This window comes from Opisthocomus hoazin, chromosome 23 (genome assembly GCF_030867145.1).
Source record: "Opisthocomus hoazin isolate bOpiHoa1 chromosome 23, bOpiHoa1.hap1, whole genome shotgun sequence".
NCBI lineage: Eukaryota > Metazoa > Chordata > Aves > Opisthocomiformes > Opisthocomidae > Opisthocomus > Opisthocomus hoazin.
In genome coordinates this window covers 3,982,459-4,045,601 of record NC_134436.1, presented here as the reverse complement: position 1 = coordinate 4,045,601, position 63,143 = coordinate 3,982,459, and the positions used below count along the sequence as shown (strand labels likewise).

General features: G+C 54.5%; 5 protein-coding genes across 8 annotated transcripts; 3 read left to right on the top strand and 2 right to left on the bottom strand.

Annotated features, from left to right (window-relative positions):
• Nucleotides 1-6,993: 6,993 nt before the first annotated feature.
• On the bottom strand, nucleotides 6,994-11,420 carry LOC104328284 (protocadherin-10-like). Its single transcript, XM_009933278.2, has 4 exons — nucleotides 8,934-11,420; nucleotides 7,686-7,744; nucleotides 7,493-7,581; nucleotides 6,994-7,256 (listed from the first exon to the last, which is right to left on the bottom strand). The coding sequence occupies exons 1-4, from the start codon at nucleotides 11,418-11,420 to the stop codon at nucleotides 6,994-6,996; spliced, it is 2,898 nt and encodes a 965-aa protein (XP_009931580.2).
• Nucleotides 11,421-21,824: 10,404 nt separating this feature from the next.
• Nucleotides 21,825-36,695, bottom strand: ZMAT2 (zinc finger matrin-type 2). Its single transcript, XM_075442211.1, has 6 exons — nucleotides 36,606-36,695; nucleotides 33,516-33,609; nucleotides 32,866-32,989; nucleotides 31,644-31,717; nucleotides 24,226-24,371; nucleotides 21,825-22,690 (listed from the first exon to the last, which is right to left on the bottom strand). The coding sequence occupies exons 1-6, from the start codon at nucleotides 36,621-36,623 to the stop codon at nucleotides 22,547-22,549; spliced, it is 600 nt and encodes a 199-aa protein (XP_075298326.1). The 5' UTR covers nucleotides 36,624-36,695; the 3' UTR covers nucleotides 21,825-22,546.
• A 94-nt stretch (nucleotides 36,696-36,789) lies between these two features.
• LOC104328282 (histidine--tRNA ligase, cytoplasmic) lies at nucleotides 36,790-42,159 on the top strand. Its single transcript, XM_075442135.1, has 12 exons — nucleotides 36,790-36,966; nucleotides 37,057-37,176; nucleotides 37,439-37,534; nucleotides 38,258-38,383; nucleotides 38,518-38,625; nucleotides 38,783-38,881; nucleotides 39,208-39,301; nucleotides 39,458-39,585; nucleotides 39,688-39,930; nucleotides 40,748-40,864; nucleotides 41,134-41,280; nucleotides 41,529-42,159. Exons 1-12 carry the CDS (start codon nucleotides 36,790-36,792, stop codon nucleotides 41,583-41,585), a joined length of 1,512 nt encoding a protein of 503 aa, XP_075298250.1. The 3' UTR covers nucleotides 41,586-42,159.
• A 212-nt stretch (nucleotides 42,160-42,371) lies between these two features.
• On the top strand, nucleotides 42,372-57,898 carry HARS1 (histidyl-tRNA synthetase 1). 2 transcript variants are annotated; one of them, XM_075442019.1, is made up of 14 exons: nucleotides 42,372-42,492; nucleotides 43,319-43,408; nucleotides 45,306-45,425; nucleotides 45,595-45,690; nucleotides 46,264-46,389; nucleotides 48,464-48,571; nucleotides 50,093-50,191; nucleotides 53,276-53,369; nucleotides 53,526-53,653; nucleotides 53,741-53,983; nucleotides 54,091-54,288; nucleotides 55,302-55,418; nucleotides 56,188-56,334; nucleotides 57,392-57,898. In XM_075442019.1, the coding sequence occupies exons 1-14, from the start codon at nucleotides 42,415-42,417 to the stop codon at nucleotides 57,449-57,451; spliced, it is 1,704 nt and encodes a 567-aa protein (XP_075298134.1). In that variant the 5' UTR covers nucleotides 42,372-42,414; the 3' UTR covers nucleotides 57,452-57,898. The 2 variants fall into 2 exon arrangements, with proteins under 2 accessions (XP_075298134.1, XP_075298135.1); XM_075442020.1 differs by lacking the exon at nucleotides 54,091-54,288 and having other exon boundaries at nucleotides 42,375-42,492.
• Nucleotides 57,899-58,383: 485 nt separating this feature from the next.
• On the top strand, nucleotides 58,384-62,410 carry DND1 (DND microRNA-mediated repression inhibitor 1). Of its 3 annotated transcripts, none has more exons than XM_075442018.1 (4): nucleotides 58,384-58,430; nucleotides 59,572-59,689; nucleotides 59,800-60,261; nucleotides 61,051-62,410. In XM_075442018.1, the coding sequence occupies exons 1-4, from the start codon at nucleotides 58,419-58,421 to the stop codon at nucleotides 61,515-61,517; spliced, it is 1,059 nt and encodes a 352-aa protein (XP_075298133.1). In that variant the 5' UTR covers nucleotides 58,384-58,418; the 3' UTR covers nucleotides 61,518-62,410. The 3 variants fall into 3 exon arrangements, with proteins under 3 accessions (XP_075298133.1, XP_075298132.1, XP_009931576.2); XM_075442017.1 differs by lacking the exon at nucleotides 58,384-58,430 and having other exon boundaries at nucleotides 58,535-59,689; nucleotides 61,051-61,446; nucleotides 61,724-62,410; XM_009933274.2 differs by lacking the exon at nucleotides 58,384-58,430 and having other exon boundaries at nucleotides 58,535-59,689.
• Nucleotides 62,411-63,143: the final 733 nt, after the last annotated feature.

Here is a 63,143-nt window from a genome sequence, read left to right as displayed (position 1 = left end):
TAAACTAATAACTCTCTCTGTGAGCGTGTTATGCAGATGCCAGGAGTCAGGGATAAATGGATGAAACTATCTCAGGCAAAGTCCCTGGAGAAGGAACCTCTGAGCAGGCAACCGTTATGCCTTGCAAGATTCAGAGCTTCTCCAGCAATGCAGTCAAGGCAGAGAGGAGGCTGTTTCATTTTTCTTTCTTCTTTTCTTTTCCCCCCTTTTTCACTTGAATTCCACCTGCAAGAAGCAAAAAAAATCCACCATTTTTTGCTGGGCTTATTTCCCACTCCATCTACATTTCCTGTTTGTGTATGGAGGTCCTTTATGAAGAAAATTCTCCATGCCAACAGAATCAAGATTTTCACAGGTGGCTCCCAGAGTGGTCTTCCTTACTCATTGCTTCAGCAGACAGACAGTGCTTTGCTAGACAGAAAGGCTTGGGGGAAGACTCGAGGGTCCCCATTTTGTTCCCAAGCTCTGTGCTGTGATTTGTCCCTGCAGTTCAGACCCAAGTTTTTGATCTATCTTTTTATCTTTTTAAAGAAGATATAACATTAAAACAAAGTCAGTAACTCATCCCTACTGGTCTCCAAGATAGGAGGAGCAGAAATGATCTAACTCCTTCCTTGCAAGATTGGAAGTGTCTTACTGGTCAGCTGTGATACCCTGCATTGATCCACTGTGATTTGCAGACACCATAAGGCTGCACATAAGATAGCTCAGTAGACACAACACAACAGATAGCATGGACCCAGCAGCGACAGGAGGAGCACGCTGAAGTCTGTCCAGTCATCAAAGGAACGTGACCATCACAGTGAGCACCATCTAACAGGCACTGAAGCAGTCAAATAGCCCATGTCATGTGCCACAGCCAGCCAAGAGGACTCTTGGGGAACATGGGAAAGGTTTCAACTCCAGCTGTAGATCTCCTTACATACTGGGGCAACTACCAGACTATTTTGCTTGGGGAAAATAAGAGGAAGAAAAGAAGGTTTGGGTAAATAAACTGAATATAACATTGCATTTGCTGGCAACAGAAATATTAAGCTTTAGTTTTAGGAACCAATTTCAGGATTATGTTCCTGAAGTTTGGTCTTCTGGGGGATACTCAAAGCAAATAGCAAATCTTTTCCTCTGGTCTCTGACAAAATGCCACTGACAGACAGGTGCTGGGCACATAGGGCTTTATTTCCATTTCTAGTAAATGTATTTAAGGAAAATGAAGGAGGAGACTGGGGACAAGAAGGATCCTGCAGGTGGTATTTAGCCCCAGGTCAAACTCCTTACTTTTAGATGCCTGGGTGGATATGTTCCATCTGTACTCAGGGAAGCTTTGGAGATTTAATCAATATAGACTGAACAACTGCAGAGAAGAGCTGTGATAAACTGGGTGCAAAAGAGCAGTAGATCTTTGACAGAAAAAGTAACCCTAGAGCCCTCCCCCTTGGCTGTATAATAAACTTTCTGTTAGTTAAAAAAACCGAAGAAATATGGACATGGACTTAAAAGGAGATTCATCAAGCCAGCTGGGCTTCCCTGTGATGCTAGAGTCTAAACTAACCTCTGAATTTCAGATGGAAAAAAATCCCTGTGTAGAGATCTGTGCTATTGTTTGCACCACGAGGAACTTCGGTGATTTTAGGGGAAGATTTGGATACAGAAATTCAGTGACTGATTGCAATAGAACAGAACAAATTCAGACAGCTCATTTATTCTCTGGATTCACATAGCTATTTAACCCCAATTTTTCTATGTCACATGCAGCCCGCTATCACAGAGTCTCTGCATCTTGGCCTATCAGAAATCCTACTAACATTCATAATGATTTTCTTGATTGATGGTTGTTTTTCCTGCTTCTCTTCTCTTTGTACAAGTATGATTTCTTTTCTGTGCAGGCAAAATGTATGATAAGACATTTCTGGAGCTATTTAATGATAGTTTCTGTTGTGGACTTTATTGAAATGAACAGATTTGATGTGAAGACCTTAGTGACCCTTCTGGGAATCTTCACTCCCTCTTAATTTCTTCTGATGCATTCTTTTCACCTGTGGTTGCAGATTTTCCTAGCTATGAATTAAAATAAATAACTCATCACAAATGCCTGCAGATCCTCTGGATGTATTCCTGAAGGATGACTGCACAAATGCCTTATTTTTCAATCCGTTTAACATGAACTTGTTTGCCCTGCTTCCTGGCATTGGAGAAACACTTTGAATTCTGAACACTGAAATAAGAATCGCTGTTATTGTTTAAAACATGCAGAAATGTATCATTTATTCAAATGTGAGATTTGTAAATCATTGAATTTCATGGAAGACGTATCATTAGTCAAAGTGCAGACTGCACTAGAGGTCATATTTAATTTATTTTCAAAGCCTTCATTCGTGTTTTTTGGTCCAGTATGTCATAAGTTATTCAATACACAAAGGTGTCTACTTATGTCTCACAATAATTAAGCTAAGTCATATTATCACTAACAAGAAGCATTAATTCCACTTGAGTGAACGCTGAAAACAGAGTCAGTGACATTTGCACCACTTAGATTGAAAGCACATTATAGGCAAACTGGGGATGAAAAGCCTCTCTTAGCCCAGGCCTGTTTCTTCATCTGATCTCTGTGGAGGAGTTGACAACTGACGTTTTCAGAGCAGTAAAAATAAAAGATAAGGTGCAAAGAGGCAGAGAAAATCAGCACGTGACAATCATGCAGACCATTTTTCAGTGTAGCAGAGGCTAAATTATTATGACAAAAACTGAAGAATATTTATTTCTACAAAACATCTACTGAGATCAAAAAGGAAGCAGGAGGAGGGGATTCAGCCAAGAACAATCCAGGGAGATATTCAAGACACTGAGGTGATTTGAAAAGAAATCAGGATGAACCTTGACCCAGTCTTGACTAAATTAAGGTGTGTTCATTCTAGAATCATCTTCAAGCGAGAAAGAAGAGAAGAGAAGATAAAGTCTTTGCATCTTTGGAGACTGTAATTAACCACTGAGTGCCACAGACTTCACAGTTAATTAACCACTGAATTCCACAGAATTTGGGCTGAATCCAAAACCGTCCAAGGTCAACGCACACTCCCACTGGTCTCCATGGATTTTAGCTCTGTCCTGCCAATACCAATCCCTCTGGGGAGCTGAGACCACCTGTATTCACATCTTTACCCAGCCTAACCTGACCACATGCAGAGTGCTGTGTCCCTGCTAAGGTTTCCTGTGGGCTTCACTGGCTTTACTTGGCTCCATGTGTGGCAGACCACAGTAGAGCTGAGCACCAGCCCCTCTGGGTCCTTCCTCTCTGGCCTCTTTTCTCTCCAACTCTGGGTTCATTTTGTCTCTCTGGTATATGCTGTCAAGTCATTACAGACATATAAGTAGTGAATAGATCCAAGGAGTATTCAGCAATAGCAAGAACGCAAAAAATCCCTGTTTGTGCTGAGGCCCAGAAGCACTATGTGCCTGCCTAGCATGGCCTGCAGCATTTTCCAGCCAACTGCACCATACAGCATTTTTCCCGCTGTTGTAGAAGCAAACCTTAAGCTGGCTGGCAGGTCCCTGAATGACAGATTTGCCTCTGGATCTTTGAGAGAGCTGGAACATATGAGAGGGGCATATAGAGAGTGTGCTGTTGAGTGAGTCTCCAAAGCAGCTCTTATGCCCAGCGCATTACCAGAATACAGAAACCAGCTAATGCTCATGATCTGTGCAGCAGTGTAAGCACGGGAAGAGTTGTAAAAATAACTGGTTGTAAGGCAAACGCCTTGCATTTTTAATGACACCCTGTCCCTGAGGGAGATCTTCGAAGGAGATCTCATCTATTAGATGGACGAGTCTGACCAGGCATGCCCTCTGAAGAAGGGATAGTAGTGAAGTTGAATTAGGTTTAAGCCAGTGTTCTCTCCTTTAAACTGAGTCCCTTTTCATTGTTCTTTCTATCAATACAATGATTTAGAAGGAAGATTGAAACTGAGCTCTTGTCAGTGCAGGGCTTTCCTCTACTAAGCAACAGGAAATCCTTAGGGAATGTGGGGTGTTGGGGCCTGGGCTAGGCGTTGTGTTGAGCCTCAAATCATTTTGAAAGAGGTCTGACCTGTATTATGGTGCAAACCTGTGGATCAGCAAGAGGTGCAGATATGTGTGTTTGTGTGTGTGTATCTATCTCATCTCCTGGGCTGAGGATGGCCAGAAGTAGTGGAGAAAGAGGCAATTTACTGAGGGTCAGTTGAGCCTTAGTAACAAGGGTTAAAAAATGCCAAGGAAATGCACTGGAGAGTGACATGCTCGTGGGGAGGTGGCAAAAGCTGGCCGCTTTGTTGCTCAACCCCATGAATTTCCAAGGACCGGGATGCAAACTGTCCATTTAAAATACCTGTGTGTCTTGGGGCTCAATTTTGAGACCTCCCTTTGGGAAGCCACACCTGGGAATCTGATACAAAGCACCGGCTCCATGTGTTTGTTTAGATCCTGGATACCATGAAGCACATGTACTGGGTGCTTTTGCTTTGTGAGCTGAAACACAGCTAACGCCTTGGCCCCGCTGCAGAGCGACTGTGGCTGAGCCCCTGAGGGCTCACTGGAGAGGGGCTGCAGTCCTCTCCTAATGCCTGGATAGCACCGCCTGCAAATGGCAGGGAAGATATTGCCAGAGCTAATCCAAGTGAGGGTGATGCTCACTGCCCCTGCAGGGAATCAGGTCCATTTGATGCTTTTATTACATCTTGAGGCTGTTATTAATTTTATTGTATCACTTGACATAATTTTCTTGTTCTTTTGAAGCTGTGAAACAGGCTAATGCTGTACAGGGGTCTTATGCAGTGGCTGTCTGGGGTTCGTTTTTTACCCTTAACACTCTGCAGAGGCCATTGAAGAATGCACTCGGCAGCATAAAATTCTTCATCCTGCCATCTAACTGGGACAGGGAATCTTATTTCATCTACTGACAGCCAGGCAGATGTGACCCGGGCCTGAAATCTCCAGAAGTAGCCAGGTCCCTTTCATGTCCAAAGCACTGTTCTCCTGGGTCCCTGACTCCCATGGAGCCCCTTTGAGTGTTCCCTGCCCCCTGCTTCCATCAAAGAGCATGTTACCCGCTTGTAGACAAGGACTTTTTTGGGTTAATCCCAAAAGCCACATTACAGCCTCCCCAAGCCAGCATGCAGGGGGTAAGAGAAGGATGGCATGGCCATCTCAGGACTTCATCCAAAGGTGAACTGCTGCCCACATCCAGTCAAGAGATCCCCCCAGCAGATACCAGGGGCTTGCCTATTCCCAGGCAGCTGGTCCCTACACCTGGCACACACGGAGGTTATCTCCACAACTCCTGAGGCAAGCTGGTGGGTGGCGAGCATCCGGGGGAAACCTTAAATGAACCGTAGAAAGCAATGCACAATAACAGCAATAAGCCGTTGCTGCCAGATCCAGCCTCTCTCCCCAGCAGTTCAAAGCCCTTTATGCCCACGCCTTGGTGCAAACCCCTGAAGAGTCTCTGCCCAAGCTGGCGCACGGAGAAGGGAGCTGTGTGACAGCTCCAGCACACAGCTTCTCCTGGCCATGACCCCAAAGTGCTCCTGAGTCCAGAGAGTGAGGGCAGTAGATCTTGACCCCCCAGCATCCAGGTGAAGGGAATAAAATGAATTCTCCTGGGCTGTTCAGGCAACTATGAAGGCCAGAAGGACAGGCATATCTGCTGGAGCTGAGAGCCCGGCTCCGAAAGCTGAGCAGCAATTGCTGCTGTCATGTGCAGCTCAGGGACAGCCAGGAGCCAGGGTGAGTTATTAAAATACAATTTATTGGTACAAATCAGACATTGTGAAACAAACTCAGTTTAGAAAGAGCTGTCATGTTCTGCACAGATGGATTGGAAGTGAACTGTTCCGTGACAGGAGCGATTGGCAGTGCTTGCAGACAGACTGGGTGGACAGGTGTAGGGTGAGCAGGGCAGGGGGAGAGACTGTCCTGGGGCTGGAGTCCTGCCCGTGAGGGCTCCTGACAGCCAACTAAAAGTCCTCAAAGAGAAGCAGGGCGCAATGGGAGATGTCTGTCCTATGCAGGTGCAGCCCCCAGTGTAGGTATTCTCCCAGGCGTTCAGGAATTGGGGAAAACAGAGATCCAGGTGAGGGCTGAAGGAGGAGGGAAGAGGGCTGTCACCTGTTTTTGGGCCCCTCCAACAGCTGGAAACTGTCTTTCTTTGAGATCATGTTGCCTTGGGCTAGAGAGTTACCCATCAGGGCTTCACCTTGTGCATCTCAGCTGCTTAAGCTAACCACTCTTCTGGCCATCCCACCTGTCTGTGCTCCAGCCCATGATGCTCCTAGAGCAAAGATTGGCTGTGTCCTGGACCCTGTGTCCTGGACCCTAGCTGTGTCCTGGACTTTGGGTCTCCAGGCTTGCAAGTATTTGGTCAGGGTTTGAAGGGAAGGACTCATAATGGTTGGGTTTTGCACTTCCTTCCTGGAGAGGCCAGACACCAACGGCTGCTCTGGACATGTAACACATCCCACTGGATCTCAGGGACAGAGCAACAGTCACTGCCCCAGTATGTAGGGTCAGGCTCGACTGAACTGGGTTTGGTCTGCGTACATCTTCCATGCCTACTGGGACACAAATACAGGCATGCAGCTCAGTATATTCACACAGCCAGACAAGACAAAGAAGTGACAATGTTTACAGAGATGGGCGGTCCCTAAGGGGATGTGGGAATGGGTAAACTCAAGGCAGGTTTGCTTAAATCTGGTCATATGGACCCCCAACAGCACCTGCTGCCAACACAGCTCTGCAGGATGAGATGGGAGAAATGTGTCCCCCACGCCCTGCCCATACCTATCACTTCTCAGTCCGTTCCTTAAATCCTTTCCCCATGCTCTGGTGAGCCACTGTCTCAGCAGCCCTGCAAAGTCCTGAGTGGTCCATACATCGAGCTGTGTGCTGCAGGTGGACATAGCAGCTGAAATAATGTGAGTCATTCCCAGGGCCTTGGGCAGAGCCATCCAGGCCCAGCACTGGTCACTGTTTCAGGTCATTGTTGATAACCACATTGTCATGCATGTCGCAGTAAGTTGTCATCTTCTTCCTTTTGCCAAAGGTGGAGAAGCTGTTCTTGTTCTCCCGGCCCAAGAAAAGCGGCCCATCTTTGCTGGAAAGCAGAGTGGGGGTGCCGGGGATGTAGACATTGTGCTGATAATCCAGGGCTGGGATGTGTTCAGGGTACAAGGGGCTGTATTGTGGTGTCCAGGTGCTGTTGGTACCTGCCGAAGCCTTCTGAAACTCTGAAGAAAAGATGAATGGGAGACTGGCTCAGGGGAGATCACAGCCACAGCCCACTGGGACAGTCGCATACATGTCCCAGGGTGCAAGCCAGTGGCCATGTATCACCAACCTCCCTTCTGGAGCCTGGACTCTCCTTCCACCCCACAAAACTCTACCTCTACTAGGAAAAGGGATGTGTCCCCACCACTGTGACAAGAGGGTCTGGTGTTCCCAGCCCCAGCACCCCAATACTAACCAGAGACAGGGGTCACCAGCGTGCACAGCCTCTCATGCTCCTTCTGGAGAGCTCTGCGGACTTCCCCCACATCCTCCAGGCTCTGGGAGCTAAGGAGAAGAGACAAGTTCAAAGCTGCATCAGAGATAACCTCCCCGGCCCCACATCCCCCTTCCACCTGGTCCCTCCACTCCCACAGGGCTGTATTTGGTACCTCTTCAGGGCGGGTCGCTGCGTGCTTGGAGGCAGCCAGTCCGTGTTGGGCTGCTTGATCTGGAAAACACAGGGGAGGGCAAGGCTGGTTATTGGGGCCCTCTACTAATCAGCCCCAGGACCCTCTGTTAATCAGCTCAGCCCTGCCAGCACCAGGCTTCAGCAGCCAGGGATGCAGGAGTCCATCTTGTCTTTTGTGGAGAAGCAAGCACCACGTTCCTATTTTACGGAAACTGAGGCAGTGTTGAACCAGCCTGTCCCCTTCTGGACCTTCCCCACCCTCCCGAGACATTTGGGTCATCTGCAGCTTGCTCTCTGTCTCTGGGAGTTTAATTGCAAAGGTTTGTCCTTCCAGGGAAAGAGAGCGCCTTTTCTTATTTCTGTTAATTTTAAAAAGCCTTTTTTGCAGGCGCAGTGGTAACTTAGCCCAGGTCTCAGGCATCAAAGGGTGAGAGGTGCAGAAATTGGCTGCATACCCTATGTCCCAGGGGGGCTGCAAACAACTAGGGGAAAATCACATTAACGTATTAGAGAAGTGAGTCCAGCGGTGCAAGGAGATGCACGGGGAGAGGCTCTTGGCAGTGAGTCTTGGGCTCTCCTTGGAAGGGCTGTTTTATTAAAAGTCAGACGTAAGTGGATTAGACGCCTCATCACTCTCCATCCTTGTAATCGCGTTTCAGAAAGAGTCTTTCATCGGGAAAATTAGACATTCCTCATTTCAATACCTAACAAATGTTGACATCAAAATCCCACCCCGAAGACCCCACTCCTTCACCGCCAGCACAGCCAGGCCTGGTGCCAGAACCAGGGATATGAGAGCTGCCAGTGGGGCCCGGGCCAGTCCCAGGTGCAGCAGCGGGACGCTGCAGATCCCAGTTGGCACAAGGGAAGCAGAGTGGCAGTGACACTCAGGCTGTCCCAGCATGAATTGCCCACCCACACGAAGGAGATGCCACTCCCATCATCCCACCCCTCTGGGACACTGGAGCATATCCATTGACCCCAATGGGGGCAAAAAGCAGCAGGAAGATATTTCCTCTTGCCTCAGCTGAGCCTGATGCTCCCCTGGTAATTAAACACATCAGGAAGCTTGGTGGAGAGCTTCCTGCTGCCCAGCGGCTCCTAATTCCCACACTGATCAAAGGCACTCCGGGAAAAGCCGTGCCTGGTTTCTCTCATGGCAGAAGCTGAGGGAGGGGGCTGTGGGGGAGTATTTAGCACTGGTAAGCACCACCGGGCATGGCGTTACCTGCTTGGAGACCTGGAGATGCTGGCCTGGATGGGACCGCTTCCCGGGATCCTTCTCATTGTTCCAGGGTGGGCTGCAGGGTTTGAGGAACATGAAGTCACTCTGGGCAGACTCAGGACCAAGGCAGACCTTGTAGCAGTAGCCCGGGGGGCCACCCCCAGGCATGTCAGGACAGGTGGCAGCCGTGGTCCCCACGGGGGGCTGCACTGTCAGGTTGGATGTCTTCAGGCCATCAGAGGAGGGTCTGGACCCGGGGCAGCAGTGGCAGTGGGGCAGTGAGCAGCCATCACCTTGGCGGGAGCGCCGCACTCCATGGCACCGAATGGCTGTGAGGATGAGGATGGCTAGTAGAAAGGTGAAGGAGATGGAGCCCAGGGAGACAAGGAGGTAGAGGGTGAGTGGGGAGGATGAGGAGGCCTCTGGGGGGAGGCTGAACTCGCTGAAGTCAGAGAGAGTCTGAGGCATGGTCTCCACCACTGAAAGCAGGAGGGACACGGTGGCTGAGAGAGCTGGCTGCCCACCGTCACGCACCTGCACCACCAGCCGCTGCCGGGTTGCATCCTGCTCCAGAAAGGAGCGGAGGGTGCGCAGCTCACCCGTATCTGGTGCCACGCTGAAGAGGGTGAAGTCAGTGGCCTGGAGGAGCTGGTAGGAGAGGCGGGAGTTCAGTCCTGCATCCGCATCCACTGCTGACACCGTGCCCACGAGGTAGCCAGGCCCGGCTGATCTTGGCACCAGCTCAGTGGCCACAGAGCCGTTGCGTGGCATGGGGGAAACGATGACCGGAGCATTGTCGTTCTGGTCCAGCACAAAGATGTGGACGGTGACGTTGGCGCTGAGTGGGGGGAATCCCGCGTCTTGTGCTTGTACCTGGATCTGGAAGCTGCGGATCTGCTCGTAATCGAGGGAGCGCAGGGCATACATGTGCCCACTGTCTGAGTTGATAGACACGTAGGTGCCTACGGGCATGCCATGGATGTGCCCATCGGCAATGGAGTAGGACAGGTAGGCATTCTGTTGGCAGTCAGGGTCCAGCGCGCTGACAGAGCAGATGGAGGCACCTGGCGCATTGTTCTCCATCACGTAGACACTGTAGGAGGGCTGGAGGAAGCGTGGGGCGTTGTCGTTCACATCGGACACTGGGATGGTGAGGGTGCTGTGGGTCAGCAGGGCGGGGGAGCCCATGTCCCTTGCTGTGATGCTTATGTTGTACTCAGGCACAACCTCCCGGTCCAGCGCCTGTGTGGTAACCAGTGTGTAGTAGTTGCGGAAGGAGGAGCGGAGCTCGAAGGGCACATCAGGGCCGACCTCACAGCTCACACGCCCGTTGTCCCCAGAGTCCCGGTCCAGAACACTGATGACAGCGATGACGGTGCCTGGTGGGGCATCTTCCAGCACAGGCGTGGACACAGACGTGAGGGTCACCTCTGGCGCATTGTCATTCACATCGAGGAGGTGCACAAGCACCCGGCAGTGCACGGCCACGGCTGAGGGTCCACGGTCCTTGGCTTGCACATAGAGCTCATGGAGGTTTGCCCGCTCATAGTCCAGAGGGCCCTTCAGCAGCACCTGCCCACTGCGGGGCTCCACATAGAAGAGCTCCCGCACGCGTGGTGGTGCGTGCCCACTGAAAGAGTACTCGATCTCCCCGTTGGGGCCCTCATCCAGGTCAGTGGCATTGAGCTGGATGACCAGGGTGCCGGCAGGGGCATCCTCAGGAAGGCTCACGCCGTATGAGGGCTGGTCAAAGGCAGGCACGTTGTCGTTGGCATCCAGCACTGTGATGAGGATGTGAGCCGTGCCTGAGCGCTCAGGGACACCGCCGTCGAGAGCAGTGAGCAGCACTTGGTGTGCGCGTTGCTGCTCGCGGTCGAGGGCGCGCTCCAGCACCAGCTCTGCAAACTTGCTGGCATCACTGCGCGTCTGCACCTCGAGCGAAAAGAAACTGTTGGGGCTGAGCTGGTAGGTGTGCACTGAGTTGGTACCCACATCAGGATCCTGAGCGCTCTCGAGAGGGAAGCGGGCACCGAGCACAGCGGACTCAGCCACCTCCAGCACATACTCTTGCCAGGGGAAGGTGGGAGCGTGGTCATTAATGTCCAGCACCTCCACCTCGACACGGTAGAGCTCCAGCGGGCTCTCGACGAGGAGCTGCAGGTGGAGCAGACAGGTCCCCCCAGCCTCGCACACTTCCTCCCGGTCAATTCGCTCGTTCACGAAGAGGATCCCGTTCTCCAGGTTCACCTCCAGGTGCTGCCTGGCCCCGGCCCGTGACACGATGCGGAACCGCCGCGCCGACAGGGTGGACACGTCCAGCCCCAGGTCCTCGCCCAGGTTGGCCACGAAGGCTCCGTGCTCCAGCTCCTCCGGCACGGCGTAGCGCAGCTGCCCGCCCGCCGGCCGCGGGGCGGGGGGCCCGGCCAGCAGGAGGAAGAGGGGGGACAGGAGGAAGAGCTGCCCCCGCCCGGAGCCTGCCCTGGCCCCCATGGCCCCGCAGCCCTCCCGGAGATGCGAGGTCCCACCCGCGCCGCCGCGTACCCCCTCGCACGTCCAAAGAGTTTCGGGCTCCCGGCGGCGGCCCGGAGCCGGGGGGGCCGAGCCGCGGCCACCGGCGGCCGCTTAACCCTTTCCCTGCTGGCCCCGGGGAGGGGATGCGGTCCGGGCCCCGGTGCCACACGAGAGTCGGTCTCCCGCGCCGGACGCACCTGGGGAGGGGGCTAGCCCCAGGGAGGTCCCGTTAACGGCGGTGGGAGCTCCAGGGAGCCCGATCGCTGCCCGGGGCACCGGTGTTACACCGGCGACGCTGCGCTCGTCCCGGCGGTAGCTGAAGCGGAGCCCTGATCGCGGCGGCTGCCAAGTCCCCCCGGCCGCGTCCCCCGCCGCGCCGGTCCTAACCTTCACCAGATGGTTAAGCCCCTCTGGACTTGATTACATTTCCCTGCACACCGTTTTCCTTGTAATGCGGAGTTTTTAATTACCGGAGCAGGGGGGATTACAGCTCTGGATAAAGCTGAGCCCATCCGCGCGGAGGCACGGAGAGACCCCCCCCTCAGAGACACCCCCCCCCTCCTTCCCTGCCTGCTCCCACCCCCGACCCCCCCTGTCCACAGCCCCGCGCCCCTAATCCCGCTCCCCACCCCGGGCACCTCAGTGCCAGCCCCCTCGGGCTCTCGGGGCACGATCCCGCCGGAGCCCCCCGCCCCAACCCCGCCGGCTCCCCCCGCGGGCACAAACTTTCCGCCCCCCGCGGAACCGAGCCTGGGGTCCACACCGGCCCTCGGAGGGCGACAGACGGAACCTCCTGCGACCCCCCCCCTCCCCTTCCGGCCCCGGTACCGTTCACGGTCCCGCCGCCGGCCGATCCGTTCTCCCCGCAGACCGGTCTCCAGCCGCCGCCGCGCCCGGCCGGCTCCGCCCGCCGCCTCCCACCGGCGCCGTGCCCGGGGCGCTCGGTAACGGGACGGGGCGGCCGCCCCCCACCGGCCCCGCGGCCGCTCAGGGCGCGGATAATCCCCTAACGATCTCGTTAAGGGCTCGGAGCGGCTTTAGCCGTGCAGTGATATTTCACCGCCTTTGTCTCTGCCTCCCTGTCCCCGGTGGGAAGGGAACCGCCGGCCCCAGCCGGCCCCCGCCCCGCTCCCCACGGGGACCCGCGTGGGAAGCAGGATCCAAGGGCGACCGGGAGACCGGAGGAAAGAGGAGGCGGCGGGGCTGGAGGGGTTTGTCGGGCTGGGGAAAGGGGATCTGGTCCCTGCGAGCGCAGCGCGACCCACGCGGGACGTGCCGCGTTCGTGGGGCCGCCGGTTAGGGAGAGGCACGGGCAGGGCCGGGTGGCACCGCGGGGCGAGCAGGTGGTGGAAGGAGCGGCGCGGCTGGGTCACGCGTGGGCTCGGGCCGCTGACGGGTGGGATCGGGACGGCTCCCGGTGAGTGAAGCCCAGGCTGCGCTGGTCACGGTGGGCCCGTCCCCCGCACCATCTCCCACGCCAGAGCCACCCCGGGCGCCGCAGTTGTCACCCCCCGCCCCGATCTGTCCCCCCCTCCCCGCCCTGCCCGGGGCTGGGACCCCGGAGGTGGGGTGGCTGGGGGAGGGCTGCTCCAAGAGCCTCCCGAGGGCTGCTCAGGCCAGGGGGGATTTGGGGGGTACAGCACACTGGACACTGAGATTTTCGGGGGTCTCGTTTCTCCCCCCCCCCACCCGAGTCCTTCCCTGTCTCCGACCAAGTGCGTTCCGGGAAATCCTCGCAGCTACTCTCACCCTTTTGTTTGATTCAGATCAAAACATTCATTCCCCCCCCTCCCGGGTGCACCCTGCTCCTGGCAGGATCCGTGGCCCCCCGGCCCCCCAGCCCAGCCCTGCCTGCCCCTTTTCAGCTCTGCTCGACGATGCCCCACCCCCCACCCCCCCCCCACCCGCGCAGCTCTCCATCGCTGCTTCCCTGGGGGGGGGATCCATCCCGTCCCCCCATCCCTCCCCTCCCCTAAAGGAGGTCACGGGATAGTCCCACCCTGCTCCTTTTTCTCACCTCCTCAGATCTTGGGGTCTGTTCCTGTCCCCCCCAGCCACCATGATTCCAGGGGACCAAGGTCAAAAGTGGGGGGCTTGAAAGGGGGCACAGGCTTGTTACCAGGATCTCTTTCCTGAAGGAAGTGGCACAGGCTGGGGGTGTTGCAGAGGGCTGGGAGATCCAAAAAAGAGCCTTTTTTCGGGGGGGGGGAAATAGTAGAGGAGGGCGGACAGCAGGATGGGGGAGATGGCACAGGGACAGTCTAGCACCCCAGGTAACACCCCACTTCACATCCTGTAGATTTTAATTCCGCTCTTGTGACTCCAAGAAATCAGCTGCCAGCCCTGTTCTCTCGGGGTAAGGAATCGGGATGCAGCTAGAAGCTTGTTTTTGGAAGACGCTGGAAGCTGCAAGCAGGGTGAGGGGTTTGCTCTGAGATGTCTTGGCACAGGCAGGCGGGTGGCCAGTTGCCGCAGGTCAGCACTGATGTGCCTTGGCAAGGCCAGCCAGAGAGATCAGGGTGGGATGCAGCAGGAGACACCGCAGGTTGAGCCGCCTTGGAAAAACCATGCAGAAAGCGCAAAAGGTTGGGGACCATCACCCAGCTGCCCGCAGGCACCAAACCTTGCCCAGTCGCCACCATCACTCTGTTTTCCCGCCTGCTGCATTCTGGGGTAGCACAAAAGTCTGCAAGAAAAGCTGCCCCTGCCAGAGCACACATCCCTTCCCCCAGCTCCCCAAGGCCGTCTGCCCAGCCGTGCATGTGGGTTTGCTGCTCCCTTCTTGCTCGAAGCGAGCGCAGTTATAGTTTGCAGTGCCCAAGAGGGGAACCACAGTGAGGGGTGGGGGGGTGTCTCCTGACTGAAGATGGGAGCAGGCTTACCCCGTGGCTGCTAAGTCAGTCCAGGGTTGCTTGCACAGGGTCAGGCGCTGAGGGCTCAGTCTTTGAAGCCTCAAAGCTCTGTGCAGCTGGATGCCCTGACCAGTACTCCTTCCCCCCTGAAGCTTTGGCTCTCTGCCTTCCCTTGCGAGGAAAAAACAGTGCCCTGAGGGGGGTGGTGGCCTTCTCGGTGCGTGTATCAGGGCTGGTGGGGCACTCTGCCTGCCCGGGGGTGCTGGGGTGCAAAACATGGAACATGCCCAGTCTCCTGTCAGAGGCGCACAGGGACACGATGAGAAGCTAAGAGCACGAGCTCCAGCAGGGAAATTCTTACTAGGTATTAGGGAAAAAAATCTTCCCTGTGAGGGTGGTAGAACACCGGCAGAGGGACCAGACTGGAGCAGGAATTGCCATCCTTAGAGATCCTCCTGAGCAACCTGATCTACTGCCCCTGCTATGAGCAGGGATGCACCAGGGACCTCCAGAGGTCCAGACTGATCAAAACCATCATGTGCTTTGGAAAGCCCCAATCTGTGGCAACCCATGCTGTGCAGTAGTGAAGTGGTCACCAAGGCGAGGTAGACCGCTGCCCAGAGACCCTTGGTTTTGATTCGAAGATCCAGTAATAACGTTTCTTATGATCCCTCCTATCAGTTTCAAGGTACCACAGGTCCTGTGTTTGTAAAGGAGCCACCCCTTTTCACAGATGCCTTGCCCAGAGGTGGGTATGGAATGTTGAAGGATGCTGTGGCTCCATTCCCGCTGGAACACCTAGTCCGTGGGCTCTGTCCTGCAAGGTGCCCGAGTTGCTCAGCACCCTCATATTCCCCAGCAGTGGTGCAGGTAGACCTTTCGCACCAGGCAGGTCTGGAGCCAGTGTACGTCAATAAAGTTTTCCTGAAGTTCCAGGTGATCTGTAGATGAGAAGATGTAGCTGAAGTGATCAACTCAAGGGCCACTAATGGCAGAGTACACTTGATTCTCTTGGCCAGCAACACACAGGAACAAATCCTCCAACCCCTCTGCCTGGGATAGACAGAGGCAGAAACACCAGCTCAGCTCCGAGCAGACCCTCCGTAGCCATAATCTGCTTTTGAGCATTTTCAGGACATGGGGGTCCAGTCCCGCTCACCTTCTGGGTGAGCCAGTTCTGGCTCCCTGTAGGACACAGACTTTACTGGCAGCTCAGGAAACCTAAGTCTCCACTCCTGCTTCAGAGGGGGGGATTTTCTTCCAAGCCCAAGCCTGGCAAGGGAGCTGCTTCCATGGCTGGTGTCTTGTTCCTCTTGACGTAAGAGACCTTGGACCCAAAGCAGAAGGGCTGTGTCCCCATTGTCCTCAGAGCTGAGACTCATACTGCCCTGGGCATCCTCTTAGAGGCCCTCCCCTAAAATGTCTTGTGGGAATGTCTCCTCTCCTCTGGGAAGGACTGCAAAGGGAGGAGGGTCAATGAGCAGGACAGTAAGAGTGGACAACGGTATGATGGGGGAAGAGCAGGGGCTTTGGGAGAGAGGAGGTAACGCCTCCCCTTTGTCAGGCACTGGTGTGACTGATCTTGGAACACTGTGCACAGCGTCTGTGCCTGAAGTTTTGAAAGAAGATTAAAAAACTGATTTAAGGCTTGGAAAAATACCTTACAGGGAGAGGTGTAAGTGGAACTGCCTGAACTCTTTGTATAAAAATAAGCCAGAGGAGGTTTGATGGTACGGCCAGAGAGGTGTCACAAAGAGGAAATGCCAGGACAGAGAGTGAAAGCCGGGATAGTTAAAGGCATGTAGACCCATGGTTTGAGCCAGACAGTTTCACACACTGGACAGTGAGAGGGGATCGAGCTATCAAAACTGTTGATGGGTGTCTATGTCTTTTGGTGTCTGCAGATCCATGTGGAACAGATGATGAGGGTTCATCAAGCCCAAGTTACCCAGTGTATCTTGATGAAATTGTAAGACTAGCCCTGGCGAGAGGGGTTCGGAATGACCTCGCCTCCTCCAGCAGAGAAACCACTGCAGCTCTCCATGTGGGTGATCCTACAAGAAATTTCACCTGCTCTTTCTGATGAGAAGAAGGTCCTGTAGCCACAAGGGAGAACCTTGTCAGCTCCCAAAGGGCTCCAGGGAAGGGGCCATAACCCTAACATAGCCCCAAAAAACCGCTTCCTTTGGCAGGACTCCATGATCCTGTGCTCAGATTCTGAAATCTCTCTCCTGTCCTGTCCTGTCCTGTCCTGTCCTGTCCTGTCCTGTCCTGTCCTCTCCTCTCCTCTCCTCTCCTCTCCTCTCCTCTCCTCTGGCAATGTGCTAAATAGCAGCTGGAAATGTTGGAGTTGGGACCCCAAAGAGGAGGCCAAGGGGCAGGAGCTGGGGTGGATATTTCCTTGTTCCTTGTCCTCTGCTCACAAACCAATGCCCAAACAAGAAATGGGTACCTGCATTTCTCTTTGAAGTCCCACACCCCTGGGCCAGACTGGTGGTTTCAGAAGGGGAAATCAGAAAAAGGCACGTTCTCCTTTGTTCCCATTTCTTGTTTTTAGCCATCTACTTCTATGGAGCCATTCTGGATCTCTGGGGATGCATCTCTGGAGAAAAAATACCAGTTCTTCCAGTCCTGGACATATATGGGGATGTTTCCTGCTTCCACATCCCCTCTTCTGCTTCATTTCTCTGTCCCCATTCCCAGGATAGGGACCACCTCTACCTTCCCACCCTCCCCTAGCCCCTCCCAGGGGGCTGTGTGGCCCCCTGAGACACCCCCAAACATCCCCACCTGCTCCTGGGAGCTTTACAGATCCTCCAGGTCTCCCTCTTCTCCCCCACCAGCCCTACTTCTTTCCTCTCTGTCTGGGAGATCAGTCATCGAGGGTGTCGACACGCACGCACCCGACTCCCCCGGGAGGATGGGGAGTGTTGGAGCTGGGGGTGGTGTTCTGCTGCGAGAAGGCGAAGCTGCCATCAGCAAGCGCTTTGATCTACAGACAATTACAGACGAGTGTAGGACCTCGCTCCGCTCAGCCAATAAATAATGGAATTTGTGCGTTGACACAGACAGATTTCCCCCAAACTGTCAGAAGGGGAGACGGAGAGTGAGTGAACAGGAGCCCAAGCGGCTGGAGGGAAGGGGAGAGGAGCAGGCAGGGGAGGGGATGCGGAGGGCTTGTGGGATAACTGGGAGACGGGGCAAAGGAGGAAAAAAAGAACAAGTTTGGGGAAGCAATGCTGCTGAGGGAAGCCAGGCAGGGAGGAGAAAGAGCTGAAGGAATACATATTGGTAGAGGGGAAGGAAAATCAAGACAGGACCTGTGGGTGGAAAGGAGGGGGAGTGCTGCATACACAGCAGGCTGGAAGCAGAGGGGAAATAAAAAAATCTGAAGGTGGAAAAGAAAGAGAAGGAGGAACAAAGGCATGGCAGTGCCCCCGGGGCTCCCCGGCTGCCTGGCAGATCACACGCTCTCTGAGCAGGGACCGTATTCCCGCGGCCCCGACCCTCCTGGGGGCTCAGCGCCGTGAATCCGGTAACGGGGGGCACACGTGAGTTGATGAAATGGTGCCACTGGTGTGCAGCCAACAGCAGAAATCTCCTCTGAGATCACAAGTCCCCGAAAAACCTCCTATGGACGACCTGTCCCCATGCTCCCCCTGCTCCTCCCCTCCTCATCTCTTCCTCTCGCCGATCCTTCTGCAGCCTGGAGCTGTTTGTTCTCTGGCTGGTGATGGTGGCTTTTTACTTTGCTCACAACAAAGAAATACCTCCCCTTTGCTCAGGAGCCCCACCACTGAGCCCAGCAGAAACCATCCATCCTTCCAGCAACCCTCCAGCCCAGCCTGGCTGCGGCAAGCGGATCCGGCTGGGATGGGGGGAGCCACTGGGGCTGTCTCCTTCCTCCCAGTTTGGAGCACTCAGAGGCACTCTTACTCCCCTCTTGGCCCCATTTGTGGCTTCACCTGGCTCAGGCCTGAGTGTTGTGTGGAAAGCGGCTCAACTTGCCGAGGTGTCCAGGCTGAGCACCACTTCTCTGTAGGTGTCCTCTGCTCCCCACATGGCCCTTTTTGGAAAATGGGTGTCCATGTTTCCCATCCAAGCTCCAGTTGTGAAGCAAACCTCCCAGCCCAAGGACACCCCCCACAAGTCTCTATCTTCCCCTCCCCCAGCCTTCCACCCTTTCCTGCTCCCTTCTGTGGGAACATCTGCTCCAAACAGCGGGTGGACCTTTGCCCTTGCACAGATCCAGCTTTCCCCTGGGAACACCTTGTCCCACCGTGTGAGGAAAGCAGGACAGGTTCCAGGCTGGGCCAAGGGTTGACTGACCAGGGTGACGCTCAGTACACAGGGTGCCCACAGAGCTGGGGAGGGGTAACAATAACGGGTCCAGCGTTGTGTGGGACGGTGCCGCAGCAGAAGGTCGGCCAACAGGGTGTGGGAGACCCAGGAGCCCCACAGCCCGTTCCCAGCAGAGCAGGGGTTTGGTGGTACGTCCTCCTGGCACCTGGTTCAAAGTGAAGGGGGGGTTCCGCGATACCACCTGTGGGTGTTGTTTAGCTTAATGATGGCAAATCGCAAGAACGGCTGCCTAGGTGGGGCAGCAGCAGCTTATGGCCTGAGCAGTGGGAGGACTGGAGTTCCTGCCAAGCTCTTAAACCTCTCTTTCAGGAGGGCAGGATGTAAAACTGGTGTACATTGCTAAAAAGCTGGGTCTTTTTGCTAATAAAGTCACCTAAGCAGATAACGATTCAGTTGGTCAAGGCAGAGGAACACATGGGGCCAGGCTGCAACCTCTTCTCCAGAACCACTCCAGGTCCCCGGTCCCAGTCATTTTACTGGGACAGTGGGAATGCTGGGCTGGATCTGGCTGCTGCTACTCTTGTCCCAAGCAGGACCTGAAGTGAGGGGAAGGTGGGCTAGCAGGAGAGAGCAGGCTTGGGGGGTGCCCAACAGCCTCCCAGGTCTCTCCGAAGGAAGGAAAGTAGAAAAGCTGCTGGGCGTTGGTGCTCAGCCCCTCCTCGAGGCTTCAGTCGCCCCTCCAAGGACCAGGCCAGGGAAGAAGATGTCCGGGAGAGAAGAAGTGGTGGGGGCAAGATAAATTTGTGTTTTCTCTAGGGTCTGCTGTGACACCCGAGTGCTTCTCCAAACACTGCCATCAGTATTTAATGGGATGGGGCTGTAGCAGTCCAGCTGAGGCCGAGCACGGTCCCAGCCTGGCTGGGACAGACGGGGTGCAGGCAGGTCTGCTGAACTGGAAGATCCTTCCCCCAGGTTCTCTGAGCCACACGCCGCGAGGAGCTGCTCTGTGGCCAGGCCAGAGCCTTGCACCCGCTGCCCAGGTGCTGAGAACAAGCACCAAGCAGGCTCCAGGCACCTCAGAACACTTTGATGGTGAGACCGGGCAGGATACCCCAGCCTGGAGGTGGGAACCATGCGAAATACCCCTCCTTATTCCACCTGATCCCGGTTTTAGCCCGTGGAAGAGCTGTGTCCCCTTTATGGCAAGGGCAAAGTGGGAATCAGCAGGCACAGAGCCCCCCTGCCCTGTTGGCATGGTGGGGGGAAGCACAAGGAGAGCTGCAGAGCCGGAGCCTCCCTCCCTCCAGTTAAAACCCCCAGCCTTGGCTCACAAGGGCACATCCAGCACCAGCAGCCCTGGAAATGGCGAGTGCTGACGAAGAGCCACGGAGAACAACTGCTCCAGCGCTGGGGGCAGTGAGCAAAAGGTTCACACCCCACAGCAGCACTAAGCAGCGGTGGGAGCAAAGGGTTAAGGCGGTGGATGCAGGGAATGTTATCTGTCTCTTCTCTAAATATTATTTCCTCCCATGAAACCAGCTTTTCATCCTTGGCTAGAGGCAGCTCCCGCTGCTGGGAATCCAGCAAGAGCTTGTATCTGCTGCCGCACACACCGCTGCTCCCAGCAAGCCGCCGAGACAAAGAGCCCCGCTGCCCCGGTGAGAGCAGCCCCAGCGTGGGGACCAGGCGGCGGCGGCAGCGCAGAGATGCTGGGGCTGGGGCTTCAGCCCAGGGGACGCAGACAGCCTCGGGATGGAGTTCGGGTATCGCAGGCGTTTTGCCAAAGAGGAATCTCGTTAATGAAAGCCCTCTCCCACCCCTCTGCGCCGCGGAGGGATTTCCTCCCCATCTCCCGGGATGGAGAGCAGCAGGCAGAGGCACTTGGACAGGCTGGGCCAGGCCCAGGCAGGCTCCAGCCCAGCGGCAGGAGGCTGCACAACCCCGACCCTCTCCCTGGGAAGGTGTTTCAGGGGCTGCCCAATTCACACCTCACCCCCTTGGATGCAACTGGATGGACAAGAATGATGGGATGCTCCGTGGGGAAACCAAGGCAGCAGCCACTGACTCCAAGGTCTCAAGCTGGGAAAGAGGGATGGTGTGGGGCAGTCCCTGCCCCAGAAGCCCAAACCGAATTCAGGCTGCAGCGAGGGTCTGGTTGTCTGTAGAGCTGGTGGCTGGGATAAAATGGCTGCTGCTAAATCTTCTCTGCAATGTCCTAAACTTTTAATGCGTATGAAACCACGGCAGCATCCCTTTCGCGCCCTGGAGGGCACAAAGGCACAAGTATCTCCTCTCTCCCATTCAGCCGGAGCCACGTGCCGCAGTCTGAACAGCGCTAGGTACGTGGCTGGAATGAAAGTCGCCTTTCCAGCTCGTGTGCTCAGAGAGCGTTTGCTGAAGTCAAAGGATTGCCAAGTTAAAAGGGTCAAACCTCCAAGGACAGTTGTATCTGACTGGCTATATATCATTTCAATAGCATCTTCAACGGGGATTATAATCTGAATTGAAGCGGAAAGACCCGAGGCAATGAAGCTGTCAGCAGTCTAAGATTAAGGAATTAAAACAGCAGCAAAGCATTATAGGATTTGTTCTAGATGTATTAGAAAGAGCAGGCTAAACACACTGCAGCCTTCCTTGGGTCGGAAATTTCACGAGTACAGAGAAGGGCAAGAGCAAGGATCTCATCAATATACATAAAAAGAGAGAGAAGAGTGAGACAGAGCTACAAAAACATAAATCATAACTGTAGACGGAAATGAGTCACGCAAGGGTTGACTGAAGTAAACAACAGCAGAAATGAAGTGGATTTAGGGGAGGGCAGAGGCGAAAAGACACTGATAGCCAGAAGACAGGAGAAAAATGGACCTTAATATACCAAGGCTGGTAAATTCTGGAGCGCAGCCCAGCCTGCTCTTGGATTGCCTAATGGACATGCAGGTCCCCAGTCCTGTCCTCCCTTTCCCTTTCTTGTCCCTTCCCCTTTCCCTCTCTTCCCTCACCCCTCCCATGTTCTTACACCCATCTCCAGAATTACTTTAAAAAGCCAAGAATGACAGCAACTGCCTGCACAGGCGAGCTGGCAGCTGAGCTGAGAGAGGGGGACACAGGCCTTGCCTTTGCCTCCATCGAGGTCCCCAGAAGGCCACCGCCAGCTCCGCGCAGCTTGGGAGACATCACCAGCTCTTCTCGGAGGGAAGCAGAAGCTCTCAAAACAAAGAAGGAATCAAACTCCAACCAAAGGACCCATTAAAATGATCCATTTATTTCCGGCAAATTGCACACGCCTTGCTTTCGTTCGCTCTATCCTAGATCAGTCGAGGGGAGGAATTCTCTCCCGCCTTAGAGATACCGAAGTTATGGGACGAAACACAAAGAAAAGCAGGGAAGTGTCCCTTGCAGATAAAATACACAGGAAAGTGTCAGCAACCCAGACTCCATGCAGCCACCAGCCCTGCTCAGCACAAGCCATAAAGATGCAGGTTGTACCGCTCAACACCGCTTGCTGCGACACGGTTCCTTTAGTTACCCGACCCAAAAAGAAACGGAATCACTCCCTGTGTCTGAAACACACAGCCCGCTTGACAACCAGAACTAGGGCCCGGAACAACGATGCCTGGTTGACAGCTAGATTAATCCTGAACCAGGCCATCTGTACAGAACGACTGCACTTTATTGAGACAAAAACGTACCCAGCAGAACACTTCCCTGCACACACAAGGCCACAGAGCAGTGATGAGCAGCTGGATCTAGGACACAGAAGGAGACGGGAAGCTAATGACAGGCGGAGCTTGTTCCGCAGCACAGGTAGAGCATGGAATCACTTTTCAACTCCTCCAGCCAACTTCTACTGGGAGATTTACATGTAAGTCCTCAATCAAGTCTCTTAAGAGTTATTCAGAGTCCCCTGGGTAAAAACAATCTGTTGCAAGAAAGAGGAGAGTCCAGAGCTGCTCAGTGATTCTTTTTGGTTGAGCCAAAACCAGAAAAACCCATCACAGCTGCCATTTCATCATCCTCTTCAAATGTCAAATCTTCCTCCGCCCGCCTTTTCTTCTCTCTCTGCTTCTCCTTCTTGTAGGCTTTGGCCTTCTCCTCCTGAAGCAAGGGACAGAACAGCAAAATAAGCTGAACCTCCTGAACCAAGCAAGCTTTTGAGACACCAGGCACAGCACAGTTAACCCAAGTCCTACCAACAGCACCTAAGTTGTATCTAAGGAAATAAAACAGCCAGCAGAAATCTTGGACTGCAGTCTCCCAGGAGCAGGCTTCCCACTGCCTCCAGACCACCCCACCCGCAACCCCAAGAGCAGAGTCACACAGAGAACACAGCCAAAAAGAAGTGTTGTGAAACTCTCTCTTCCAAACAAATGTCAGAAGTTTCATCTGGAATCAACGCTGAAGCAAGCAGGAGCTGTTTTTAAAGCAGGAGGCCTTTCCCTCATCTGATGGACCACTCCAGTGACTGCGGTGCTGAATGTCGCTGCCTGTTGGCTTTCAGCCTGGCAGAGTGACAGCTGCTCACTGGAACAGAAGCTGAAGCTCTGAGCGGCTTTGGGGGGGTTTTGGCATCAAAGAGTTTGCGCTGCTCTAATCAAAGTGTTTTGCTCTGCAAGGATCACAAGCCCTGGAACAGCGCCAGGCTTGTACCAGGCGACACAGAAGCATGGCTTCGGCTCCCAACTTAGCAACTGTTCCTGCTGTTCCCATCACGGTTCGCTGCGTCGCAGCAACTGAAGACAGCCATGCCCTGGAGAAAGCTACACCGAAAGTTGCTGCTGATTTCTTTGTTGCCATATATTGACTGGCAGTAGCTTTTCAACCCACAGCACTCCCTGCACTGCGGGGCACCTGTCTCCTACCTCCCCCAAACAGACCAGGCTCAGCAGCACCAACGCCTGCTCGAGAGCGGAGCACAGGGCTGCTCCGTGCGCACCCCAGCAGAGCACCCCTGCGGTGAAGCAAAGCTCAGGGCTTGGGCAAGGAGGCTCAAATGGGCAGCGATTTGTAACGTTTGGTTGTTATGGGACTGCTGATGGAGGAGAAGCATCCACAGAAGCTCTCGACTGTCAGAACTTAGTCAGGTTTTCAAATAAACTCGATATTCACGTCAGGGAGCTGACACCTAAGCCCAGGTTTGAGTAGAATCTGCTATCTTGCACTGCCTGCACACATAACTCACACCACAGCACACCACTCACAAAAGCCTTGCACACTTGGAGAGGCCACAGAGACACAACATGCCATGTGGAGAAGGATCCCAGCAATCCTAAGAACCGTGGAAGATACGGGACAAAGACATAGATCTGCTTATCAGACCACACAAGTTCAAACACAGCTAATGGGAGACAAAAACCAGGTGCATCATCAGGGCTGTGCTGCTCTCAGTGGAAACCTGAAGCATCAGAAGTTACCGTCACACAGCAAGAGGGGAAAGGGATTTTCAGAGACAGCAGCAGACAACTTTTTAAAAAATAAACAACAAAGAAACAAAACCCACTCACAGCAGCAGACAAGCAGCCCATAATACCAAGCAAAAGGCTTCTGTGGAACAAGGTTAGGAACCAGGGTTAATTTCCTCACACCACATGTTTCTGGGGGGCTTTGCTCCATCAGCCGTTGCCCAGACTCACCTCCTCGCGGAGTTCCTTCATCCTCTCCTCAAAGTCATAGTCCTTCTGCTTCTCCTCCATCTTCTTCTTGTTCACCTCAAAGCGTTTCTTCACCTGGTCCAGCGTGGAGCGCTCCACCCGCATGGACATGCCCAGATTTCTCTGGTCTAGAAAACAGGAGTGGATTCACCAGTGTTCAGCAACTCTTAGCCTTTGAAGACCTGCACACAGCCCCCGTCCCTGATCCAAATTTAAATACCTCAGCATGGCAGCCTCTTCCTGCCTGCCATCCGTCCCCTCAGAGCAGCTTCAGGGCCAGCCTACACTCACGCACAAGGCCATACACTCTTGAGGCTCAGAGCTCCAACCTGACCTCCTACCCGCACTGACTCATGGGCCACCCATCACTCAAAGCACAGACAGCAGCGTTGTCCCCTGTGTTCCCGAGTGGCAGAACCTGGTATGACACTGTACCATTGCCCAGCCTTCAGGGACTCCTCTCCACACGACATCTCACCATGGACGTGACAGGTAACCCAGACCCAGCCTGGGGAGTGTGACGCAGCAGTGCCTCCTCCCGCAGAGAGGCGAGCACTTTCTGTCCTCATCTGGTCCCACATTCCGATGCAGACTGGGATTTCTTACACCAGAGGGGATGGGCTTTAGAGGGGCACCATAACCTCTTCTGGCCAAGCCCAGAGAGTGGTGGGGAATGGAGTTGAAGCCAGTTGGTGGCTGGCCACGAGTGGTGTTCCCCAGGGTTCAGTTTTGGGGCCAGTCTGGTTTAATACCTTTATCAATGATCTGGATGAGGGGATTGAGTGCTCCCTCAGTAAGTTTGAAGATGACATCAAACTGGGCGGGAGTCTTGATCTGCTCGAGAGTAGGCAGGCTCTGCAGAGGGATCTGGACAGGCTGGATCGATGGGAAGAGGTCAATTGTATGAGGTTCCACAAGACTAAGTCAGGTCCTGCACTTGGGTCACAACAACCCCATGCAACACTACAGGCTTGGGGAGGAGTGGCTGGAAAGCTGCCCAGCAGAAAAGGACCTGGGGGTGCTGGTCGACAGCCAGCTGAACATGAGCCAGCAGTGTGCCCAGGTGGCCAAGAAGGGCAATGGCATCCTGGCTTGGATCAGGAATAGTGAGGCCAGCAGGAGTAGGGAGGTGATCGTGCCCCTGTACTCGGCACTGGTGAGGCCACACCTCAAGTATTATGTTCAGTTTTGGGCCTCTCACTCAAGAAGGACACTGAAGGGCTGGAGTGTGTCCAGAGAAGGGCAACGAGGCTGGTGAGGGGTCTGGAGTACAAGTCTTACGAGGAGAAGCTGAGGGAACTGGGATTGTTTAGTCTGGAGAAGAGGAGGCTGAGGGGGGACCTTATCGTTCTCTACAACTATGTGAAAGGAGGTTGTAGTGAGGTGGGTGTTGGTCTTATTTGGTTCTTCTCCCAGGTAACTACAGACAGGACAGGAGGAAATGGCCTCAAGTTGCATCAGGGGAGGTTTAGATTGGATACTAGGAAAATTTTCTTTACTGAGAGAGTGGTCAGGCATTGGACCAGGCTGCCCAGGGAAGTGGTGGAGTCACCATCCCTGGAGGTGTTCAAAAACTGTGTAGATGTGGCACTTCAGGACCTGTCGCAAAAGGGGAAGAGGAACCTAGCTCAAGAGCTAGCAGGGCTCACTGACAGGGCTTTACAGAATCACAGAATGTTCGGGGTTGGAAGGGACCTCTGTGGGTCATCTAGTTCAACCCTCCTGCCGAAGCAGGGTCACCTACAGCAGGCTGCACAGGACCTTGTCCAGGCGGGTCTTGAATATCTCCAGAGAAGGAGACTCCACAGCCTCCCTGGGCAGCCTGTTCCAGGGCTCTGTCACCCTCAGAGGGAAGAAGTTCTTCCTCGTGTTCAGATGGAACTTCCTCTGCTTCAGTTTGTGCCCATTGCCCCTTGTCCTGTCGCTGGGCACCACTGAAAAGAGCTTGGCCCCATCCTCCTGACACCCACCCTTGAGATATTTATAAACATTTATTAGGTCTCCTCTCAGCCTTCTCTTCTTCAGGCTGAACAAGCCCAGCTCCCTCAGCCTCTCCTCGTAGGAGAGATGCTCCAGTCCCCTCACCATCCTCATAGTCCTCCGCTGGACTCTCTCCAGTAGCTCCTCATCTTTCTTGAACTGGGGAGCCCAGAACTGGACAGAGTACTCCAGATGGGGCCTCACTAGGGCAGAGTAGAGGGGAAGGGGAACCTCCCTCAACCTACTGGCCACAATCCTCCTAATGCATCCCAGGATCCCATTAGCTTTCTTGGCAGCCAGGGCACACTGCTGGCTCATGGTCAACCTGTTGTCCACCAGGACACCCAGGTCCCTCTCCGCAGAGCTGCTCTCCAGCAGGTCCGCCCCAGCCTGTACATGGGGTTGTTCCTCCTCATGTGCAAGACCCTGCACTTGCCCTTGTTGAACCTCATCAGGTTCCTCGCTGCCCAACTCTCCAGCCTGTCCAGGTCTCGCTGAATGGCAGCACAGCCTTCTGGTGTATCCACCACTCCTCCCAGTTTGGTGTCATCAGCAAACTTGCTGAGGGTACATTCTAACTCTTCATCCAGGTCGTTGATGAAGAAGTTAAACAAGGCTGGGCCCAGTACTGACCCCTGAGGGACACCACTAGTTACTGGCCTCCAACTAGACTCAGCGCTGCTGATGACAACCCTCTGAGTTCTGCCATTCAGCCAGCTCTCAATCCACCTCACCGACCACTTATCCAGCCCACACTTCCTGAGCTTCCCTAGGAGGATGTTATGGGAAACAGTGTCGAAAGCCTTGCTGAAGTCGAGGTAGACAACATCCACAGCTCTCCCCTCCTCTACCCAGCCACTCTTGCCATCGTAGAAAGCTATCAGATTGGTCAGGCATGATTTCCCCTTGATGAATCCATGCTGACTGCTCCTGACAACCTTCTTTTCCTCCACTTGCTTGATGATGACCTCCAGGATGAGCTGCTCCACCACCTTTCCCGGGATGGATGTGAGGCTGAGCGGCCTCCTTCTTGCCCTTTTTGAAGACTGGAGTGACACTGGCCTTTCTCCAGTCCTTGGGCACCTTTCCTGTCCTCCAGGACCTCTCAAAGATGATGGAGAGTGGCTCAGCATCATCTCAAAGATGATGGAGAGTGGCTCTTTAAACTAGATCTGAAGGGGGAAGGGAATAAAACCGGGCTAGCTAGTGACAAGCCTGGGGGTGGCAACTCAGCTGTTAGTGGACGGTGTGCTAGCGAGGACCTTCACTCTGCTGTGTCAGTGAGGGTACGGAACAGGGAGCTGTGCGGCAGCAATGCTGCAGCTTCATCGGGGGCTCAATTCAAAGGCCTTTATGCAAACACATAGCATGAGGAATAAACAAGAGGAGCTAGAGATGTGCGCACATCTGCGGGGCGCTGATATCATCGGCATCACGGAGACATGGTGGGACAGCTCCTATGACTGGAGTATTGGCATGGGAGGATACAGGCTCTTTAGGAAAGACAGGCAGCGGAGACAAGGAGGCGTTATCGCCCTCTATGTCAAAGATCAGCTGGAGTGCATGGAGCTCCGCCTGGGATTGGATGAGGAGCCCACAGAGAGCTTATGGGTCAAGATTAAAGGCAGGGCAGGTAAGGGCAACATTACAGTGGGAGTCTGCTACAGGCCACCTGACCAGGACAAGCGAGTGGGTGAGGCCCTCTATAGGCAGATAGGAGAAGCCTCACGTTCAAAAGCCCTGGTCCTCATGGGGGACTTCAACCACCCCGACATCTGTTGGAGGGACAATACAGCAGGGCACACGCAATCCAGGAGGTTCCTGGAATGTATTGATGACAACTTCCTCCTCCAAGTGACAGAGGAGCCCACGAAGAGAGGTGTGATGCTGGACCTTGTTCTCACCACCAAGGACAGGCTGGTGGGGAATGTGAAAGTCAAGGGCAGCCTTGGCTGCAGTGACCACAAAATGGAGGAGTCTAAGATCCTTAGGGCAGCAAGGAGGGTGCGCACCAAGCTCGCTACCCTGGACTTCAGGAGAGCAGACTTTGGCCTCCTCAGGGATCTGCTTGGTAGAAAACCATGGGATAAAGCCCTAGAGGGAAGAAGGGCCCAAGAAAGCTGATCAGTATTCATGGATCACTTCCTCCAAGCTCAGGAGCGATGCATCCTGACCAAAAGGAAGTCAGACAGAAACACCAGGAGGCCTACATGGATGAATAAGGAGCTCCTGGCCAAACTCAAGCAGAAAAAGGAGGCCTACAGAGGATGGAAGCAAGGACAGGTAGCTTAGGAGGAATACAGAGAAATCGGCCGAGTAGCCAGGGAGCAAGTTAGGAAAGTTAAAGCCCTGACAGAATTAAATCTGGCCAGGGATGTCAAAGGGAACAAGAAAGCCTTCTATAGGTATGTCAGTGATAGAAGGAAGGCCCTCTCCAGAAGGAAGCTGGAGACCTGGTTACCTGGTGTCATGGGTTTGGCCAGGACAGGGTTGATTTTCACGAAAAGCCAGGAGGGAACACAGCCGGATGGGCTGACCCAAACTGGCCAAACAGAACAGGGTATTTGATACCATGTGCTGTCATGCTGGGTTCCCGCTGAGGGGGCGGAGAAGCGGGGGCGCTGGCTGGGGGAAGGCAGTCACAGCTTGGGAGCTCGCAGGGCAAGAGGCAGTGAGAGTTGCTCTGTCCATCCTGCTGTTTGTTTTGTGCATTCTCATTATCTGTATCGTTGTTGTTACTGTTCGTTTTGTTTGCTGTTCTGTTAAACTGCCCTTATCCCCACCCATGAGTTTTTTGCCTTTTTCTTTCCATTCTCTCCCCATCCCGGTGCGGGGAGGGGCGGCAGAGCAACCCCATGGCCCTTTGTTGCCGGCCAGAGCCAAACTGCAACACCTGGGATGTGCAGAAAGCTGAGGTGCTGAACGACTTTTTTGCCTCAGTCTTCAACAGCAAGTGCTCTAGCCACACCGCCCAAGTTGCAGAAGGCAAAGGCAGGGACTGGGAGAATGAAGAACCGCCCACTGTATGAGAAGACCAGGTTCAAGACTGCCTAAGGAACCTGAAGGTGCACAAGTCCATGAGGCCTGATGAGATGCATCCGCGAGTCCTGAGGGAACTGGCGGACGAAGTTGCCAAACCACTTTCCATCATATTTGAGTGGTCGTGGAGATCTGGGGAGGTCCCCACCAACTGGAGAAGGGGCAACATCACCCCCATTTTTAAAAAGGGAAAAAAAGAAGACACGGGGAACTACAGGCCAGTCAGTCTCACCTCTGTGCCTGGCAAGATGATGGAGCAGATCCTCCTTGAAACCGTGCTAAGGTACATGGATAACAAGGAGGTGACTGGGGACAGCCAACATGGCTTCACCAAGGGTAAATCATGCCTGACCAACTTGGTAGCCTTCTATGATGGGGTTACAGCGTTGGTGGACAAAGGGCGGGCAGCTGACAGCATCTACCTGGACTCGTGCAAGGCATTCAACACTGTCCCACATGATGTCTTTGTCTCTAAATTGGAAGGACATGGATTTGACAGATGGACCACTCGATGGATAAGGAACTGGCTCAATGGATGCACTCAACGAGTTGCAGTCAATGGCTCGATGTCCAGGTGGAGACCAGTGACGAGCGGTGTGCCTCAGGGGTCGGTACTGGGGCCGGTGCTGTTCAATACCTTTGTCGGTGACATGGACAGTGGGACTGAGTGCACCCTCAGCAAGTTTGCCAACGATACCAAGCTGTGTGGTGTGGCTGACACTGGAGGGAAGGGAGGCCATTCAGAAGGACCTTGACAGGCTGGAGAGGTGGGCCTGTGTGAACCGCATGAAGTTCAACAAGGCCAAGCGCAGGGTCCTGCACGTGGGTCGGGGTAATCCCAAACACAAGTACAGGCTGGGCAGAGAGTGGCTCGAGAGCAGCCCTGAGGAGAAGGACTTGGGGGTACTGCTGCATGAGAAGCCCAACGTGAGCTGGCAATGTGCGCTTGCAGCCCAGAAAGCCAACTGTGTCCGGGGCTGCATCAAGAGCAGCGTGGCCAGCAGGTCAAGGGAGGGGATTCTGCCCCTTTACTCTGCTCTCATGAGACCCCACCTGGAGTACTGCGTCCAGCTCTGGAGCCCCCAACATAGGAAGGACATGGAGCTGTTGGAGCGGGTCCAGAGGTGGGCCACGAAGATGATCAGAGGGTTGGAGCACCTCTCACAGAATCACAGAATGTTCAGCGTTGGAAGGGATCTCTGTGGGTCATCTAGTCCAACCCCCCTGCCGAAGCAGGGTCACCTACAGCAGGCTGCACAGGACCTTGTCCAGGCGGGTCTTGAATATCTCCAGAGAAGGAGACTCCACAACCTCCCTGGGCAGCCTGTTCCAGGGCTCCGTCACCCTCAGAGGGAAGAAGTTCTTCCTCGTGTTCAGACGGAACTTCCTCTGCTTCGGTTTGTGCCCATTGCCCCTTGTCCTGTTGCTGGGCACCACTGGAAAGAGTCTGGCCCCATCCTCCTGACACCCAACCTTGAAATATTTATAAACATTTATTAGGTCTCCTCTCAGCCTTCTCTTCTTCAGACTGAACAAGCCCAGCTCCCTCAGCCTCTCCTCATAGGAGAGATGGTCCAGTCCCCTCACCATCCTCGTAGCCCTCCGCTGGACTCCCTCCAGTAGCTCCTCATCTTTCTTGAAGTGGGGAGCCCTCCTTTGAGGACAGGCTGAGGGATTTGGGGCTGTTCAGCCTGGAGAAGAGAAGGCTCTGGGGTGGCCTTAGAGCAGCCTGCCAGTAGCTGAAGGGGGTCTACAGGAAGGATGGAGAGGGGCTTTTCACAAGGGTGTGTAGTGATAGGACAAGGGGGAACCGCTTTAAACTAGAAGAGGGCAGATTTATTAGGAAGAACTTCTTCACCATGAGGGTGGTGAAACACCGGAACAGGTTGCCCAGAGAAGCTGTGGATGTCCCCTCCCTGGCAGTGTTCAAGCCCAGGTTGGATGGAGCTCTGAGCAACCTGGTCTGGTGGAAGATGTCCCTGCTCATGGCAGGGGGGTTGGAACCAGCTGACCTTTAAGGTCCCTTCCAACCCAAACCATTCTATGATTGTATGGTTTAGCAAGCATGGTGGTGTTGGGGTGACGGTTGGATCTGATGATCTTAGAGGTCTTTTCCAACCTTAATGATTCTATGATTCTAACCAGAGCAAACCAATCACTGTTTGTTCTGGGATTATTCCACAGGAATGGTCCAACTCTCTGGAGAAGGTGCCAGGAGATAAAGGCAGCAGCTCTCACAAACAACCACTGCCTACATCCTGATCTCCAAAGCACGCTTTGACCCGTGTATACGTGTTCAGCACTCAGACACTGGTGACGTGCGAAGGGAACAGCCAGAGCGCTGCAGCAGCCCCACAACACAGCAGAAAAGTTATCCTTACGTTTTTTGCCATTGATGTGATCCAGGAAGTTGATGGAGTCTTTCACCACACAGTCACACACGTTACAGTAATACCTGGAAGGAGAGAGAGAAAACATTAATGCCAAAGCACGAGAGAAACCTCATCTCACAGAACAACTATTCAAGATTATCTGCGTGTCACTTGGGATATGGGTCCCTTCGCCAGGGCAAGAGGGAAGCTACTTCCATTACAGAGAGCCCCAACGAAAAGAAATGTGCAAAGGCACACCCCAGACTGACAGAGCTGCCTGGCTTAACACTGGAGGTGCCAACCCTTACGCCAGCACCACTCTGACAGACAACAGAAACCGAGACATGAGCTGATCTGTCACATGTCAGCCATGGCACCTTCCCCTGCCAGTCACAGCCAGCAGGGTGGGATGGACTCTGCGACTCCGCAGGGCTCGGCTGCCCTCCTCCGAGGCGGGGCTGGCCATGCAGCCCAGGTTTCCAGACTACAGCCTGCTGAAGGCTCCCACCTGGCTGCAAGGCAAGTCCTCCCATCCCCATCACCTTGCAGCAGCAAATCCCTGCTTTACACAGTGGTGCTTTGTGCCTGTCTTAAAGGCCATTGCAAAAACCCAGCCAGGGCTTGCACGTCCATTGCTGGATGCTGTTCAGGGCTGTGCATCTCCCTGGCACTGCTGGCTATTAGGCTATGACTGTGAGAAACTAACAGGCTTACTCTTACAGTGGCACAAATTCAATATATTCTTCTCAACCTTTCGATGGCTTAGGATGAGCTAAGAATCCTTTCAGCCTTTGCCCAAACACGATCCACACAAACAGTGGCCAAATACCATTCCTAAGGACAGCTGTCTGGATATTTCTCCCACTCCCAGTGCACAGATATCCAAATCAGAAACTCAAATTAACAGCAGAGAGGGTCTCACTGCAAGCAGGCCTCCTGACTAACAAAACCCAAGCGAGCAGCAGAGATCTGCCTCCGTTGTTCCTACAGGAGAGCAGAGAAACACTGATATCAAGCAATAATGTTGGAAAGGGCTCAGCCTGCTGCATCTCTTCCACATGTTAGCCCAGAAGACCCAGTTTAGGTGCAATACAGCGCAGCACCATCACACCAGGCTCAAAACACAGAAGGAAATCACCATCTGGTGCACCGTAAGGGCTCACTGCTGTATCACAGTCCCCCCGTCTCACCAGCACAGCTCTGAGATTCCAACAAAAAGACCACGACCTACCCTCCCATCTCTGACTGAGGGGTAGTTTTGGTGATGACAATTGTTTTCCCCAGCTTCGATTCCAGGTCCACTTTGTAGTCTCGGTGCCGCAGAAGTTCCCTTTTGACGGGCTGAGCTGGTTTGCCTAAAACATATGCAAAACCCCACACTGTTTATCAGAAAAGGGCAAGCTTGACATGCTGGATTTCACATGGTGCTTGATGAAGAGGCACAAGCCGGGAACCCAGGAACTACCTGATTCATGCAGAAATTGCACTTTTTTTTTTTTTTTTTTTTTTTTTACATCAGTAAACAATATTATTTCCTTATCACCATTTCCTGGTTGCTATTAGAACCAGGTAGATCTGTGAGGTATCTCCAGCTCCGGCGTGGGTCATGCTCTGAGATCTCCTTGTTTCCAGGGTCTGACTGTTCCTCTCCCTCCCCAAAGGCCAGGCAGACAGAGGCAAAGGTTCTCAGTAATTACTTTTATCAAAAAAATACATTCAGTGGCAAGCACAGGAGAAAGTATTGGAGCAAGCCAGCCTTGAACTGCTGCTATTTCCCTCCAGGATTTCACTTCTAGCTGCTCACTCGCTCTCACACTCAAAGGGTTTGGGTGACTCATTGCCAAATGAGCAAAGCTCGCCTGGAGTCAGTACACTACGCACCATCTTTCTTTTCTCTCTCCTCTGTGAGCCGCTTCTCTGCAAGTTTCTCATATTCATCTTTGTCCCACTTTCGGCGGAAGTCGAAGTTCTTAGTCTGAGAAGGAAATAAAGCGTATTAACATTTATTATACAGTTTGACTAGCTCTGAGGGGAGACTGGGGAAAGAGGTGGAATCACTTGGCCTATGAGGCCACAGCAGTAAATTAGGGGCACTACGTTACATCCCCATGTCCTCTGTTTTCATATCTAGGAATTAAGGATGTAGCTTAAGAGAATGACAATTAGCATGCCTGTGCTTACTTCTTCTAGAAGGATTTCAAAGCACTGAGAAAAGCAATGAGTTATCTTAATAGCTCCTGAGACGATCACCCAGGCTTTCACTTTGAAAACCAGACACAAACGGGATTTAAACCGATTGATCTGAGACCTCAGAAGTGCAACACGGCAGACATTAGCATATTTCTTCCGAAAGTCAATTAAACCTGAGTTACAAATATCAGATGAGGAAGCCATGTAACACAACACAAGCTTTAAAGAGCTTGATTAAAATACAGGAGTACGGAAGGCTCTGGGTGCCTACTTCCCACAGTACGTCTCCTCATTACAGGAATCAAAGCGCCAAGTTTGCTGTGAAATCATAGGAACCACTATGGGTTTTTCAAGTGAGACATGCGTGCAAGCAAACCAGAAGAAGCTCTGAAACCCCATCTGTAAAGCCACGGCATGGAAATACCAGGGAAGCACCTGTATGAAACACACAGTAAGCTGTCCCGCTACTGCAGCTTCCCGCTGCAGACACGCAGGGAAGGGAAGAAACGCCTCCGAGGCAGACTGGCCCTTTGGCAGCTCCCCAGAGCAATTAACACTGACAGCGACAGGATAAGCTGCGTGAAGAGAAGCTGAATTCAGGTGAAGCTGGCAGTGAAGAATACAGAGACTATGCTGTTCAGGGGCAGATTTTTACCTAGTCACCAACGCTGAGGGCAGAAGTGACTGGACAAGAATCCTGTTTCCATCCATGTCTACTCTCACCAGACCAGCGCAGCCTCTTCGCAGTGTCTGCCCTGTCTGCAGTGCAGGCCCCTGCACCTGGTATCAGTCACGGCTTATAACTCTGACACTTCTTGAATTTCTTGAGAAGATAACTCCCGTTTGGTTAGAAAGCCACATTTAACTCAGCACAGCAGTGAGAGGCTCTCAGTTTCATATTAAGAAAGGGATGGATGTATTTTCAAACACCTCTGGGAAAGAAGGACCCTTCCACACCCCACCACCTTCTCTGTTCAGCCAAATCAAGAATCCAATCACAATCCAAAGGAAATAAATCCCATTTGAAGCTATAGCAGCAGCACAGTCATTTAACGTTTTCTCCTCTGGCAATCCTTCAGCTGGAACAAACAACCACTGATAGGAATGAAAATGCCTTAGGGAGGCGTAGAAAAATTCTCATTTATTCCCAGAGCTTCTTAAGCACTTTAAGCATGTCATAACAGGTTTTATTAACCACCCTGAGCAAAAGAAAAGAAAATACCACAGAGTGTAAATTAACGTTTGGGGGTATTTTCCAGAATCTAGACTCTCCTGCACACCAGCGCATTATCACAAATCATAGCTGGTGGGGGCTCAGAGAGAAGGCGATTTACTTGCTGCTTCGCTCTCCTGTTGTAATAAAAGTGAAAGAGTCCTTCACAGCTCTTTTACCAATCTCCCTCATCCAGGCACAGGGAAAAAAATTACAACTCAAATGCATAACAAGATCTTGGCTAGACATTATCGAAAGCAACTTTTCTTAACTGGTCCCGTGGAGGCAGGGGTGGCTGCAAGCCCTAAAATCTTTATCTAAGAACTGCTTTGGATGACAGAGAGTATTTCCAAAATAAGTACTACCAGTTAGAAACCAGAAGTGCCCTGTAGCCTCCTGTTCCCTCTGGAGGTGGACACCGAATGATCTGCCCAGTACGAACATCAAAGCTTATAAATAATACAGGAGTCTCAAGTCTGACTCGATCTAACAGGAACACAACCGCCAGCAGCTGAGAATAAAACAGAGGCCCCATCTCACTCCCGGGCAGACGTCCTGCTCCCTGACCTCTCTCAGCACTGCTCCCTTCTCAGCAAGTGGCTTGAAGCGAAGGAAAGATCGGCCAAGAAAGCAGAAAAGCACAGCCACTGTGGTGCTGACAGCTGTCTCGGGTATTACTGGAGGTGTTTCAACTGATTTAGCTCTCCAGTCAGGTTACACCAATGGCATCCACCTCGCTCATCCAATCTCGGCATTCCCAACACCAAATCCTGTGGGATCCATAAAGGCAGAAAGACCTCCCTGCCGTGTTACACAAACTGAGCAACACCAATAAAATAATCAAGCTACTCAGAACCTTCAGAGACTCCAGGATCACAGCCACAGAAAGGGTGGTTTCTGCATGCTGACCAAACAGCAGCAAGCAGCAACTTCAGCTGGACAGTGCAAGAGCCAGCCAGGAAATAGGCAACCCCTCCCTAGAGGAGCCGAGAAGCAACGGGGCAGGGCGAGAGGGGGAACAGAAGGAGGGAGCTGCCTCCACCCCCATGGCCCAGCCCCAGCAGGCTCCTGGGATGGGCCGGTCTCCCCGGGGGCCGAAAGCGGGTGGGCACCCCTACCCCGGGGGCCGGGGCAGGTTCGGATCTCCTCACGCTGCCTGGCTGAAACAGGGGCTCCCAAGCGGGAGCCCTGGCCCTGGGAAGGGAAGATCGGGGTGGGGTCTACTCCCCTTCCAGCCCTGAACACATCGAGGCCTCTAAAGGGCCCCTAAATCTCCCACCGCCCACACACAGAAGGCACAGCGGTGCGAAAAGCAGGGACGGGGCCTCCCCACCGGCCCCTGCTCACCCGGGCACCCCCGGCCCTGCCACGTCCCCCCCCGACAGCTCCCTCACCCCGTGGCCTGCCCGCAGGCCACGAGCGCGGCCCGGCCGCAGCGGGGCGGCCGTTCCCTCTTTCTGCCCCTCCAGAACGAGCTCAGCCGCCCCGGCCCTGCCCCCGGCACGGCCCACAGTCTACGGAGCAAAAGAGAAAGCGACAGGCGCGTCCCCACCGTCGCCAGCACCTACCCCGCTGCCCGACGCCATGTTGAGGGTGCGGGCGCCAATGGAACAGAAACTGTCGCGCCGCGGCACCCGGGCCGTAAAGCGAGGCAGTCCGCCCGAGCACCAACGAGTGCCCGCCGCTGTGGCCTAGAGCGCCGCCGCGCCGTCACGCGGAGCCCCGCCCCTTCCGGGTTCCCGGGGACCGGCCATGCTGCGGCAGGGTCTGCTGGCCGCCGGGCGCCTGCTGCCCGCGGGCCCCCGCCGGTCCTGGCTGCCCGGTCCGCCGGTGCCAGCCGGCGATGGCGGCCTCCTGTCCCGGCAGGCGCGGCCCGCGGCGGGCTCGGCCGACGGCGGCGCGCGGGGCCGCGCTCTGAAGACGCCCAAGGTACCTGCGGGGAGCGGGGGCCGCGGCGGCGGCTGCGGGGGCGTCGTTCCCCGGCCCCGCCGCTGACGGCCGCTCCCCGTCCTGGGCCAGGGCACCCGCGACCACCCTCCCGCCGAAGCGGCGCTCCGCGAGCGGCTCCTCGGCGCCGTGGTGGCCTGCTTCAAGCGGCACGGGGCGGCCGCCATCGACACCCCCGTGCTGGAGCTGCGGGTGAGGCGGCACCGGCACCCGCTCGCCCGTGGGCCCCCCCCCCTTTCCCCGGGGCGGGGGGCGGCCGTGGTGTGGGAGGCTGGGGCCCCCCCTTCTGCCCCAGGTCAGAGGGGGCTGGCGGGGGGCTGCGTGCCGTGCTGCCCCCGCTGCTGCTCCACTTGTGGGGCCCGGGGGGGGAGCGGCCGGGCTCCATGCTCTGTTCACCCGTCCCGGGGGACCCTGCGCCCTAGAGCCGCCCCGGCCCTCTGCTGTCTGTCCCCAGGAGACGCTGATGGGGAAGTACGGGGAGGATGCGAAGCTCATCTACGAGCTGCAGGACCAGGGAGGGGAGCTGCTGGCCCTGCGCTACGACCTGACCGTATCCTGCGCTGGCAGAGGGGGCGGTGGCACCGCCCCCCCCCCCCCCCCCCCCCCCCCGCGCTGGGTCACCCCTGCCCTGCCCCGCCTGCGGGTCCCAGCGGGGTGATGGACACCCCCTTCCCGCCGAGCGGTGGACACCCCAGCTGGTCTGGCTGTCATCGGCGTGACCCCACCTCAAACCACCCTGCAGCCAGGCCAGGATCCACAGCCACGTGGCCCTTTCTTCTGTGGGCTGGGGACATGCACCAGTATGCTCCACCGTACTGGTGTTACATCCTCCCAGTTACAGTCCCCACCTCTGTGCGCTCCTGTCCTGCCCATCCCACCTTTCCAGTGCCTCGGGGGCTGTGCTGGGAAAGCAGTGGTTCTTCCTGCGGGTACAAATCAGGCATCCATCCCAGGCCTTCTCCACCTCCACGTCTCACCAAAAAGCTCTCCCCTTTCCTGTCTGTGTTGAATTCTCTCTGATTGCGCCGTAAGAGGGCGAAAGGACTGAGCAAAGGTCTGTGTTTGCGAGGTGTTGGCGTGGTTCAGAAGAAGGAGTTGTCCCGGTGTTGGAGGATCTCGGTGTGGTGCATCATACTCGTCGTCAGCCTGGGCTGATGATCTCCCAAGGGATCGGGGGGTAGCTGGCCATACAAAAGGGGGAGGGGGAGTTCTGAGGTTCAGCGCAGCTTGGGGGATCCCCATGTTCCTGTCCTTAACTCCTTAGCCCCCCCAGGTCCCCTTCGCTCGCTATTTGGCGATGAACAAGATCACCAACATGAAGCGCTACCACGTTGCTAAGGTCTACAGGCGGGACAACCCGGCCACGAGCAGGGGCCGCTACAGGGAGTTCTACCAGTGCGTGAGTGTTGTGGCTGTCGCAAGGGGACTGGCGCGGGCTGCACCGGCTGGATGCCTTCCGCTGCTGCGGGCTGTGTGGCCGAGCCGAAGCTCATCAGCTGTGCCAGCAGCCTCTGCCGCTTCTTCTGCCCCCAGGACTTTGACATCGCCGGGCAGTTCGACCCGATGATTCCCGATGCCGAATGCCTGAAGGTTGTGCACGAGATCCTGAGTGACCTGCAGCTTGGGGACTTTCTCATTAAGGTGAGACCAGAGCCGAGTGGTTTTCATAGCCACCCTGCCAGTGGGATTGAGGCGCTGGTGGAAACACCGACAGCTGCAGCTTCCCGCACCCCTGGGGAAGAAGAAATGGCGGTGGGGGGGATCTCCCCTGAGCCAGGCGTGCTTCTCTCACCCCCAGGTCAATGACCGGCGGATTTTGAACGGTGTGTTTGCTGTCTGCGGCATCCCAGAGAGCAAGTTCATAACTACATGTTCTACCGTGGACAAGCTGGACAAGGTAAGCGTTGTGCTCGTGGGGAGATTGCTCCCAGTCTCGGGGTGGATGTCTCGGGCTGGGCAATGTCGTGGCTGTTCTCGTCATAAAGAGGTTCACAGTTGCTAAGTCTGTGGTGTGTGTAAAGCATTTGGGGAGCTCTTGGGTGTGGTTAAGAATAAAGCCTGGCATTTCCAGTGGTTTCTGTTAACAACTCCTGTCAGAAAGGCACAGATCATTAGTGAGATTGCTGACTGCTGTCTTCCTGTGGGTGTTGTGAATACGCGGCTGGTGGAGACAGTGGGTGATGAGCGTCCTGCAGCAGTAGAGGTTCTTGTTTGCTCTCGCAGATGCCGTGGGAGGATGTGAAGAACGAGATGGTAGGAGAGAAAGGGCTCTCTCCCGAGGCTGCGGATCGCATCGGGGAGTATGTCCAGCTTCACGGTGAGCACTGGAGGGGTCGAGCCCTTGGCCTTGCTCTTCCAGGCCAGGCAGGCAGGGCCAGTGATGGAGGGGTGCAAGGCAAGTACACGGCTGGCCGGGCCCGTCATTGCGGGTGCTGCTGCACTGGCAGACGTGCAGCATGGCTCCTTCCCACAGGTGGCCTGGACCTGATCGAGTGGCTCCTCCAGGACCCCAAGCTGTCCCAGAACAAGCTGGCCAGGGAGGGGCTGGGGGACATGAAGCTGCTGTTTGAGTACCTGACGCTGTTTGGGATCACAGGGAAGGTGAGGAGGTGCAGGGGCAGGAGGGGGTGCTGCCCTCGTGGCCGGGCAGCCTGGGCCCCCCGAGCGCGCCCGGTGACAGGGCTTCTCCCTCCTGTCCTACAGATCTCTTTTGACCTGAGCCTGGCACGGGGTCTGGACTATTACACAGGGGTGATCTTTGAGGCTGTCCTGCTGCAGCAGGAGAACGACCATGTGGAGGAGTCAGTCATTGCTGGGAGCGTGGCTGGAGGCGGTCGCTACGACGGGCTGGTGGGGATGTTTGATCCCAAGGGGCGGAAGGTGCCCTGTGTGGGGGTCAGCATTGGGATTGAGCGGATCTTCTCCATCCTAGAGCAGAGGGTGAAGGTTGGTGCTGCTGGCAGTGTGTACGGGAGGGCTCTAGGAAGCTGTCTATCGTTTATAACAGAGCTCTGTAGCTCCATAGTGTTCAAGGGGAAAGGATTTTGGAGGAGAGGGTGGGTCATCTCATGCCTGAATGTCCATGCACAGCAGACAGAGCCCTATTTTGCAGCCCGTCAGGATGCAGGAGTGGACAGCTGAGGGTGGCGTTTCATAGCAGATGCCAAGGAAGCATTAGAGATGGGCCCTGAGCTCTGGTCCTGGCTCAGGGCTTTGTGCCTCAGTCACTTTGCTTGTGTCCCTGACCTGTGAACATTTCTGTCCTGGGGACTGTGAAATGATGAATTTGGTAACAGCTGTGGCACTCACTCTGTGATGAGCACCCTAGGAAAGCCTGTGAGGAAATCCATCACTCTGCATTTAGTTCTGAGTTTGTGATTCATAGCAAGTGTTTGAGGCAATGTGTTTGTAGCTGGAGAATCAAAAGAGACATTGGAAAGCTGTCCAGGTCCCATCCGGGAGGGAGGGAGGGAGGAAGGCCAAGGTCCCACGGGAACAGCAGCATACGATTAAGTAGTGCGTCAGAATGCAGATTCTCTGGGGGACGTATGAAATGTGCCCAGGCTGTCTTATTTGTGCACATTTTTTTCTCCTGGAAGGTCAGCCTTGCTCAGTAACGTTCCCTGAATAGGATGGTTAGGTTTTAAGTATGCTTGTTTTGGGAGCTAAGTTAAGGTCTGAAGATAAAGTGAGATGAGCTTCTGTTGTGAGCTGCAGATTCCCTCAGGGCCAGTCACTCCCATGAGCATGTCTGTCCCTGCAGGCTTCTGGGGAGAAAGTTCGAACAACTGAGACACAAGTGCTGGTGGCTACACCTCAGAAACACTTACTTGCTGCGAGGCTGAAGCTAATCTCCGAGCTGTGGGATGCAGGGATCAAGGTGAAGTAAGGACGTGGGCTTGGTACTGGTACGGGAGGGAGAGCCTGCAGGGAGCTGTGGCACAGCAAGATCAACTCCATTAGTTGTGTGTCTTTTCAATGTCTGGGCCCATCTGAGATCTAGCAGGCAGAGAAGGAGAACAGCCAGGAGCACTAAAGGCAACAGCTTGCTGAAGGAATAATGAGGCAGTTTTCTGTGGAGTTTTGGTAGTGGCTGTTTTGCTCCAAGATCCATCAGAGCAAATTTTGTGCTAATGATTCACCTTCTAGGCAGAGATGCTGTACAAGAAGGATCCTAAACTGCTGAAACAGCTGCAGTATTGTGAGGATACAGGGATCCCCCTTGCTGCCATTGTAGGAGAGCAAGAGCTGACAGATGGAGTCATCAAGCTGCGAGATGTCGCAACAAGAGAGGAGGTGAGAATGCCTTTTTACACCAGGTTTCAGAAGTGCTTCCAAAATCTAGCAATTACTGAAAGGCTCCAGGTCTTCCCTCCGTGATGGTGTTCCTCTGGGGAGCTGTAGCACTGATCTGTTGGGTGACTGCTCCAGAAAACCAGCACAAAACTGCATTGGTATCCACAGCAAGTCCTTAGGGCTGGCTTGAATCATGCTCTGCTTAGGGTTCCAGTGCTGCCACCTCTTCCTCTCCATTTGCTTTGTAGGTTGATGTCCCAAGAGAAAAGCTTATTGATGAGATCAGAAGAAGGCTGGAGCCCTAGGACTTTTCTGGCCAGAGCTGCTTGACTGAACTGCTGTACAGGTGGAACCTTCCAGCGCCCTTAGCCATTCACTTCCCGATGGAGTCTGGTCACCATCTACTATTGTGAGGCTTATCTGCCTGGGCTAAGGCAGTGTCAACACAGGGTATCTCCTTGGAAGGAGCAAGGGGGTTTGAAAAGTTACAGACAGTGCAGTCACCAGGTTAACCTTCTGGTTAACTCGTCTGAAGGACGGGCCAAGCTTGTGGGTTCCTAATATTGCAGTACCTGTAGCCGTACCACTGTTCCCATCCACTGTAGCTGGTCGTTGTGGTGGCAGCGCGGGCACAGATGGACGTGGTGCGGCTCAGGCAGGATCAGGCTGAGCTCCGGAGCCGGGGGCAGTCTGGCGGCTGGGGTGCCCGCAGGCCCGGGATGCAGGGAGAGGGCGGCGGTGGAAGCCAGGGGCTGCGGCGCCGGCCTGAGGGGAGCGCGGGCGCTCCCGAGGGAGGGACGCAGCAGGGGCTGGCGGAGCTGCGCGGGCGAGCGCGCAGGAACCCTGTGACATCTTTATACATTAAAACCACAAAACGCAAAAACCCACCCTCGGGCGTTTCTTCGGGCTCCGTAACGCCGTTCGCCGGGCCGCCTGCGCGCTGAGGTGACGCGCGGCCGCGGCAACGCGCGGGCGCCGCAGTGCGCAGGCGCGGCCGTCCCGCCGCAGTGCGCAGGCGCGGTGGCGGAGCGGCCGCGGCAACGCGCGGGCGCCGCAGTGCGCAGGCGCGGCCGTCCCGCCGCAGTGCGCAGGCGCGGTGGCGGAGCGGCGGCACTGCGCAGGCGCGGGCCGGCAATGGCGGAGGAGGCGGCGGTGCGGGCGCAGGCGGAGGCGGTGCGGCGGCTCAAGCAGGACAAGGCCGATCCCGACGAGGTGGGGCTGGGAAGGGGTTGGCGGGGCTTCGGGTGCGGGGCTGGGAGGTTGCTGGGGGAGGAGCGGTATGACTGGAAGCGGGGTGCTGGGAGAGTGGTGTGACTAGGAGGGGGTGTACTGGTCGGGGGAGACGGAGCTGGGGCACTGGGGGTGTTGGGATCGGGAAGAGGGGTTTGGGGGGAACTGGGGGTAGTGGTGCTGGGCTGGAGAGAGGGCTACTGGGGTGTGGTTGGGGTTGTTGGGCTTAGGGGGAGGGTGCTGTGGGGAACTGGGAGTACTGGTGTGGGTGTTGCTGGGCTGGGGGTGGTGGCACTGGGAAGAGGAGTGTTAGGAAGGATGGGAGTACTGGTCTGGGCTGGAGGTGTCTGGGGAGACTGGGAGTGGAAACTGGTGATACTGATGTTAGACTGGAGGGAGGGATGCTTAGGGGTGTTGGGTTGGGAGGAGGATGCTGGAGGTTGCTGGGACTGCTGATGCTGGCGTGCACGTAGCCAGGAGCTGGGGCTGCTGTGGAGGCTGGAAGGACTGGAGGTGTGGGGAGGCAGCTGCTGAGGGTAATGGAGAGCCTGGGAGTCGGAGCATGGGGGAGGTGTTGAGGCTGCTGAGATTGGGGTGCTTGTAGCAGGAGTGGGGAGTACTGGAGAGAGGCAGGGAGTGCCCCTTGCTTGCTGTGGGAGACTGGGAATGGTGAATGTACTGAGGTTTAGGTTATTGGATGGGCTGGGGAATCTGAGTGTGCTGGGAATGCTGAAGGTCTTGGGGAAGGCCTGTGGGCTGCACGTGACAGGTAGGCTTACCCCCAGCTCCCTCCTTCTTCCCTCCCCAGATTGCAAAGGAGGTGGCGAAGCTGCTGGAGATGAAGGCACAGCTGGGGGGAGATGAGGGGAAACACAAGTTTGTGCTCAAGACCCCGAAGGTAACTCCCACCAGCACCCACTTGCCTCTATGTATGCACAACCTACTCCCATGCGCACGCACAGCACACCACCCCCACCCCCCATCACCTGTGTCTGCAAACTCTCAGCACAGACTTGCCTGGCTTTGTTTTCATTCCTGTTCCCCTTTTTGCTTTTAGCAGCAGGGGAGAGAGGGGTAAAAACATCGCTGGCAGCATCCGACCTAGATGCTCTGCTAACTTTAAGATTTTCTGGTGCTTCTGTGACAAGCCAACCACTAGCTGGCGTGGTCAGGGAATTAAATTCTCTTTTGGTCGAGCTTTATTGTAGCTGCCCAGTGCGAGAGGTCTCATGTCTGCCTGGATTGCGCTGTTTGAAGTAAGGTCATGACTTGCATCATTCTGACGAGTTTAGGGCTAGGACTCTAAGTGCTTTTGTAGCACTGGCCCCACTAGTACCTGCAGACACTGGCTGTCACGAATCGAGGATCTTCAAGCTGGTCCTGTTCCCTGTGAACGTGGACAGAGTTGATGAAACTGCTGGTAGGTTGGGTGAGCACAGAGTGCTGCAAAGTGCAACACTGCTGGTGCGAAGCTTGTTGTGGGGGAACTGCAAAGCATAAGCTAGCCAAAGAAACCCAGATGCTTGGCAGTGTTTGCCAGAAATGTTTAACATGTGTTGAAATGTGAGGAGCAAGAAAGGGCTTGTGACTTTTGGTCTTGCCTTAGTCTGTGAGAGTGGGTAATCCCATCTACCCAGCAGGTCTGGCCAGCTGCCGACACTTCTGTGTCCTTTTGCAGAAGGACCCTTCTTTCAGGGGTAGGTTTTTGGTCTCCAGGCCCCTGAGGATAGTGACTGTAAGGCAATTTATCCTAAAATTTTTTGTAGCCTGGATATTGCATCCCCAGCAGCTGACCAGAGACCAGCTGCACTTCCATGCTGTGGCATGGAGACAGTTATGAATGTTTCTCGCAAATAAAACAGGTTATGCTAATGCTGCTGACTTAGGAAATGCCTCAAAACTGTCTCTCTTGTCCATTTCCTTTCTTATATGTTTTGGTAAGTGTATGACCTGGAAAGTGGAAGGGTATTTCACTGTTTAAAGATGTGGAGAGAGGATTTTGCAGCTCTGTGAGTGCCAGGGAAGTACAGCTTGGGTTTCCAGCCTGTCTCAGCCACGTCAGTGTACTGGTGAGAGCTGCTCTTCCGTGTGCGACCTGCAGGTGGGGAGTTACGAAGTGCCTGCTCTATGCTTCCTCCTGCCTAACTGCCAGTCCCTAGAAAATAAAAGTGGGAGGTCTAGTTAATTAACAATGATTTATGTGTTGCTGAGAGCCTAAAGGCAGTCATCAAAATAATTCAGTGAATCTTAATAGTGAAGAAATTAAAATGGACCCCATCCCAGTGAACAGTGGATGGGCACTTCACAGGTATTGCACTTTGAAAACATGATTTCTCTCCATGTGTGTTTGGAAATTGTGGAGCTGCTGCTTGTTCCACAGCTTCAAAGTGTGCCTGTCCTCTGATTCCACCTCTCAGGGTGGCTCGTTGTGCTAGCGTCTGGCTAATACGCTTGAATTGGAGCTGTGGACAGATCCTAGCTGCACTGTCATCCTTGGAAGTTCTGAACTCTCCGAGAGCTGGATCTGTGTTAGGTCCTTTGTTTCCTGCATGGTGAAACTCCTGAATTGGATTTAGCTCTGCAGACCATGGCATGTCTGAGCTGTGTCCTGATTCTTGTCCAATATTCTTTGGTGCTGCTTTTTACCACCTATCCTGATATCTGGTGTCCGGACCTGATCTCTCTGGCTTTGTTAGCAATATGATAGTTTCTTCACATCACCTTACGCATCTCTCTCCACTGCATGCCTCTAACCCAATGTGTCCTTTGCTCTTCTTTTCCGTATCTCACCCCAGGGCACGCGGGACTACAGCCCCAAGCAAATGGCCATTCGTGAGAGAGTCTTCAATGCCATCATCACCTGCTTCAAGCGTCACGGAGCAGAAGTTATTGATACGCCAGTGTTTGAGCTGAAGGTGAGTGAAGACAAAGCAATTTGGCTGAGCTGATGAGGATTCTGCAGTTGAAAGTTTGCGATGCGTTGAAGGTCGAGTTTTCGTCTTCCATCTTTTTGTTTTCTGTGTGCTCTAGGGCTGATCCCGTGTCACTGAAGATGCTGTTTGTTTGTGTGTCCTTTTGTTGTAGGAAACACTGACAGGGAAATACGGCGAAGACTCGAAGCTCATATATGATCTGAAAGACCAAGGAGGAGAGCTGCTGTCCCTGCGCTACGACCTGACAGTATCCTGCCACAGCCAGTGCTGAGGGGTCTTGTCACCTTTGCTGCCCTCTTTTTGGGGCAGTGCTGTGCAGAGGGCAAGGGAGGCGGAGGGAGGACAGTCTCCTGGCTATGACCCCATACCGACAGGGAGAGCGTGAGCAGGCAGCGTGGTTCAGTGGGTGCAGAACCCTTGCTCAGTTATTTACCATACATTGCTTCTGATCGGCGAAGTAACACTTGTAAGTGGAGGTAAGGAAGATCTACATGGAGCGGGGTTTCTCCTACAGCAGCGTACCCAGGCTAGGCTGGTGCGGTACACAGCCTGCATGAGACTGACATCCAGCCTAAGGCGGTGTTAGAAGCTGCTTGTAGGGATGATTAATGGCAGCCGATGTGGACTGTGTCTTGGACAGCTAAGGAGACCTTGGGGAGCTGTGGCAAGTACAGCCATCTCTTAGCAGTTGCTTTGCCCCATGGGTGTGTGTCACACTGTGCTGGGTGTTGGGGAGATAGTGAGGACCCAGCACTGCCTGTGACTGATAACTGGGTGGGATTATCCCTCCCCGTTCCCATCCTTAACCCTACCGTCTCAGGTGCCCTTCGCTCGCTATCTGGCGATGAACAAGATCACCAACATTAAACGCTACCACATCGCTAAGGTGTACAGGCGGGACAACCCCGCCATGACCAGGGGCCGCTACAGGGAGTTCTACCAGTGTGTGAGTCTGGCCGTGCACAGGAACACTGCTGAGTGGGGCTGTAGGCTGGGGAGCGGTTGTGGGGACACAGGACCATAAAAATGTAGGACTGAAGGCTGTGTTACCCTGCAGTGACCTTCCCTGTGGCTGTGGAAAACTCAGGAGGATCCACTAATCTTAGCATGTCCTTATGGGTGTGAAAAACAGCTTGAGAGTGGGGGAGTGAGGACACAGGGTGCTGGTGTATCAGGGAACTTTGTAATACAGCCCCCAGGTGCCCCCAGTGTCTTGCCTGCTTCGCACTGTGGAGGAGGGCAACTCCTTGCCCCATCCCAAGTTCTTACCAGCCTGAGGGGAAGAATTGCTTTCTGATACCAAATCTGGCAACAGTTGAACTCCAGGGTGTGTTTGCAGGACACATGAACTGGGTGAGCCACTCAGCAGTAGCATATGGTACTTCTGTCCTGTGCTTAGTCAGCCTTTATTTCAAAGGAAGGGAAAAGCCCAGAGGCCAAATTACAGAACAGGTAAGAAAGCAATTTGCATTGTGGCTTTCTCAGACGAGTGTGGTAGCCCTGAGGAATGGCTTTGCTCCACTGTACTAACACAGTCCCCAGGGCCTCATACTGCAAACACATTCCTGTTTGGGAATATTCCTGTTTCATGATACAACCATTGTGGATTCCTTTCAGCTCCAGCTTGGTGAGTTCCCATTTCCAGACAACTGGGGGTCTTTGCCTGCTCTCTCATCTGAAAGACTGTTCCAAGATCTCACTCCTAGGATAGCTAGAAATAGTCTTCTGATATTCAGGCTAAACTTACTTCTGTCTGATAGTTTACTTTTCCTTGTGCCAGTGCAGCTCCTTAAACAGTAGTTGTCATCCCCTGGTGTGGATTCTTCCCCATTCCCAGAAGTCTTCCTCTCCTTAGGCCATGTAAATCTAGCTCTGTTACCTTCTGTCCCTGGAGACGCTTTGCTTCTTTGCTCAAACTAGTAGCTTTTTCTACATCTTTTCTTAAATATAATTCACAAGCCCTTGGTTGGTTTTTTTAGTGAGATTTCACCTGTGCCACGTACAGTGGTACTTGGACATTCCTGACTGTACCAGAGCTTGCCCAACTTCCACAGGGATTGCATCAGCCTTTCTTGCACTCAGCTGATCGGGGACTGACTGACGTGATCTCACCTCTTTCCTCCTCCATTGCCCCAGTTTATTTTGGAAGTTTGGTGAAGCCACATTGAAAGTCACCCACTTAATTAAAATTATTCTTGTACTTAAAATGTCATTGAAGACTTTGCATTTGGGGATTCGTAACTGGGAGTCGAATAAGAGGTCTCCTGTTGCTTATGTATATTATTTCTCTCTGAACATTGATGGTTTTTGCTATTTTCCAACCATGGGGTACCAGCCTATTAAAACATCTTGCTGTTGTGCTTTAGTTCTACGTGCTAGTTCATCTGGTAATCTCTGGTGAAACCCATTCAGGCTTTCTGATTTCTTTTTCTGTCTTGGCAGTTGGAACTTCGGTTTTGCATTAGTTGAAATCACTTCTGTTGTTTTTCTTCCCTGATCATTAACTTGATTGGCATGTGTATTAAAAAAAAGAATATCCTAAGAATCAAGGTGAAACATGTGGCATTTAGGTCATACCAAATAGTAGTTTTCTCCTCCCCTTCCTGGTTCCTTTGTTCTATTTATTTACTGCTGATGACCTCTCTGCTGTCTCCTTTTTGTTGTTTTTCAAGGATCTCTGTTTCAAAGTGTATCGCACAGTAAACTGCTGTGTCAGAGGCAGGGAGCAGGTCACACACTTTGAGAAACAGAATGGCTTCTCACAAACTGCATAGGCTACAACACAGTATACAAACTCCTTGCAAGGCAGTGGACACAAGACCACTGCCATCTTCAATGACAGAGGGTCATAACCCACGTCCTGTTCGCTCTGGATCCTACTGGGGAGAGCTACTGCTCCCTTATGTCCCATTTCTGTTGCTTTTTGTAAACAAAACTGCTGTTAACAGCAGAGTTGAAGCTGTGTTGTTGCAGCCACACCAGTGGTGCTGAATTGTTCACTGCCTTTTCCTGTTCCCCAGGATTTTGACATTGCTGGCCAGTTTGACCCGATGATTCCCGATGCCGAGTGCCTGAAGATTGTGCATGAGATCCTGAGTGATTTGAAGCTTGGGGACTTTCTTGTTAAGGTGAGACTGCGTGGGTTTCTCTGTGCCGTGGGGGGAAGCAGTGGTCATTGTTACTGTGGTTTTACACAGCAGCACCTGTTCCCACAGGTGGGAACACCCAGAAATACACTTCTGGGAAGTTACACTTCTGTAATGCCCAGAAGTTCATTCTGCTTCCTCACGGTGCATATGCCAAAAGGCTGGACCTCAGCTCAGACCTGCCTTTAGCTGGGAATGGAAGGATGTTTCCTGAGGTTGTAGTTAGCAGAATTTTCTCAAGCACTAACCACAGTCCCCTGCAAAACGTCCAGCAGCCAACTAACCAGGTGACTCTCATATTCACTGCCTGCAGTAAAATACAGGCTCTGGCCTGGAATCCCTGCCCTTGTCTCAACTCCCGATGTCCCCTTAGTAGGAACAACTGCTCAGCATGTGCACTGTGTTTGCAGACTCCTGCCTTCCCACCAAGTCCTTTCTGGAGCTGAGGTCTCTTCCAGAAGAAGAGTCATGCCCTCCTCTAGGCTGACCTTGCTACTTGCTTCAAAACACCTCTGTTATCTTGGTGTGGCGGCAAATGGTGCTGGGCGTGCAGGTCAGGCAGGATGGAGAAAGGTGACCAGCAGTAGGAGAGCAATGGGTAGGAGTGCCTGGTGTGCCAGAGAGTTGTGGGATCTCTGAGAGTGACCCAGAGCTGGGTTGGTGCTGGGCTCTGCAGGGGACATGAGCAGTGTGGGCCGAGTGTTGCACTCCTGACTGCAGCCCCTGCAGGGCAGGGAGGCAGCTACCTGCCCTTGAACCCATCTGGGATGAGCTGAAGAGCTGTGCACAGGAACTGCCTGTCCAGATCAAGTCCAGCCAGTGTGTATTTGCGCAGTGGTGAAAGCGGATGCCATTGAGGATGAGCTAGCACCCCCGCAATGGGGAACAGCAGACTAACCTGCCTGCAGTTATTCTTGTCTTCTGTCTGGTTAATGTCAATGTTGGAGGATTACAAACTAATTTAATTGTAGAAGTTCTCACTACTGTGGAAATGATGAATCCAGCTGCACCTTTGGCCTCAATTACCTACTAATGCAGAGCATAATTAAATGATGGCATTCACTATACTGTCAAAAAAAAAAAATTCTATAGCGAGGTTTTAACAGATGTCCCTTTGTTCTTACAGTGAGAGAGCAGGGTAACAAACTGAATTTATCTCTTCAATCCATGGTCTGTTCCTGAGCTGTTTTTACATATCCACATGAGAGGACTCATAACCCCCACAGTTTTTTCTCCTCTTTTGAGTGGAGGTGTCTGTAGCTCTACAAAGACGATGTGACAGCTCTACCCAGGCTTGGTAGGAGTCAGTTGTGCTAGCTGGCCTGCCGTGAGCAGAGAGGCAGCTTAGCTTCTCAGGAATGGGGAACAGACAGAAACTGCAAACAGCAAAAAATCTTGGCAGCCATCTGCTAGTTTCTCTTCCATGCTTAAAACTAGATAAAAGAGAAACTGGACACAGCTGAAACATCTGTTTATGTTAATGACATGCTCCCTCTCCCCCAGGTCAACGATCGGCGCATCCTTGATGGGATGTTTGCAGTTTGTGGTGTCCCAGACAGCAAGTTCCGAACGATCTGCTCCACTGTTGACAAACTGGATAAGGTACGGGCTGGATCTCTGGGCTACAACTGCTGCTGATGGAGTTTCAGTGAGTCTCTGTCCCTCTGGGTTGCTCTTCCCATGGACCATGAGAACTAGCTGGAAAATGCAGATAAACATCGAGTTGTTCTTGCTCCCTCCTTTCTCTGGAAGGGAGGCACACAGGGCACAGAAGCCACATAGCAAAACTAGATCCTATGCTTTCTTCTCCAGTATCCCAGAAGGTCCCGACAAATGGAAAGGAGGGAGGGGAAAAATGCTTTTCACATGGGAGTTTTAACATCCCAAATCTTCGCCAGCTTAAGCTGCTGCTGCTTATGAACCAGGATTGTGAAAACCTGCCTCCAGACTGGACCAGGACATTGAAAAGCCTTTTCAAATGCAGCAGGTTCAGGCAGGTGGTGTGAGGAATCACAGTTGTGTCCTGGAACTGTAGAACAGTCTAGGACCTCAAAAGATCATGTTGTCCAACCTTCACTAAAATTTCAGACGTCAGTTGCAAGGCGAGCATGACATAAACAGTAAATTCTGTGTGGTAATACAGGAGTAGAGAATTGCAATCCTAAGTGATAATCCGTAATCATAGTCTGTGAGGCAGTTAGCTTGTAGGTGTCAGGGCCGAGTGAAATGGAAATCCACAGATGAGTAGGCTGCTAAAGGTGCTGTGTTGTCCAGGACCGTATTCATAAACACTGTCCTGCAAGCTGGTGCCATCCTTGATTGGCGATGTGATGTCTAGTATCCCTGCCGAGGACGTGGAGTCTGCAGCATGTGTGTGCTGCTGGCCAGGCCGTTTCAGTGTGGTCAGTGCACCACTGGACAGCACATGCCTCTGGCTGTTTGTGGGACCCTCAGGAGATCGTGAGGGGAAGGAGAGAGACAGCAAAGAGAAGTGAGGTGGACATGCATGGACAAGGTTCCATATTTACCTTGAAGTAAAGGATTTGGAACAAGAAGGAGTAAGAGATCAGAAACGCAGACCTGAAAAATAACCTCAGCAGCACATTCCTGTCTCCTGGGCAGGGGAAGCCTGGTCTGTTTGGTGTTGTGCTGGACTGTGTGCCCCTACAGCATGTCTTCACATTCATTGTGGCTACCATCAGTGCAAGGATGTTTTGGTAGGAATAGGGCTCCTTGGGGCTTGCCTGGACTGTGCAGCATGCAAGGTGGACACACTCACAGGGACAGTGTGTTGCTCCATGCCGTAACCCATCCCACAACTCCTGGTCACTTCATTCACACCTCTGCTGATTTCATCATGTAGCACAGGTACTTTTATAAAACATGCTGTGTGTAGACATCGCTGTTTTTATGGCTGACTCGGGTTTGGTGCGATGCAGAACAGCCCCCTGTACGTGCGGCTGTTTCTGTAAGACTGTTCTGGTTTGGCTGCAGCCGACAACAAAAGCGCCACATGGCCGCCCCTCCTCCTGCCAGGGTGCAGAGGAGAACGGAAAGAAACAGGCAGAAACTGGTGGGTCGGGATAAGGGCAGTTTAACAGAACAGCAAACAAAGGGAACAGGAACAACAACGATACAGATAAGGGGAATACAGAAAACAAACCAGCAGAACAGAACCCGCAGAACAGAACCGCTCTCTCGGACCGAACCGCTGCCTGTCACCGTGCCCTCCCGAGCCACGAGAGAGTTCCCACCGCCCCACTCCCCCCCACCGGAACCCAGTGTGAGGCACATGGTATGGAATACCCTGCTCTGTTTCGCCAGGTGGGGTCAGCCCCCCCCCCCCCCCCCCCCCCCCCCCCCGCAATCCCGTGCCACTTCCTGGAGTCCGGTGAAAATTAACCCTGTCCTGGCCGAATCCAGGACAAAGACACAAAGCAAGAGGTACCCACAGGTTTGTGCTCACCAAGCTGCCTCAAAAGCACTGGGTGTTGTGAAAGTCTCTACAGGATTCAGGTCCATATGTGGCCTTTTGGGATGAGGGAAAGGTGCCAGTACACTTTTTATTTCCAGCTAATTGTCTTGACTGTAGGCCTTAGTCAGATAGATATAAGGATGCTGGAGATCAGTCTATAAATATCTCCACTGATATTAAATCTATATTAGTCCTCCACTAATAGCTAAGGGAGTGGAACCTTAAAATGAAGCACAATATGAAAACTGGTTTTTTTGCTTGGGATCTGAAGTAGAATTTGAAGGCAAATTTCTGTGTGTGTTCAGTCATGTGGGACATGCTGGTTTGTGGGATGATTGCTTAAAGGAGTGGTCCTAACCTTCCTGTGAAACTCTGTTAAACAAAGAGGTCTTGTATCTAGTCTCGTATGCTCACATTGCTTGGTTCAAGGATGAACTGTGTCTTCCTTTGGAGGCCTTGTGTGACAGTCGAGTGAAGTCAGCTGGAGGAAGGCTCACTTAAAGTCCTGTTAGAAGTGAGATCTATTGCAAAGGCATGACAGAAGAGTAGGTTCTGGGGCTGTGTATGTGTGCAAAAGCAATAGGCAGAGAGGATTAGGCTTTTTTAGAATGGGCTAATTTCCTTATTTTCATACTGAAATGCTGTGATTTATCTAAGTGCGGCTGGATGTGATCAAGACTCTGGTTGTCTTTGACCCCTTGGTCAGTGGGAAAACTGCATCTCATTCTGCTTACATTGGGTTTTTGCATCACCCAGCCATCTCCTCTCACCTTTCCAGGTGGGAGACATGACCAGCAACACTTTCTTGACTGGTGCTTATGGCTAAGTACCTAACCAGGGAAACCACAGCAGGAAGACATCTCTCGGTGCTTTTACAGTACTGATGTTTGATTCTGGCCAGAAATCAAAACCAAAGTATTTGTCCTGGGGCTTCAAGTTTTGGGGTAGCTTTGCTGACTGCAGGGTTGGGATACAAACAGACTGTGCAGAGGTACGAGAAATGGTGTTATGACCATGCTGTGAGAGCATTTGATCTGCTGCTTCTCTCATGCACCTCTTAACCATGCTGACACTGATGAGGTTCTGCCATGTAAAGGTCCGTTGAGGGCAGATATGTCTGTTCATCTGTATTGGGCAGGATCACCAGAGACCTCCCCCAGCAGAGACAACATCCCTGGAGCAGTGGCTGATGTTGTTCTCTCCCCTCGCAGATGCCCTGGGAAGAAGTGAGAAGTGAGATGGTAGGAGAGAAAGGGCTCTCTCCCGAGGCTGCGGATCGCATCGGGGAGTATGTCCAGCTTCACGGTGAGCACTGGAGGGGTCGAGCCCTTGGCCTTGCTCTTCCAGGCCAGGCAGGCAGGGCCAGTGATGGAGGGGTGCAAGGCACGTACACGGCTGGCCGGGCCCGTCATTGCGGGTGCTGCTGCACTGGCAGACGTGCAGCATGGCTCCTTCCCACAGGTGGCCTGGACCTGATCGAGCGGCTCCTCCAGGACCCCAAGCTGTCCCAGAACAAGCTGGCCAGGGAGGGGCTGGGGGACATGAAGCTGCTGTTTGAGTACCTGACGCTGTTTGGCATCGCAGGGAAGGTGAGGAGGGGGTGCTGCCCTCGTGGCCGGGCAGCCTGGGCCCCCCGAGCGCGCCCGGTGACAGGGCTTCTCCCTCCTGTCCTACAGATCTCTTTTGACCTGAGCCTGGCGCGGGGTCTGGACTATTACACAGGGGTGATCTTTGAGGCTGTCCTGCTGCAGCAGGAGAACGACCATGTGGAGGAGTCAGTCAGCATTGGGAGCGTGGCTGGAGGCGGTCGCTACGACGGGCTGGTGGGGATGTTTGATCCCAAGGGGCGGAAGGTGCCCTGTGTGGGGGTCAGCATTGGGATTGAGCGGATCTTCTCCATCCTAGAGCAGAAAGTGGAGGTAAGTGCCTTAGGTGTTCAATTAAGCATGGAGAAAGAGCAGGGATTTACATCTTCCCCACGTACCCCCAGTCCAGCAGATGCTGAAGTGAGTCTTCCTTGCCGCAGTCTTTGATGGAGAAGCCAGCCAGGCCTCTACTGTGCTCTGCAGGAGGAGTCAGAACCAGGACAGAATCTCCAATTTTCTCTGTTTTGGGAGATGATCTGTGGGGCTCCCACTGGAGACCAGACCACTTTTTCAGCAGCCCTCGGACATGGCTTGTTCAGCTGCAGCTGGAGGGGCACTTCAATTCTCAGCAGTACCAGGTACCCAGGTCAGGTGCCTTAGTGTTCCCCACTGCATTAGGCATCCATGTGACCCCATGTCCTCCTTGGCAAGGCAGCACTGCCCTGCAAGGCTGGCAGGGAGACAGCAGCCTCTTATGCCTATTCATCCTGCCCAGCACTACAGAGACCAGAGAGGGATTCGATGTCCCAGGGCAGGGAGCACAGTGCCTCGGGGGGGGGAGGGGTGTCCCAGATACCTTTTTCCTATACCCCCTGCCTCAGAGTTGCTGTGTCAATGTGTTGTCCTCCATCCCAATCAATGGGTGTTAAATAGGTCTTTGTAGGCTCTCAAAACATGGCTGCACATTTCCCTCCCCCAAAGGCCTGTTGTGTGGAGTTCTCTCTTCACAGCCAGAGACAACTGGGATTTCTAAGCAGAAACTGGATTCTTTCCCCACCACCTCCAGTCCTGGCCAGGTTTGTTCCTCTGCAGGTGACCTTTTAAAGGCTTCTCCCTTAAGTGAAAGCAGCAGCAGGAAAATGCCACTTTGAGTATCCAGCATCTGTCATAGGAGCAGGTGGCTCCTGACAGCACCAGAACATCTCGGCTCGCTGCTGTTAATCTAACCCATAGTTTCCAGCCCAGCTGTAGAGCAGGCAGCTGCTTCTGTCCAGCTTCTGCTGGGCTTGCTACTCCTGAGCTGCTTGGAGCAGATGACTGGGAGGTCCTTGGGTGTGGAGGAACAGTCTCTAGGTGGAAGCTGGCAGGGAAGCTGCTTATTCTCAGAACATCCTCCAATCTGCACGCGTCTGCAGTGCACGAGGGAGGCTGTGTTAAGCCCCCATCATGTAACTGCAAAAGATGAGCTTCTGCTTCAGGGTGGTCTGTGGAGCCTCGCTGACTCTCCTGAGTTTGTTCTTCATCCCACTGAGTGTGATCCTCTTCACTGCTAAATTGGTGGGCCTTGGGTGGGTGGGGACCCGCCCTACTCCTAGGGTCTCAGGTACCTCTGTATGTTCATGGCATTTTTTGAGTCTTGTCCCCTCTTAAGGCCTCTGAGGAAAAGATCAGGACAACAGAAACACAGGTGCTGGTGGCCTCTGCCCAAAAGAAGCTCCTTGAAGAGCGTCTGAAGCTCATCTCCGAGCTGTGGGATGCTGGAATCAAGGTATGACCAGGTGATGGCAAAGTCAGGAGCTGCGTGGTCCACTCTCTGTGCCAGAAATGGACCAGATCTGGCTTTGTTTTGGGAGGAAGGAGTCACAGGGAGAAGATGGACAGCAGACTGCTCCTGAATGGAGCCTGCCTATTCTCGGTGTCCCAAATCCGGTGTGCTCCAGGAAGGGCTGGGCAGCATGACTTGGTTAGCCCTGTTAGACTGCCGGGGCTGCTCTGTGTCTGTTACCTTCGGACAGATTCCCAAAGCAGGCAACGCTCCAGCTCCTCCTGCACGGCAGCTGGGATACCATGCTGCTTCCAACAAAAAGCAAAAAAACTGTGGAGCCTCGCAAGGAGGGGAGAGTGAGGCCAGGGAGGAGCCTGGGCTGTTTTCCGCAGGCTGAAGGCACGCTGTGTGGCAGGGCCCTGCTCCCTGCCTGCAGACTTCCTTCATGGCTGAGTGGAGGAGAATGCCTGGGCACTCTGCCGGGCTCCTGACCCTGTTAGGGACACCACAGGTGTCAGCCCTGGTCTGACACAGACTAGAGCCAATGACCTGGTGTTTTCTCAGGATAAGCAGTGTCCTGTGAGTACTGTTGAGCTGTGTTGCACTACTTATTAGCTGTAATGCTCAGCCTTCTCCATTAGTTGGTCTTCCCCCCCACATACCCATGCTCACCAGACAGCAATGTGCAGACTGGCCCAGCAGTGCCTGGTTGGGGAGGTGCGGCGAAACAGGCCAGTGCGGATTGCGATGTTGTGCTCTGGTTCTCTTCCAGGCAGAAGTGCTGTACAAGAAGAACCCCAAGCTGCTGAATCAGCTGCAGTACTGCGAGGACACGGGCATCCCCCTTGTAGCCATCGTGGGTGAGCAGGAGCTCAAGGATGGAGTCGTAAAGCTGCGGGTCGTGGCAACCAGGGAGGAGGTGAGGCCCATGGTAGCTTGGCGTGAGGGGAAAGGCTGCTTGACCCTTCATCTCAGCTAGGCCAGCCCTCCAGACCCACCATCCGTACGCTGCTGTGCAGCGGTGCCCTCAGGTTGTACATGGCAATGTGGCTTTGCTGGCCCATATTTTGAGCGTAGTGCCCAAAGGAGAGATCAGAGGAGTAAGGCACTTCCCCATGATGTGAAAAGACTCCAAGTCTTATTAGAGCTGCTTATGCAGAAGGTGCAGAGAGGGGAAAGGCTCTCCACATGCAAAAGGCAGAGGGGTGCGATCCAGGGCCAGCAGACTGGAGGTGAGGGCTTTTCACTGGTAGTGGCGGATTGTGGGTGCCATTTTGGAGACTGGCTGAGGTGAGTTTCCTCACCCCCTCTTGACTTGCTGTGGAGCATATGCCCTGGTGTCAGTTTGCCACCAACCCCCCTCTAACAGGATTTTATACACTAGCTTCCTCATCAGATCTTTTCAAGCAGTCGTCTCTCCAGGGACTTCTGTAACACCCCACAGTCCAGTTCCTCGCCCCATGCAGTTTCCTGGAGCCATGGAGCTCTGATGTCTCCAGCTCTGGAGAGTCTCCCATCACGTGGCCTCCTTGAACTCCCAGCTGTTCCTCAGTTCGGGAGCTTGGAGCATGGGTGGGCAACTCAATGGGCTGTATGGCTGCTCATACTTTCAGTCCAGGGCCTGGGACCATTGCTGAAGGTCCTGGAGGTGCTCTGTTGCAACAAGTGGCACCAGTGCTCATTTGTGCACTGGTCTTGGCTTTGGAACCAGTAGGAAAGACTCGGAAGAGCGTTGCTTTCATGGTCACTGGGCAGGAGAGGGCTCGGCAGGGTTTCAGGCGGGTGCTTGCTCTCACAGGTTGAGCTCTGCCTGTGCTGCAGCCTGCTCGATCCCCGTAGAGGTACTGGTGACAGCACCACGGTGTGATCTCCCAAGACACAGGGCCATGAATGCGACGCAGGCCAGCCCTCTGGGATCGGAGAAGGTCAAGCTGCGTGTGTTGTATTGAAGCAACTTTGTGCTTCCCTCTGTGTAGGTCAATGTTCGCAGGGAGAGCCTGGTTGAGGAGATCAGGACGCGAACGAGCCAGCCTTAAACCCCTTCTGGACACGTCTAAGTGTTTGTTGGATTCTGGCTGACATTTCCTCCTGTAAATGCCTTCGCCAGGCCACGCAGCAGTGGGTGCGGGATCGGGGGGGCCTTTGGAAGCTGCATTCGTTCTTGTCTTGTGCCCTCTCTTTCCCAGCGGGAGCACAGATGCTGCCCCGTCCCTTGTGATATGCCCTGGCCCTCAAGTATGTCGCTGGAAAGATGTTTTCCAAGTGGCTCTGGCAAGCGCTGGCCTTCTGTCTGCTGTCGCTGCGGCGAACACGGAGCCTCGTGCTGCCAGCAGACCCCGGGGTCTTGGCTGCAGCTTCTTGTTCCCGTCGCTTTGAATAAACATCCCGCCTCATTTCTCTGCTCTGGCTGCAGGGAGGTGACCTTAGCCCGAGCAAAAGGTAAAGGCGCTGCTCCCAGAAACTTAATAAATCTGTCTCTCCCACTCTGTGGCTCCCATCCTTCCTTTCCCCTTGGGGTCGGGATTTACCTACGTGCCTGGCTGAGCCAGCGCTGGCTTCTAAATGTCACGGTGGATGTTCCTTCAGCCGCCACGCTCTCTCCTCGTCTCCGGATCCTCCTGCTGCCACCCCCTGCGCCATGTGCAGAGCAAGGCCCCCCCTGCCAGCCAGGCCCCAGCTCCCCAAGCAGCCCCGTGCGGGCTCCCTGTGCCCCGGCGAAGCGGGTGCCTCGGGGTGCCCCCAGGCCTCTGCTCAGTCCCTTCTGCAAACCGGGTGGGTTTTTCCGTACCCCCCACTCGGGCTCCCCGCCTGGGAAGGCCGCGGGCCCGGCGCCGTGCGGCTTCGCTGCTGCGCAGTGGGCGCTGCCGGCCTGTCCCGCCCCGCTCACGGGCCCGGCCCCGCCCGGGGCGGAGCGGCCGCGGCGTGGGGGGCGGAGCGGCGGCGCTGGAACCTTCCAGAGCCCCGAGCAGGCGCCGAGGAGGAGCCGGCCGAGCAGCAGCGGCGATGGAGGCGCAGGTGGGCGGCACGGGGGGCACGGCCCTGCCGGGCGCGGGGAGCTCCGGTGCGGGGCACGGCTCGGCTCCGTGCGTCCCTTCTCGGGGTGGGGGGGGTCTCTCGGGGAGCCCCCGGGCCCGTCGGGTGGGGACCGGAGCCCCCGAGACCCGCTGCGGAGCGCGCCGGTCCGCAGCCCGGGGCCGCCCCCATCCCGCCCCTTCCCCCCCGGTGAGCTGGCGCTGGCGGCCCCGCAGCCCCGTGGAGGCCGTGGGGGTGGTAAGAGCGCCCTTAGCACCTAAGTCGGCGGGGGAAGAGCCGGGTCCGGCCTCTGCCGTGGGCGCGGGCACCTCCCCGGGCTGGTGCCCGGTGCTGGGACCCGGCCCCGGGAGCGGCGGGCCCGTGGCAGGAGGCTTTGCGGTGTGCGCGGCTGGTCTTTCTTCTCCCTCCCAGCAGAGATTTCCCTCATGTGGGTCCCCACCTTCACCCCACGGTGTTTTCTGATCTTCAGGAAAGATGAAATCCCTTGGAGATAGCAAGGGGCTACCGCCCGGTGACCCATCTGGGGGTATGCGAGGTGAAGGCGCAGCCAGACTGCGCTTTAGCCTGAGCTAGGATGGCTTTAATCCCACTCAGCGTATGGTTTCAGAGGCCCTAATGAGACTTTGCAGTACTTGATAAGCTAAAACCTGCTGATGTTTCCACAAGCCTGCTGGTGTCTCCAGACCCTCCTCGATGTCCTCAGAAACCTGAGGAGATGCTGGTAGAAGAAGAGAGTAGGCTGTCTTGGGGTCCCAGCCTGCCTGGGATTTCATGATGTGATGGGTCATCTTGGCTCTGTGCTCCAACCCCTCTTGCAGCACCAGCCAGCTGCCTGTGTCTTGGCTTTCAAAGCCCTTGCAGGCATCCATAGAGGAACTGTTGGTGTCTTTGTGCTCTACTAAAGTTGCTGGACTTAGTCATGTGGAGCAGGGTAGGGGCAGTCCTTTAGATGTGCAGTCTTGGGAGGCTCCTCAGGTTTCCTGAGGGCAGAGAGGTTCAACGTATGCTCCTCCGCGTGCTGGCTGATGCTACCTTGCAAATGCTTCGTGAGGTTGAGATGCTGCCAGTTTGGAAGTTGGAAACTCTTTGCCCAGACAAGCACCAATGTCATCTCACTCCTCAGACATGGACCAACAGCATCAACCAGGCCAATAAGATGGCCCTGCTCGCCTGGGCAAAAGAAACCGGCATCGACCTGGTGCAGATCAATGGCCAGAGGCGGTATGGTGGCCCCCCACCAGGTAGGTGAGAAGAGCATCTCTGCCCTGTTGTGCACTAGGAGCGTGGCCCGGAGGGTGCCTCGTGGGCATGGAGGTGAGGTAGGTCTCACTGTGTCACTGTGTGTTTTCAGGCTGGGTGGGCGATCCTCCGCCGGCTGGCACAGAGGTGTTCATCGGGAAGCTGCCGCAGGACGTGTATGAGAACACGCTGATCCCACTCTTCCAGAGCGTGGGCAAGCTCTACGAGTTTCGCCTCATGATGACCTTCAGTGGGCTCAACCGGGGTTTTGCTTATGCCAAGTACAGCAGCCGGCGCAGTGCCAAGGAGGCAATCGCTGCCTTCAACAACTTTGAGGTGCAGGAGGGCTGCGCCATCGTGGTGTGCAAGAGCACGGAGAAGTGTGAGCTGAGTGTGGATGGCCTGGCCACCTCGGTGAGCCGGCGGGAGCTGGAGGCTGTGCTACAGCAGGTCACGGAGGGGGTCCTCAGTGTCAGCCTGTACACCAGCCCCTGCCAGAAACAGGCCCAGCTCGCTGTGCTGAAGTACAGCTCGCACCAGGCTGCTGCCATGGCCAAGAAAACCCTGATGGAAGGTAAGTGGGGTGCTGGAGTCCTGTGGGATGCTGCTTGGGCTAGTCTTCCCAGTGTCTTTAAGCAATGGCTGATCCCATCTCCAGGCTCAGCTGCGGGGTGACCTCAGCCTTGAGACATCCTGTATTCCCTGGGAGGCTAGCTGTTCTCACTGGGACTGATCCCTGGCAGTCCTTGTGCAGGCCTAGTGGTGGTGGGGTAAAGGGATCGTTAGAGGTCTTCAGGAAGATGCCTCCTCAGAGCAGGAGTATCACCCATACTACTCCAGGGCATCCAGAGCTGTGACCAAGTTATTAAACCCTCCCAGTGGAGATGCCCTACTCCTCAGTGCCCTGTCCCGTGATGGCACTACACTCCAATGGGACGCATTTCCCAGACATCCAACTGGAACCTCCAGAGTCCTGGTTTGTACCCATTTCTGCCTCAGCTGGGAATCACAGAGTCATAGGTTGGAAAAGACCTCTGAGATCATCAAGTCCAACTGTCACCACCATGCCTACTAAAAGCATTTGGCTTTGATGTCTTCACACCTGTCCGTAAAGGCAGGCTGCCCCTGATACCCCTTGAGCCCACCTTGGTAGCAAAAGGAGACGGAGAAGCAACTGCCCTGCAACTACATGAAGGGTCACAGAAGCAGGGGAGAGGATCCTGTACAGTTCGTACACTGTGGGTCAGTGCCAAACCACCCTTGGGAGTCACTGCGCCAGATGCTGGGGGAGAGGATGGGGTGGGGTGATACTGGAGGGCTGGTGCAAGAGTGTCTCCTGCCAGCTGCTGCTGGTCTCTCCTAGGGAACATGAGGCTTGGCGGGGTGGAGATAAAGGTGGAATGGCTGAACCCTGATCTGAAGCAGAAACTACAGTCGTCCGAGAAGCCATCATCCAGCCGGGTGCAAGGGGGCAAGTGCCTGGGAGTCCCCAAGCAGGTGCCCCGGTCTCCTGTGCTGTGCAACGTGCTGGACCGCCTGAATGTCCTGTGCCAGAGGCAGTACCTGGGGACGCCCCTGTTCCTCACCAAGTGCGTCCAGGCAAACCCCAATGGGTGGCTGCGGTTCTGGTGGCAGGTGGTGATCCCAGGGTGCCCTGTGCCCTTCAGTGGGTTCATGTGGGTCCGGCAGGATGGGGCAGGCAGGAGCGGTCATGAGGAGGTGAAGGTCGCAGTGGCACTGCAGGTTCTCCAGATGCTGGGTGAGTCCTTGTGTGGTGTCGGTGCCAAACCCCTCCCTTTCCCAAAGTCGGAGCAGCTGCTGGGTGTGTGAAGCTGTGGTGCTTCTAGTACGGTGGGGGGGCCCAGCCTGACAGGCAGGGCTGAAACACTGTCACCCCCCCGCCAAATGTGATCCCAGTGGTTCTGAGCGCCGGGTGGGATTCCTGGTTGGAAGCAGAGGATGCAAAGGGGAAGGGGTTTTGGGGTGCCACTCCCGGCAGCACTGCACAGATGCTGATGCTTTCCTCTCCTCTGCAGGATGTCAGCTGACATAGGCAGCCGTTCTGCCCGAACCACAAGTTGAACCTAAGCCACCAGCCTTGGTGACGCTGGCCACAGGAGTGGTGGGCAAGCCCCGCTGGGGACCTGGTCCTATCCCAGCTTTGCTTTGAGTTTGTTTGGGTTTGTTTTGGGAGCCGGATCTGGAGTATGGGGCTGCTGGCCTGGTTTGTGACAGCTGCCCTGTCCCCGGCTGGCCCTTGGGAATGGTTCTGGTTTTTGGGGATGTAGGTTTACCTGCCCAGTTTGGCTTTTTTTAAGTTGGTGTGTGTTGATCTGCTGTGGTGGAGGGGCCCAGTGCAGGTCTTGGGAGGAGAAGCAGCTGCTTGGAGAGACTGCCAGCATTGGCTGGGGAGGCAGAGGGGACCTTGGGGGCTTCCTGGGCTCACCGGGGGTCATGCATGTCCTCAGCTGGCGTGCCTGGTTCCTGAGGAATGGCCTCCAGTGAGGACAGGGCTGTACACAGGGACTTTCCTGGTGAACAGGGGATGTCCCGTGGGCTGGTGAAGCTGCTTTTTAACTAGAGGAGTGTCTGTGGGCTCTGGAAGACGCAGGGCTGTGTGTGCCGTGGGGAAGCAGCCATGGGATTACCGGCTGTCTATGAATGATTCCTCGGCACCAGGAGGTCTGGCTGCATGCTGTTCACTTTGTATTAAAGTAGCCTGGAAAGCACTGGCTGTGTCATATGGTCGTTTGCTCCCACATCCTCAGCTCCCTGCCTGGCCAACGCCATCTTGGCGCTCTCCCCCCACACCAGGAAGCCTGTCTTCTCCAGCAGCAGGAGAAGGGAGGCATGGGACTTGGATCCATCCTGTAGCCTCCAGGCTCAGGAGCTGCAACCTGCTGCGCCCCAGAAAGCAGCGTTTGCTGCTGTGGGAAGGAGCAGCCCCTGGTACCCAGAGCTTTGTGGACCCAGCTTCTCACTGAGGTATCTGAGTGCCTTTCAGTGTGCCCCCGGCTCCTTCAAGCACCTCTTGATGAGCCCCTCAGAGGGCATTCAGTGCCTTTGGGTGCACCTCTGGGACAGTGCAGTGCCTTTCTGCTCTTCTCTGGGACCTCCAAGTGCCTTTCAGTGTGTGCAGTGGTCTACAAGTGGTTTCTGATGAGCACCATGGGCTTCCACGTGTGTTTCAGGGCACACTTGGGTGCCTCCAAGTACATAGCTCTGATAGTCCCTTGTGTGCAAAGGACACTGGTGCCTTGCTCTTAGCTGCTGGTGGCCTCCAAGGGCCTTACTGTGCTCACCACGGTCCACAGTGCATTTTGGTGCACCTAAGGGGACTCCATGTGTCTCTGTGTTGTCAAGGTGCCTTGCAGTACACCACCGGGGGACTCCGAAGTGCCTTCACATGTCCTTCAAAGACCATTCTGTGCTCAACACCAGTCAACCAGTGCCTTT

What these genes read in the sequence shown, in the direction of transcription:
- LOC104328284 (XM_009933278.2), bottom strand. Translation starts at nt 11,420, where the DNA reads ATGGGGGCCAGGGCAGGCTCCGGGCGGGGGCAGCTCTTCCTCCTGTCC. An exon ending in CAGCGACCCGCCCTGAAGAG is followed by an intron (nt 7,582 to 7,685) that starts GTACCAAATACA and finishes TCTTCTCCTTAG; the next exon opens with CTCCCAGAGCCTGGAGGATG. An exon ending in GCTGGTGACCCCTGTCTCTG is followed by an intron (nt 7,257 to 7,492) that starts GTTAGTATTGGG and finishes TCTTTTCTTCAG; the next exon opens with AGTTTCAGAAGGCTTCGGCA.
- DND1 (XM_009933274.2), top strand. Translation starts at nt 59,398, where the DNA reads ATGTGCAGTCTTGGGAGGCTCCTCAGGTTTCCTGAGGGCAGAGAGGTT. An exon ending in GTATGGTGGCCCCCCACCAG is followed by an intron (nt 59,690 to 59,799) that starts GTAGGTGAGAAG and finishes GTGTGTTTTCAG; the next exon opens with GCTGGGTGGGCGATCCTCCG. An exon ending in CAAGAAAACCCTGATGGAAG is followed by an intron (nt 60,262 to 61,050) that starts GTAAGTGGGGTG and finishes GGTCTCTCCTAG; the next exon opens with GGAACATGAGGCTTGGCGGG.
- HARS1 (XM_075442019.1), top strand. Translation starts at nt 42,415, where the DNA reads ATGGCGGAGGAGGCGGCGGTGCGGGCGCAGGCGGAGGCGGTGCGGCGG. An exon ending in TTGTGCTCAAGACCCCGAAG is followed by an intron (nt 43,409 to 45,305) that starts GTAACTCCCACC and finishes ATCTCACCCCAG; the next exon opens with GGCACGCGGGACTACAGCCC. An exon ending in ACAGGGAGTTCTACCAGTGT is followed by an intron (nt 46,390 to 48,463) that starts GTGAGTCTGGCC and finishes CCTGTTCCCCAG; the next exon opens with GATTTTGACATTGCTGGCCA.
- ZMAT2 (XM_075442211.1), bottom strand. An exon ending in CCTCAGTCAGAGATGGGAGG is followed by an intron (nt 31,718 to 32,865) that starts GTAGGTCGTGGT and finishes CTCTCCTTCCAG; the next exon opens with GTATTACTGTAACGTGTGTG. An exon ending in TCACATCAATGGCAAAAAAC is followed by an intron (nt 24,372 to 31,643) that starts GTAAGGATAACT and finishes CCTGTTTTCTAG; the next exon opens with ACCAGAGAAATCTGGGCATG.
- LOC104328282 (XM_075442135.1), top strand. Translation starts at nt 36,790, where the DNA reads ATGCTGCGGCAGGGTCTGCTGGCCGCCGGGCGCCTGCTGCCCGCGGGC. An exon ending in CCGTGGACAAGCTGGACAAG is followed by an intron (nt 38,882 to 39,207) that starts GTAAGCGTTGTG and finishes TTGCTCTCGCAG; the next exon opens with ATGCCGTGGGAGGATGTGAA. An exon ending in TGTGGGATGCAGGGATCAAG is followed by an intron (nt 40,865 to 41,133) that starts GTGAAGTAAGGA and finishes TTCACCTTCTAG; the next exon opens with GCAGAGATGCTGTACAAGAA.